The following is a 72,089-nucleotide window of genomic DNA, read 5'->3' as shown; positions in this document are numbered from 1 at the left end:
GTTTTCTTTTTGCTTGAGCAAAAGTAGTACATTTCTCCTTTGAGCAAGTAAAGGCACATTTTCTTGCATATTTTTAGTTTCTGCGCCTTGAGTGCCTTGCTCAATAGTTGTGTCAATGGAGACTACATTATCTTGGATAGGTTGCACATTAGGGGCAATCTGATGATGTAAGGCCTTATGCTAGACAAATTCTACCCATGTCATAGGAGAGATGTCCCTAAGAGATCTTTCTATGAGGAATTTAATTAGGGCATGGTGAGTAATAGAATTGTCCTTTCCTTTCTAGGTTTCCTCAGCATTAATGCATAACATATTGAACAAGAAATTAGGGATATTTACTGGAAGATTATGCCTTACATAACTGAGTAACTTAAAATTGTTCGTGTGCAAATTAGAAAATCTTTCTTCATAGGTAAAATACGTGATAATATGCATAGCCAACTCATTGTATGGTGGAGGAATAGACATTCTTTTACACCCCTACTTAGTAATCTCCAATTGAGGGTCACCTGGTAGGGTAAACTAGACCCTAGCTGATTTGGCATCGTGCTCATTGGGGTATTGTTCCCCTACTACTGGAAAATTAGTTACTTTCACTATTCATTCCTCTATGGCAATGACTATCAATCCCCATATTGTTGCTTCAACTTCCTCAAATGTATTTGTAAATTCAATAGCTGACTCTTCATCAAACTCCATTAATTTGAAAAAATATCATAGCCAACCACATATGTTGAATCGTGTTATTGTTTCTACATCAGAAAGTAAAACACTATGATCTACTAGTTCACATTGTTGCAACTGACCTCCCATTTGTGCTTACTAATCTCAACCTCTACTCTATTTTCAACAATTACCCTCTTCCCTTCTATGAATTTTAGACTTCTTCTTTATAAAACCATAGACCCTTTTTACATTCTTCTAGTGTTTCCATCATGAACAATAATAATGTGGTTTTAATAGAATGAATCATAGATATGCTAGAATTGCTTCAAAATTTAATTTGGGTCACATCTTAGTCTAACAATGAGGGATTATTTGGGAATAAAGGTATGACACTTGACACTTGCGTAGTATGGAAACTAGATTTTAATCAAAGAAAGGGAAAGTATAGATTTGAGGATCTTTAATGAGTAAATAGAAATGTCATTTGGAATTAGTAACCTTCCCTACCCCCTATGAAACATGGACAAGTGTCCTCATTTGACATAGTTCGCATGGGGTATAGAACTGGTGTAATGTCCCAATGATATATTTAATGTAGTAGTAGATATAACCAACTAAATCTATGTGCTAAAAAGAATGAAATTTGAAAAGCTTATACTTGTCAAGTTTACCATTGCACGTGCCAAATAAAGGTGGCGAGAGTGGAAGAATGACAATGAATACATACGTCAGTAGACTTGCCATGTTATTGAAAGCAAAGAAAAATGATGATGTGGAAGGTGAGTGGGTGGTAGAGAAAGAAATGAAATGAGTTGAAAAATAAGAATTTAGAAAGTAAATGGAGAATTGAACTTTATGTAAACATAAAGTTTTTATTATGGGCATGCTTGAAGGAATTCTTATTGAAGAGGTGCAGGAAGAAGGTTGACACCCTCTGCTGTAGGAAGTGTTACATGTTCTTCGTTTAAAACTAGCTATTGAAATTACTATAGGATGTCTTCTTTCATTTGGGGCCAGTGATACAACTTTAGCTGATGTCCATTAACTAATAACTTGAAGTGTATTGGATTAATTGTGGTTAACTAGACTGCTCCATTTGTAAATACATGGCTTATTTCATAGGGACCTAGACATTGTGTTTGTAGTTTACCTAGTATTTCTTTGAATCTAGAATCATAAAGTAATACCCAATCTCCAACTTGAAATTGCTTACTCTTAATGTGGGATTCATGCCATTATTTCCTTTTCTTCTATATGATTTTTGTGTGTTTTAGTGTAGACTTGCACATTTCATCCAAAGAATTAAGGTGTAGTAAGTGCTCTCTCTATGTTGCAGGAAGATCACTATTTAACTCCAATGCTATTCTTAAAGTTTTTTGTTCAAATTCAATAATTAGCATTTTTTATTTTCCATACAATAGTTTGAATGGTGTGAACCCTATGATGGTCTTCCATGTTGTTTGATATGCCAAGACAACTTTTGGTAGTTTGTTGCTCCAATCTTTGTAGTGCAAATGAACTCTCTTTGTCAGGATGGCTTCTATCTCCTGATTTGTAACTTATTCTTGTAAATTAGTTTGAGGATGATAGGGGCTTGATTTCCAATGTCTAATATTATATTCGTTCATGAGTTCTATTATCAGATTGGAAGTGACTTGAGCACCGTGGTCAGTAACAAGTTCTCTAGGTACACCATATCAAGTAAAGATTTCCTCATATTAAAATTTGGCAACCTTATGATCGTGGGCATGCTTCATGGCTTTGACTTCAACCCATTTTTTTAGGTAGTCAGTGCATATGAGGATGTATGATTTTCCATTGGATGGAGGATCTATTAGACCAATGAAGTCCATGCCCCATTTTTTGAATGGTGTTACCACCAACTATAGATTGAAAGTCATTTCATTTGATCTTGTTGGTCAAACCATCCTCAAACATTTATCACACTTTTGTGTATAACTGGCTACATCTTTACGAAATGTAGGCCAATAGTAACCAATTGTTAAAATCTTTAATGTTGTTCTTTTTTCTACAAAGTGCCCCCCACATGGTTCATTATGACATGCATGTAGCATTTTGTATCTCTCATCTTCTTGTACACATCTCTGCATAACTTGATCAGGTCCAATAATGGTCCAGTGTAAAATAGTGTGTTATCAATCCAAGAGAAATGGAATCTTTTCTCTACAAGTAGCCTCCTATCCTTGTAAGAGAAATGTGTGGGCATTTTGTTAGCTACAATGTCATTAGCTATGTTTGCATACCATGGGGTTTGGATAGAAATGTGAAATAAATGCTCATCTAAAAATGTATCATCTATCAAAGTAGTATCTTCTTCATCATGGTGGATTTGGATAGATAATCAGCTAGAACATTTTCTTTCCCAGGTTTGTTAATGATTGTGATATCAAATTCCTACAAAAGAAGTAGCCATCTTGCTAACCTACTTGTGATGGCAAGTTTGTTCATGAGATAATTAATTGTTGCATGGTCAATATGAACAAATATGGGATAACTAGTTACATAATGCCAAAATTTATTTAAAGCATAAGCTACTACTAATAGTTATTTTTTAGTCACTATATAGTTTAACTCTAGTCCATGAAGGCTCTTAGTGATATAGTAGATTGCATTTTCAAGTTTTTGAGATTTTTGTCCTAGGACTGCACCTATGGCATATTTAGAAACATATGTATGTATTTGAAAAGGAAAAGTCCAATTAGACCCTTAAGTATTGGTGCAGTTGTCAATAGTGACTTGAGCTGCCAGAAGGAGTCATCACATTCCTTTGTCCAAGAAAATTTAGCCTCTTTGGTAAGAAAAGTATATAGAGGACTAGCTATTTGACTAAAATTTTGGATAAAGCTCCTATAATAGCTAGCATGTCCTAGGAAATATCTGACTTCTTTTTACTTAATGGGAATAGGGAGTGTGGGAATTACCTCAATTTTTGGAGTGTCTACCTAGATTCTAGTTTCAGAGATAAAATGTCCCTAGACCATGCCTTCTTACATCATTAGAAAGCATTTCTCACTATTGAGAGATAGGTTGTGTTCTTCACATTTTATTAGTACTTTCTCCAAGTTCTTTAAGGCTTTCTCAAATGTGTCACCAAACATAGTGAATTTTTCCAAGTATATCTCTATTTAATTAGGTGATATCTCAACAAAGATGTTGATTATAGCTCTATAAAAGTAGTAGGTGCATTGCATAAGCCAAATGGTAATATAGAATAAGCAAAGGTACCCCAAGGACATGTAAATATGGTCTTCTCTTGATCTTTTGGAGCAATACTTATCTAATTGTACCATTGTATCCATCCATAAACAAGAAGTATTTCTTTCTAACCAAAGTATCCAAAACTTGGTCAATAAAGGGCAATTGAAAGTGATCCTTATTTATGGCATTATTTAATTCTTTGTAATCTACACACATAAGCCACTTACCTCCTTTCTTAGGTACAATAACTATTGGTGATACCCATTTTCTATCAGAGATTGGATAGATGAATATAGCATCCAACAACTTATGCAACTCAGTCTTAACTATCTTGCACAATGTTGGATTTATTCTCCTCTAAGACTAATAGAGTGACAAGCTTCCATCACTGATGTAGATCCTATGGGTGCAAAGTTTAGGGCTCAGTCCTGCCATATCCCCATAATCCCAAGAAAAGGCTTTTTCATGCTAATTGAGGAGCTTATTTAACAATCCCAATTGTGATTGGGACAACTTTTTTTTTACATGGAAATTAGGACTAGGAGAAAGTTCCACAGTAGTTGTTAACTCTACCATTGACACTTTTGGTACTAGACTTGTAGCTACTTCACTTGGCAGTAATTGATCAATTATCTTAGGGCTTGTTGGGTAGACATAGTCTTCATAGGTACATAGCTTTAAGATAGAACTCTCAGCAATATCTCTAGCCACTATACATTCATTAGTAAGAATGCTTTGTATAACATCATCTTCCTCCTACATTTTTAGAAAAGAGTGCCTATCCAACATCATGAGTTGGGCTAAAAAATTTAGCTCTTCCTCTTAGTCCCCTAAATCTTGCCAAATAGGTTCTCCCAAGTCTAGCTAGGGTTGGGTAGGTGGATATAGCGTTAGCTTTCTTATGGCTTGACCATTTGAAATTGTCATGCTACTTGATCTGCAATTAATTTTAGCATCACTGGTGGCTAACAAGGGTCTCCCTAATATGACAGGATAGCCAATAAGTTTTACTTTAGGTGATAGGATAAGATAATCAATAGGGTATTCCCATGAATCTAAAGTCACTATCACATCTTCTATGAGACCATCTGGAGTGATAGTTGAACTATCAACAAGTTGTAACACTGTGGGAGTTATCCTTAAGCCTTCTATGCATAACCTATGCATTGTATCTTTACTCATCACATTTATTGCTACTCCCAAATCAACTAAAGAATTTTTCATAGCCTCTCCATTTATGATCAAATTAACTATTAGACTACTAGGATCTGAATACTTTGGTATCACTACCTTCCCTAACATGATATTTTCTAATTGCCTAACAACATGGACTATTTGAGGATCTTTTATCTTCTACCTTGGCTTCTTAAGGCATGCTTCCGTAATAGCCTTTCCATAAAGAGGAATGTTCCTGATAGCTTTAAATAGAGGGATTTAGATGTGCATATTTTTTAGCTACTCAACAATATCAAATGTCTCTTCCTCCTAGGATATAGATTTCACTTTATTTAGCCTATGTGGAAAGGGGAGATTCACTAAGGTGTGGTCAGTAGTCCTATTGGGTACATCAGTTGGCGAGTTGGTATTTGGTAGTGTAGCTTTTGGAAGTGGTGTTGCAAGAGTGTCTACAACTTCTATGATAATAGGATATTTTGGTGTAGGCAGAGTTGTACCAGATCTCAAATGGATATCAAATATCTCTAGTGAATAAGTAGGGCACTACTGAGTATTAGTAGTGTACATTTGCTACTATTGTTGCTTATTATTTGAATTTTATTGAGATTGAGTAGGTGATTGGGTTGGCTTAGGATTAGCATTATTTGTTGCGAGAAGTGGCATTATTGTAGGTGGTTGCATTGGAGGTAGTAGTTGTGGTTACTAGAATTTTGGTTAGGCCATTGTAGAGGCCCCCTCCATTGGTTTTTTTTTTTCCAATGTCCTTGTAGTGGTTGCTATTGATTTTACTGATTTTTCCATTGGTTATTTTGTTGATTAGGCCATTGGTTGTTTTGTTGGTTTTTCCATTGGTTATTTTTGTAATTAAGCCACTAGTTGTTTTGCTATTTTTTTAGGGAGGTTGGGAGTACTGAGAAGGATTCTAATAACCTTGGTTTTGCCATTAATTATTGTAAGGATTTGAAAATTATAGAGGATCTTGAGGTAGACCTTGTCATGAATCCCATGGTCGATGTTGAGCAATGAAGAACACTTGATCATTGTCTCTATCTATCTTCATGTACTCAGTTGGAAAATGTTGATTCTCTAGGATGGCTACTAGCTTACATTTGAGTCTTTCTTTTATTTGTGGTAGGGAGGATAGCACTTCGCCAATTGTGATTCATCCTTTTCATACTTCTTCTTTGAAATAATGGTGTCAAGATGTGTAGCAACATCATTTATGATGTCCTTCTTGAAATCTAAGAGTAAATTAGATATCTGAAGGCTTGAAATGCCCTAACTAATCCATTTAGTGACTGTGGACCAGTACCCTCTGCCTTTCTTCACATTTGACCTTAATTAGTTAAGAAAATTTTTCTTGAGATCATCCCAAGAAGATTTGTATATATCACTACCAGCCATCAGGTCTAATGCTTCTAGACAATTATCATTTACCCCTCTCAAGAAGACTAGTTTCTATGAATCCTCTACTAGTAAATGTTGGGGGTTCTTCTATAGTGTGTACAAAAAATGTGAAACATAGTCTTCCAATGTTTCATCCTCCTTTTATGACATTCTAAAAATGCCATCTCCCCTTGGATCACTCCCCTTGTAGTAATCTTTGTATTTCTCTAGAAACAGAGTCTGCATCTCATCCCAGGTACTTCTTGCATTGGCTCCTAAGCCCATGAACCATCATAAGGGTGATTCTTTTAATGGTGCTAGAAACAACTTGAGCTTGTGGGCATCAATGTTATAATCAAAGCTATGATAGAGTATGTCAAACTCAAACAAGAAAGTATCAAGATCCTCAATTAGAAGGCCATGAAACTTCAGAAGAGTAGTTTTGGGTATATTTTTTAGATTAGCATTACTTATGAGGCTCAAGAGAGAAAATAGAAAAGTAGGGTATGCCATTATTGGAGGTATTTGATTATAGGTTTTCTCCTGAAAAGGAGCATTAGCTATGAGATTGTTAACAATAGGTGAATTTGGACCAAAACTGTCAAGAAAGTTGGCCAAAATTTTAGTGAAAGGATGAAGACTGCTTATATCCAAAGATTCTACTCTAGAGGAAGATGCTGCAAGAAAATCATGACTTGCATCCTCAAAAGGAAACTCAACCTCTTCAACTTCATTGTTCAAATTAACTAACCCTCGTGGAAGAAATCTACCATATTCATCTCATTGTCTTCCTCCTCGATGCATGCAATTGAATTCTTCATGCTTGTGAAGAAATTTTTAGGACTACAAATATCTATTTTTAAAAAAATAGCTCTAAAAAAAATGACTCAAAAAGATGTTCCAAGCTTGACACGATCCTCGACAACAATACCAAAAATGGTCTGCCTCATAATAGGTGTATGATGATCATGCCCAAAGCCTTACTTAGGAATAGTTTATTCAATCTAAGGATTACTTCTCCCACTGTGAGGTGCATTTAGTTTTTCAACCTAGGGACGTATACTTGAAATAGTCAGAACAACATGTGCATTAGGTTCCTTAAAGAGTCATTATGCTTATACTATAGGAAAGTAAAATGCATATAAAGAACCTACACTAGCATTGTAGGAAAGTAACACACTTAAATCATTATTGAAATGAATGCTAGAAATGCAACTCTATGCTAACCTATATTTAAACCTAGACCATCCACTATAACTACTCTTGTAGATGTTGCAAGAACATTCACAAAGTATGATGCTATAGGAAGAAACTGTAACTTCTATCTGAAATACTAGAAATGCTAGAAGTAAATCTACACTACTCTAATCTAATCCACCTCCCAAGTGGGCCCCATTTTTTAGCTTTGCTAATCTACTAACATAGAATATAAACCAAGAATTGCTTGATTATATTTCAAAAACTCCTTACATAAGAACACTACATAAAACTACAGATAACTCACTACAAGATACAACAATGTTTTTCCATAAAATTTTCCAACCTTTTCAAACTATTGGTACAATCCCTATAAATAGAGAATTGAAACTTATTCTAAAATAGAAAAGAAAAGAGACTGACTGAATATCCGTTAAAGAAGAAGAGGGACATATAATAGCCCACAGAATAAGAAATAAAGTTTGGGCGACCAATTCAGCATAATAGTAAATGCAGAGGGAATATAGAAACATTTCATCCCTAAATTCTTGGAATAATGGCTACTCCTTTGTATTAGTCATGTCTTCTAGTGCTATAATGATTCCTCCACCACAATTGGGCCTTGATTCTCCTTCTTGAATATTGTCGACCACTCTCCAGCTTCTTCCTTTCCTAGCAAGTTAGTTGCAATGTAGAAATATTTATGCAAATAAGCATAATCAAACTAAATCTAGATATTAGAACACACATTCTAATGGTTATATGAAATACAACATTATATATATAATATTGGCAAAATATGACATAACTATCTACCCATGGTTTAGCAATTCTATCTAGACTTTATCATAAGTTCAACTGGTTATGAGTTCACAACTATCTTAGTAGTATTAAAAATAGATTGTTTAATGTTTAATCATTTGTTCATAAAGTTATAATTTTCCTTTCTTCTCTATCCATGTTGTAATTAAGTATATCTAATGTTTATACATTTAAAAATAACATCAAATTTATGTCTAGATAGTTTACTTTCTCATGGGTTACCAGATCAAGTTTTACATGCATTGCCTCACACTCTTAGTTCAAGACAACTACAAGTTGATGAGTTAGGAGTCAAGATAGAGTTATAGATGTAGGTATGAAATTTTCATATGCACAATGGTAAGCTACTCATTGGCCAATTAAATCATAGTGTTGGCCCAATTTTTCACCATCCTTGTTTTTTGTATTCAACAATGAAAAACCCTAAATGTGCACTCTAAAGTAATTTGAAATATTGGTCAAAAAACCCTAGGCAAAAAATTCACCAAATAACCTTATGCCTTGCCTTGTTTGGCCCTAGCCTTTGAAAAATTTAGAGAATATTATTTCAAATAAATTTTAGTAGGACAATTTTTATCCTAAAGGTTTATTTACAAAAGAGTGACCTTTTAATCTTTTGATAAACCCTATAAAGTTTGCCTAAACTGCATTATTTTATTTTGAAAAAGTCCTATGTAATAGCAAACTTTGTGTGACCATTGATCTTGATCAGATCAATGACCATCACATTATTGCAATTCAAAGATGCAAGGTCTTTAAATATTGTACGGAAGCGCCTTTTCAAAACATAGCTCCTACTGATGTTTCAACTTTAGTGCGCCAAAAAAAAGTTCATGGCTGTCAGAGTTAGTCAGACCTTTTGCAGAACTGTTAGTGTTCCCTGTGCATGTTTTGAAATCCTTGCAATATCACTGGCCCATTCTTTAATAAAGGTATTATTTTATAGCTCAGAGTTTCTAATTGTTTATCTTGCAAAGAATCAAAGGCTTGCACATGCCCGCAATAATAAAATGCACAAATATTAAATAATACGGGGAAGCAAAAATGGGACAAGTGGCACAGTCTGACAAGATGGGCCCATCATTTTTAGAGATGATGATGAGATGTCTTCTGTGGAAAATGTTAGATGAGTCAGAATGGATAGAGATTTTAATTTGTCACTGTAGCCAACATGGTATTTAAAATGCCTGATTCTATAACCGTTGATCTATCAAAAATCAAAGGCCACCGCATGCCCGCATTTTGAACTTGCAAGAAAGATAAATAATGTGGCCAAGAAGTTCTTCGACATGTGGCAAGGTGGGGTCAAATTAGGAAAGAACACTGAATCATGCCATGTGGTCTGCCACTTGTTCTTAGCTAGAAACACTTATGATCTAGGCACGGGAAGTTTTAGAAATTAATCCAATAGTCAAGTGAGTCAGAGCATGCGGATTGAAAGCACTCATTTCATTGGAACAAGTGGATGATTGACCATAAAGTGCATAAAATTTTCATACTGTTGATCATGTCTTGATCAACAAAGGACACTTTCCTACATAAAGAACTTGAGAGAAGTTTAAACAAAGTGGGAATGTGCCATGCAGACACGTGTCCAGGGTAACATCACTTTTCTCATTTTGTAAGGTTTACAAATTTCCAGCATTGCCACCATTGATCTTTCAAAGATTGACAATTGGTGTAAGCCCACAATTTGAAGATGCTCATTAGATAAGAAAAGTGGGAATGCACTAGCTTGACACATGGAAAAGATGACGTCAAGCACCCACTCACTCAGAAGAAGATATGGGACTAGCTGGCATGGAATGTTGTCAGAAGATGCAAACTCATATGATGGTTTCCCATTGGTCAATATAGCTGATTGGACTTTGTTCAAATGTGAATTTATTTGATCATTGATCTTGTCTTGATCAATGAGCTATGCTTCCCTGATATTCTAAAGTGCAAGAATTTTAAGTAATTTAGGGAAGCATAAATGTGACACGTGGCATAGTATGACATCATGGGCTACCTTGCTTAGAAGATAATAACAACTTGTCTTATTGGTTACTTTTCAGATGAGCTGGAGTATAGAGAAAGCATCTCATTGGTCTGACTAGCTAACTAGATGTTACAGTCATAGAAGATTTGTGATCGTCGTTGATCTAAATAAGATCCAGGGTTAGTGCTTCCCTGCAATATGGACTTGCTCAAATTTTAAGTAATGCTAGCAAGAAGGCACAGTGGGACCAAGACTTAAAGGGAATGCTGAGTCGTGCCATGCTAGAAAGGTTAGATGTAGTAAAGTGCACTCATTGGTGAAATGTGATAGGTATGCCAAGTTGAAACTAGTGATGTCATGGGCGCTGAAAGTTTAAATGCTGTAGTCAAATCTATTAGAGCGCATTGTAAAAGGATGATATTTGATTGGTTAAGTCAGCCAAGTGGGCCATCAAAGAAAAACATTTTGGCCCACCATCAATCTAGGAAAGATCAATGGATAGCGCATGCTCGCAATTAGAAGTTGCAAGAATTTTAAGTAATGTGGGCATGCACCCTTTTAAGTCACGTGCTTTGTGATAAAGGAATAGTGCCATGGTTATTCAGGAATTTTTTTATCAACCGTTGATCTTCTTTAGATTGACAGAGGGTGTTGGCCTACTATATCAACATGCTCACAAGATAAGAAGTGCGGGAGTGTACAAGCCTGACATGTGGGGCAGACTCAGGTCGTTTATTGAATTCAAATTTGTAGTTCTTGTGCATTTGCATTTCTTAGAAGCAAGAAGCACCCACTAAAAGATAAATTGCACACATGGCTACTTTTGATTGGGTTATTTTGGGCCAGCTTGCCTAGTGGATTTCGAAGCCGTCATGCTCACAGTTTCAACTTATAAGATCTTCAAGATCAACGATGCATATTTTACTATTGAAGGTGGTATCATTATGCATATTAATGAGACATGAAAACCTTCACATGTGAAAGTAAAGAATAGAGTGTAACAAGTGAGATTTTCCCAATATCAACTTGTGCAAAGTAGAAATTCGTGAGTCATCTCTGAATGAAAAAAATTAATGTTGGGATTGAGATAAATTTGGCACGAGTGTCAAGTAGTTGGCTCAAGGATAAAATGTAGAAGTTATAGAGATAAAATAAAAGAATTCAGGTAAGTTTGTATACCATAGTCTCTGCATTTTTCAGTCCTGGTGATTTATTCAAAAGATGTTTATAAAGATTTCATTAAGTCTAAGGGTATGGATAGCGAAAGGATTGTTTTTTAAGAGTAGTTGGTTCTAGGACACTGATACTTTGAAAAATGATTTATTTATTTTCAGAGGATGGTTCAGAAAAGGAAAATGGTTAGCTTCGTATGCCTGTGTATGGTTTTTTGATAGAGGAAAGCTAGTAATCAGGTGTAGTAGTCAAGTCACCAAGGTGGTAAGAAGAACAAGGAATAGACTTTGTAAGCTAACAACCTTTTTAGCAGAAACATCATCTTTTAAACAAATTTTCAAAGCATCTTAGTTTGATGCTAGGGTAGCAGAAATATTTGAGAACCTGTGCATAGTTTTGGAAGAGGGTGAAGAAGATTTTATACCCTGGGGTATAGTCTTTTTCACTTTTTGTGTGTGTCCCCCCTTTTTGTGTCAGTAGATGGCAAATTTTGGAAAGAAGTTGGTTAAGGAAGCAGACGTGGCTGGGGATCAGAGCATCCCTATTTTGTTATTTTAAACAACCACATTATTTTTTGGCTTCTGTACTGCATGCTAAGTAATGATTCTGTTATTTCTGAAGCCTGGCATGATCAATAAAGAGTGGGAGGTAAAGATGATTCTCATTCAGTAGTCATCTTGACAAAACCCATGGGCCTAGGTTGGTGTGTATTTTTCAGAGTTGATTTTGTCATTGACAAGGCGGTCTTAGCAATTGCACATACAACAAATTAGTGGTAGAGCCGAATCAGCAAAAAGTGGTAACAGAAAAGGAGCTTACAGGAGAATATTTGATCTACATGATGTTCTGTTAATCATTTTTCTTTTTTCTTCCATTACAAACTTGTGATATCTTTTGTAAGGGACACTTGTCAGTTCTCTATGCCTGAAGCTTGTTGCGTCTCACAGTATTTAAGTGAGATCCCAAGGCTAGAGAAAGGAGGGGGGGGTGGGTTGGTGGTTGGTTTTCTATTTTTTCCAGTTCTTAGAGTTCTGCTCAGGCTGTGAAAGCCACATACCCAACATGTCTTGTATGAACAGCATATGGATTTCACAGATAGTTCTGATACAGTAGTGTGATCTTGTATCTTGTTTTATGCATTCCTAATGTACTTATTTCAAGGAGATAAATACAATGTGCAGAAGGTTTTGAATTTCAATATAATTTTGTCTCCTTTCTTGTTGAGTTTGTAATGTTATATGTTCAAGAACAAAGATCTTGAACCTATTTGCAATTGCCCGGTTGTATGTTTGAAGTTTTCTTGCCTTTAACTCAAGGAGTCATATAATTGCTTGTGGTTTCAGACAAGGTTGCAGATTCAATTAAGAAGGATGTGAGAAAGTATGGGGTTATATTGGATATTGTTGTCTAATTCATAAGGTGAATAGACTGAACATGAATGTCTTAACGTATGGCATATGTTGATTGATGTTCAAGGATGCATAATTCTGGAGTGTAGGATTGTCCTAATGGATAAGGCACTGGTCATTTATAGGATCATTAATGTTTTTTTCTGCATATTGAACATGCTATCTTTTCTCAATATAAATCATTTTTTCATGTTGAAGTGGACATAAAAATTTTAAACCCTCACTCAGCTTATGAATAATATCGGTTTGCACCTAGCTATTGTAGAATCTATGTTGTTTCATAAACCACTAGGAGATATTAGGGGTTTCATTTTCTTTTCTAGATCCTGAAAATGGTTATTGCATTAGTCGCATAGTCAGATCTAAAGAGGTTCATCCGCCTAGGTTTTGCAGAGCCTAAAGTGCAGAAGGGTCATGCCTTATAGTTGGTCCTGTGTCTAAAATGATATGTTGATAATGGGAGTTAGCTACCCCTAGATGTGTCATATTCTCATGGGGATAATTGGAAATAGGTAACGTTTTCAAACACCAACAAAATGGCAACTCTACTGGGGAGATTATGAAGAAGTTCATCGTTAGAATTACTAGAATCTTTAGTATAAATAGCAAGGGCATGAAGTATTTTCCATTTCTTTGCTGAAGATTCATGTTCCCCAGTGTTCTTATTCATTGATAGCAGAAGTTTAATTGAATTGAATAATTTTCCATATCAAAGTCCTTTGAAGTTTTGATAAGTTGCTATAAAAAATTCAAAGTTAATGTCATGTTCTTTTAGTTTATCAAGAATGTGAAATTCCCTTGTTGTTGAATACAATTTGTAAATACCATTTGTAAGCTTTGGACTATCTTGTTTTGTTTTGCAAGTTGGTTAATCTTTTCTCACTAAGTGAGTGGCGACTGTAAGTATATCTCTGCACCAGTGTTTCAAAATGTGAAGGTACTCTGAAGGAAACAACAGCAGGAAGGTAGATTCGAAGAATTAATTTCAAGTTCTTGATACTCGGTAAAAGAATCAAATGAGATGTTGTGCAAGGGTTACTAAATCAAGCCTGATTTGAATATGCTATTATTTGCAGCATTGAAGTAGTTGTAGGCATCCATATTAAAAGGTATTTTCCACTTTCATGTGCTCTCATTTACATGAAAGTAAGATTTCAAAAGTTTCTCCATCAAATGGTTCATAGCATTAAATAGGAGTTTGGTTTAGTACAGTTCAACATGCTTTGTGGAAAGTAGATTCAGCAAAAGTGTTTTATATGTCAAAGTATGTTTGAAGTTTTGAATTGGTAGAAAGAACTCTAGATCTACTGCAATTAATAAATTCTAAAAGTTTCTAATGGTGAATGAGTCTTGAATTTGAAGAATGTCGAGTTTCATCTCATCTAGTATGCAGCCAGTTAGTGAAGTTCCTAGATCCATCTCTACCAGGAGGTATATTCCATTGAATTTTAATGGTATTCATGGTTTCTCGAATACTATGCCTTGTAACCTCAGGAAGTATTTGCCTAAGTTTGGTGGAAACCATGAAAATTCAGCCAGTCATCATGTTCAGTTGTTTAGTGACTTGGTTGGTGATTTTTAAATTGCTCATGAAGACATTCAGATGAAATTGTTTGTTCAGACTTTAGAGGATGATGCTAGGGACTGGTTTTCGTTCCTAACAGCATGTTCAATTTCATCCTGTGATGAATTAATGTCAACCTTCATGATGCAGTTCAGGGAAAAAGTAAGCATCTCTGATTATTTTGATAAGTTTTTGAAAATTCAAATCAGGAATGGTGAGTTAGTTCCTGAATTTAATATCAGATTTGCAAAGATTTTGAGTGAATTTCCTGAAATTTACAAGCCAGATGATCAAATGTGTGTAGTGGTTTATCTCGGTGCATTTGATGGGAAGATAAACTATCTGTTGAGAGATAAAGAACTCAATACTTTGCATCAGGCATTCATGACAGCTATAGAGATTGAGAATAACATAAAATATGGCTTAAGTCAGATTCACTTCTCTAGAAATATTGGCTGGCAATATGAGGTGCAAAGCACAAGTCAATGTCATAAGGAGTGTTTGATTTCAGATCAGCAAATAAGCACTCCTGCTATTGTAAATAGTTTTGTTGAAGCCTCAGAAATAGAAACATGTGAACATGAAATCTCTCTGTTGCAAAAAAGAAATGATTCCATTCACGCTGAAGTGAATGCACATGTTTATGGTATTTCAATAGCCAATGATAGAATTGATTCACTTGATGAGTCATCCATGCAAGATATAAATCTGGCCATTCAATTTCCCATTGATAATTTGCATTATGTTGAAAACATAATGAATCAGGAAGAGGAAAGGTATTCATCTCAGTATGAGGAGGAAGAAACCAGAAGTGATATATCAAGTGATAGAGGTGAAATTTCTGACCCGACATGCCATGGAGAGATGACACATTATAAAAAATGTAAACCATATGTATCTTAGTCACAGTTAGAAGAACTAAGCTCATATGTTGATAATATTTCAGTAGTAGAGATGCATTCTCTTGACCAACAGGATAGGCAAGAAATGAATTATCTCATTAAGAGATTGCATCATGTTGAGAACATTATTAAATCTGAAATTGAAAGACAGTCATATCAATGTGAGTATGATAAAGCTGAAAGTTGTTTTTCAAGTAATAATGAAGTTGTTGATCCAATATATTATCAAGAGGTGTCATATGAAGCTGATGATGAGAGTTATTACTCAAGTCAAGAAGAGGATAGTGCTAGTGTGTGTGTGTGTCTTCATGTGAATCAGATGCTGATTGGGAAGAAGAAAGCAATGACGTGAGTGAGTATTCTTATGTCAGTAAAGATATGAATTCTTTTCTTAATTCTGAAAGAAAATTTCTAGTTCAGAATTGTGCAAATCAGTCTGAGATTGAAAGTTATGAAGAAAATGTGTCTACACAATATGAAGACAAAGAGGTTATCCATAGAGAAGTATTACCTAATTTTGTAGAAGAGTGTCTTGAGGATGAGTGTAGTGATGATTAGTACATGATTAATCTTTAGATTAATACATTAGCACCTATTGGTAAGATAAATGGTGATTCGCTTGCAAGAAATTTGAATCACCTATATGGAGACAATGAAAGTAACTTTGATTTGTATTCTACATGCTTCATTGATGGAGTTAATAGTGTGTCTTCGGGTGATGATTCTGATTTTTCTTCTTCATATGTTGAAAGAGTTCATGACAGTGATGTTAGAAATGATTTTAAAGTTTTCACTAATCCATTATATGGTGAGGACTTTGATGTTGATCAGCAAATTACTTGTCATAATGTCTACAAAGGCGCTTTGCATGGAATTATCAATCCTCTTTTTGAAGAACAGATGAGCATTTCAGATTTAGTTGAAAGTGAGTTTGATGATGATACCTTGTCTTACTATTGTAAGAGATCAGAATGTTCTTCTTCCGAGTCTGATAGTGAAACTAATGATTATGTTGCATCTGAGGAGTTAAATGACAAGGTGTTTGATGAGACGGTTATTGAAAATCTACCTGTACCTTGTTATGATCTTTATGATGAGCTCTCTGATGTAAAGACTAATCTATTTGCTGATTGTGAAGAACCATTTGAAGGTTGTGGATTAGCTTCAATTTCTTACATTGATGATATATGTGAGTACAAGTCAAAATGTTCATTTGAATATCATCCGGTTATGCATAAGGAAACATATTTTCAAGGTATGTATGATCCTTTTCCTCGAGTTGAATATAATGCATTCATATTCGAAATTGATAGCAAGCACGAGTCATTTGTTAGAGAAGGTTTTCAATTACAGTTTGATATGTTAAAGCATGCTGATCAGAACTTTCATAGTGAGCAAGAGAATGAAGCGAGTTTTTATATGCATTATGGAAGTAAGAGTGCTGATTTTGTTTTGCCAAGTGATTTGTTATATGATGATAATATGATTGGTGAAACTAATAGGAGAAGAAAATTTAGTTTACCTCATGAAAGTTCAGATGAGAATCATGTTTATGACAGAGGTAAACAATTTTGTTGAAGTTCGGTGGCCCAGGGTCATCGTTTGTAACTAGTAGAAGTAGTTGTTTCCTTGCTTTCAATAACTTCTTTGAGAGAAGTTTTGTTGTTTCAGGTATGTGGTCTACTTCTCCCAGAGATCAGGAATCTTACCATGCCCACAAGGGATATGCTTCCCCAGACAGAGCCACTGTTGGTGCTCAAAATTGCATTCTCATTTTGAGCATCCATTTGAAATTTTGAGAAAGTCAAGCCCTATGAATGCCCATAATTGAATGTGCACTCGGCTATCCATTTGAGATCCTTAAGGTGTTCAATGTCTCTAACACTTTTCATTCAGTTTTCCTAAGCCTTCCATGATGATAATTTGTCATTCTAAGTTATATGAAAAAGTCTTATTTTGAACAAATCCTAAATCTACTTTCTACCCCATTTAGTATGCAGAATTCAGTCAAGAATCTATTACTTTATACAAATCCACCACGTCCTTTGAAATCCTTTAGCCCCTTCTCATTTTCTTGCTCAAGGCATGCCTTTTTAAACCTTAGGCAAACTTGAAATAATGTTTTGATTAAATCTATTTTAAGTTTAAGGTAGTCAGGGTTTACATGTTTTTAAATCCAAAAAGTTGCTTTTCAAACTTACAATGCAAGTCTCGGCGATTGAAGATCTTGTTCAGATTGACGGAGGGCACTGGCCTGCATTTTCAAAATGCAAGAAAGTTACAAAATGCGGGCAAGTGCATAAGTGACATCTGTCCCTTATGAAGACACAAGGAGATGTTCATGTGAGTGAAGAGGACAAGTTATGAACATCGTCGATCTATGTGAGATCAACGAATGAGGCATACCAGCATTTTCAAAATGAGAGGCAGATAAATATTGCAGGCATGCCACTTTGCGACACATGGCATAGTAGGACCAAAATGCGAGGAAGTAACGATGTCAGGGGCACTGAATTTTTGAATGTCGCGGTTAGGTTTGTCAGAACATGTGCAATGAAAGGTATTTTCTCATTGGTCAGGATCATTGTGATGGGCCGCCTATTATTGAAATTCTAAATCACCGTCGATCTAAGCTAGCAATAAGGGCTAGTGTTTGCCCGCATTGTTTTATCTCCGTATGATTTTATAATGTGGGTAAAAGGATTGTGAACCCGTATCGCAATTAACCAAATCATGTCATTTTGAGGTGTCATGTGCTTTGTGATAAAGGAACAGTGCCATGGTTATTCAGGAATGTTTTCATCAACCCTTGATCTTCTTTAGATCGACGGAGGGCGTTGGCTTGCTATATCAACATGCTCGCAAGATAAGAAGTGCGGGAGTGCACAAGCATGACATGTGGGGTGGACTCAGGTCATTGATTCAATTTAGATCTGCGGTTCTTGTGTGTTTGCATTTCTTAGAAGAAAGAAGCGCCCACTAAAAGATAAATTGCACATGTGGCTAATTTTGATTGGGTTATTCCAGACCAGCTTGCCTAGTGGATTTTGAAGCCGTCATGCTCACAGTTTTAACTTATAAGATCTTCAAGATCGACAGTGCATATTTTACTATTGAAGCTGGTATCATTGTGCATATTAATGAGACATGAAAACCTTCACGTGCGAAAGTAAAGAACAGAGTTTAACAAGTGAGATTTTCCCAATATCAACTTGTGTGAAGTAGAAATTCGTGAGTCATCTCTGAACAGAAAAAATTAATGCTGGGATTGAGATAAATTTGGCACGAGTGTCAAGTAGTTGGCTCAAGGATAAAATGCAGAAGTTACAGAGATAAAAGAAAAGGCTTCAGGTAAGTTTGTATACCATAGTCTCTGCATTTTTTTGGTCCTGGTGATTTATTCAAAAGATGTTTCTAAAGATTTCACTAAGTCTGAGGCTATGGATAGCGGAAGGATTGTTCGTTAAAAGTAGTTGGTTCTGGGACACTGATACTTTGAAAAATGATTTATTTATATTCAGAGGATGGTTCAGAAAAGGAAAATGGTTAGCTTCGTATGCCTGTGTATGGTTTTTTTATAGAGGAAAGCTAGTAATCAGGTGTAGTAGTCAAGTCACCAAGGTGGTAAGAAGAACAAGGAATAGGCTTTGTAAGCTAACAACCTTTTCAATAGAAACATCATCTTTTAAACAAATTTTCAAAGCATCCTACTTTGATGCTAGGGTAGTAGAAATATTTGAGACCCTGTGCATAGTTTTGGAAGAGGGTGAAGAAGATTGTATACCCTGAGGTATAGTCTTTTTCACTTTTTGTGCATGTCCCTCCTTTTTGTGTTAGTAGATGGAAAATTTTGGCAAGAAGTTGGTTAAGGAAGTAGACGTGGCTAGAGATCAGAGCATCCCTATTTTGTTATTTTTAACAACCACATTATTTTTCAGCTTCTGTACTGCATACTAAGTAATGATTCTGTTATTTTTGAAGCCTGGCATGATCAGTAAAGAGTGGGAGGCAAAGATGATTCTCATTCAGTAGTCATCTTGACAAAACCCATGGGCCTAGGTTGGTGCATATTTTTTAGAGTTTATTTTGTCATTGATAAGGCAGTCTTAGCAATTGTGCATACAACAATTCAGTGGTAGAGCCGAATCAACAAAAAGTGGTAACAAAAAAGGAGCTTACAGGAGAATATTTGATCTACATGATGTTCTGTTAATCATTTTTCTTTTTTCTTCCATTACAAACTTGTGATATCTTTTGTAAGGGACACTTGTCAGTTCTCTATGCTTGAAGCTTGTTGCATCTCATAGTATTTAAGTGAGATCCCAAGGCTAGAGAAAGGAGGGGCGGGGGGGGGTTTGGTGGTTGGTTTTCTATTTTTTCCAGTTCTTAGAGTTCTGCTCAGGCTGTGAAAGCCACATACCTAGCATATCATGAATGAACAGCATATGGATTTCACAGATAGTTCTGATATAGTAGTGTGACCTTGTATCTTGTTTTATGCATTCCTAATGTACTTATTTCAAGGAGATAAATACAATGTGTAGAAGGTTTTGAATTTCAATATAATTCTATCTCCTTTCTTGTTGAGTTTGTAATGTTATATGTTCAAGAACAAAGATCTTGAACCTATTTGCAATTTCTCGGTTGTATGTTTGAAGTTTGTTTTCCTTTAACTCAAGGAGTCATATAATTGCTTGTGGTTTTAGACAAGGTTGCAGATTCAATTAAGAAGGATGTGAGAAAGTATGGGGTTATATTGGATATTGTTGTCTAATTCATAAGGTGAACAGACTGAACATGAATGTCTTAACGTATGCCATATGTTGATTGATGTGCAAGGATGCATAATTCTGGAGTGTAATATTGCCCTAATGGATAAGGCACTGGTCATTTGTAGGATCATTAATGTTTTTTGCTGAATATTGAACATGTTGTCTTTTCTCAATATAAATCATTTTTTCATGTTGAAGTGGACATAAAAGTTTTAAACCCTCACTCAGCTTATGAATAATATCAGTTTGCACCTAGCTATTGTAGAATCTATGTTGTTTCATAAACCACTAGGAGATATTAGGGTTTTCATCTACTTTTCTATATCCTGAAAATGGTTATTGCATTAGTCACATAGTCAGATCTAAAGAGTTTCACCCACCTAGGTTTTGCAGAGCCTAAAGTGCAGAAGGGTCATGCCTTATAGTTGGCCCTCTGTCTGAAATGATATGTTGATAATGGGAGTTAGCTGCCCCTAGATGTGTCATATTCTCATGGGGATAATTGGAAATGGGTAACATTTTCAAACACCAACAGGAGATTCACAATGGTTTGGTGGGAATAGCAAGAGGAAAAGTGAATAAACCATTCTGTTAGTATTCATCACTTATGCATGTATGCTTGTATAAGGGATTCACCTTCTTCTCTAAGGGTATGAAGTTGGAAACAACCAGGGATGGAGAGAGGAATACAGTATAGTTGTGGAGTGTGGATATGACATCAGAAGCCATAGATGCTAGTTATGTGAGGTTTGACAGATATTTTGCATCAAAGCTTAGATTGCTTTTGAGAGGAGATAGCCCTAGAATTCCACAAGCATTGTTAGAATTGGTCAGACCTAAGGACCTTGCAAAGGGGCTACTGGTTAGTCATAATTGGGGGGATATGATTCCCTATAATGTTTCAATAGTGATAAGAGTATATGGCTTCCTAGGAAAGCCTCATGTGTTGTCTTTTCATGTGCCTCTGAAGATAGGAATAGTTGAGTTGTTATGGAAAATAGGCACTATAGATGAGAGGGAATTACCTAAGAAGGGCACTTTTTTCCAATTTTTACTGTGGCAAATGATTTTATTTTTGTAAGGAAAGGCTAGAAGCATTTAGCTTTTGTTGCTAGATAGATATAACATGGCAGAGTCTCATGTCAGGTTTACTGACCCTAAAGGATTATATGATCTCTTAAGAGAGAGAATAAAAGCTTCCCACATGGTGCAACAAGTATACTATCTGGAGGATGTGATTAGAAATGTTTTTATGCAAGAACAAGAATTGAGAAAGGAGAAATGGATAGTATATAACAAAACCTTAGAATTTATTAATGCTTTTGACCTCCATTATGATCCATTAAAAGAAAAGAAATATTTGGGAGCCAAGATGCAGGCACTAATGGATAATTTTTCTGTGATAATACAAGTCATGAATGAGAAGAAGGATGCACATGTCAAGGCTTATCCAGACAAGGCTATAGATGTGTAGAAGAGAATAAACAGTAGAAATGTGGTGTCTCTTGGTCAGTACACTTTGCAAAAAAGGGCAGGATATGTAATGGTCTAGAATGTACAATAGGCTCCCCATCAGTAGAGACCAAGGCCAAGAAGCCCACCTATAGCCAGTGCTCCAAAAAGACAAAAGTTAGAGCAAGGGTCTTCTTCCCAAGTGGAACAATATTCCCCAAGCTAGTCTCCAATCAAAATTGATGATGAAACATCTCTAAGAGAATAGCTTAGACAAATTGGTGGAGAGGGAGATGTGATTATTACTTCCACAGATTTGGAGATTGAGAGCCTCAAGAACCACCTACACCTTCCTTGGATTTAACTATTACTAATTACCAAGGTAAGGAAATTGACCCTATGGTTGCCCAAGCCTCTGAGAGGTTTATTAATGATGAAAATTTTGTGAAGTCTAGAGCATTTGCACAATTTTTATGGAGGCTAAATATAGGAAATTTTGAGAAGACTTGTGAAAAAATAAAGGTAGAACAACCTGATAAATTGGATTCTGCTATTAAGGAGGAGGTAAATTCTAAATTTTTGAAATATTTTTATCAATTTACCCCTGAGGCTGGTAGGCAAGTAATTAAACAATCGGGAGTCCTTATTTTGCCAGAATGGGATATAGTGAACACCATGGTTTTTTATTTAGTTAGGAAGAAAAAAAATGTCCAATTTAAAACTAAAGAAGAGGTATTATAGGCTCATAGAGGAGTCAAATTTAGTGATGACCACCAAGCCCTTGTTATTTGGTCAATTGAAGAAAGAGACAAGACCATAATGCAAGAAATTTCCACTATAGAGCATACTAGTGCATTGACAATTTTCAGGACTGGTGAGGTAGGTAGTAAGAAGATAATAGGAATGGCCTCAAAAATGCTAAAATTTGGTAGTGTTGTATCTGGCCAGGAAGAAGATAGATTTTCCCAACTCAATGCTAGGTTTGAAGAAGTTTTGAAAGTATTTGAGGAAAGGGGTATGCAGATACAATCATTGGAAAACAAAGTATCTCAAATGGAGAAGGTCCTTGGGAAAAGAAAAGTAGGAGAATCTAGTAGACGTAGGATTGTATACCCTCCTAGGCCACCTATTGAACCTTTCAAGTTCACTCCAATTATTGAGGTACCAGATACCCCTGAAAGGGCATAGTTCTACACTGCAGAAGATTTTGAAGAAAAAAAAATAAGTTGTATGCATTGCATATAGAACTAAATAATCAGTTTGAGGAGAAAATAAGGTAGGGTATAATGCATTTAGTAGATAGAATTGAGTGGTCATCATATTTTGATTTATTGGAAAAGATTGCATCCGTCAGGGATGAACTGAAGAGAGATGAAGCTATATTTAGACCCCTTGTGCAGAAGTAGATAGAAAGAAATGAAGATATCATTACTATGTGTATATCTATCATCTAGCTATCCTATCATCAAATAGAAAAAATATTTGACTTGTTGAATAAATTGCAAGGATTTGATGATAATAAAATTTCTTTTCAAAAAAGACTAACTATTTTTTTTCCAAGTATATTGCGGAGAAGTTTGATTTATTCCCTTATGCATTAAAAACTATTGAAAAAGTGAAGGAAAAGGAGGAATGGAAAAGGGAGTTAGATGAGATTTTTTGTGAAAGGATATATAAAGTTATAAGTGAAACTAGATACTTTTTATGGGCTATGAAAAATGAGGAGTTGGTTAAAGTGCAGATATTCTATAACTCCATCAGAAAAGAATTGGTTGATATGGAGGTAATTGCAAATTCCTTGATAATTGTACAAAGAGAAGTCCTGAATTTTGATTGGTCAGAGGACACTATCTATAATAAGTGGAAGGAAGATCTTATGTCTATAGAATAGAGAGAAGGAGGTGATGAGGTGGAGGATGATGATAAAGAAGAGGGTACAAAAGTAGAAGCCACCTTTGCCATTGAAGATAAAGACAAAGAGGATCCTCAGGTAGCAGGAGATGACTTATCACTATCACGTTTGATGGCCAGTTATCCTAAGGAACTAGAGCACTAAAGGAATCTAATCATAATATTTTTTCTTTCCAAAGGGAATAATAGAAGTGGGCCCACAAAGGAATGTTCAATGTACTAGTCTTTCTATTATTCATAGTTTTGTCTTGTTGTGATGGGTGTATGTAAAACCTTTTTGAAGGACACCTATCAATTTCTCTTAGCTTGAACCTTGTTGCATCTCACACTATATAAGTGAGATTCCAAGGCTAGAGAAAAGATCCAAATTATATTTTTTCTAAGTGATATACTTAGTTTATTTTTGGAGCAAGTTTATGATGTATCTTCTCTGTAATTTCCTAAGAATACATGAATAATAGAATGATCTCTATGTTTTTTTCTAAAGGTCATTCTAAGTTTACTGTAAATGTATACAATTTTCAAAGAAAATGAATACAAATTATGAGTTGTCCCCATATTAGTTATTTCTAAATTTTGTCTCCTTTTGATTACTTGGTTATCTTGATATTGTATAAGTAAAGGCTTGTGCAATTGAATGCAATCTAGTTACGTTGTATATTTGTTCATCACTACTATTAGTTCAAAAGATCAAGTAAAAGCTTTGATGAATTTGATAAGGTTGCTGTAGTAGTAGAAAGGATTTTTGAATGATGAATTCTGATAAGAATTGCTGATAAGATTTGTTGTAAGGCAACAAATTAGATCTAAGGATTTGTAGTAGACTCTAAGCCCTAATGGATTAGGCACTGGTCAAATTGATTCAGCTAGAAGAGAAATATGTCATAAATGGCTTTCAAATATAGAATTATGATCAATTTTACCTTTATTTCATGTAGATCTTCAAAGTTGGTTGGTACTTGTTTGCATGGAATGTTTTAGCTTCAGTTAGCCACTATTGCTGAGAACACATGCAGATCTATAGAAGAATTTTGGCTAGATCTATTATATGGGATGTGTTTATCAAATTGTCAAGAAATATGCATGCATTTTAGGATTTGAGATGAGAATTAGAATGAAACTAAAATAATTCTCATACAGTGTTTCCCAGTCTTAAATCATCCCTAGGTATACCCACCCTAGTTTTGCAGAGCCTAAAGAGCAGAAAACCACCCTTGGTTTTGTTGAAGTTGGGTCTAAATGGTTTGCACATATAATTGTTAATAGGAATTGGCTAGTCCTTAGATTGTATGAGTGATGTCATTTTGGTATTGAGCTTTTTGTTGCTTAATATTTTTTCAAAACACCAACACATAGTACCAAAGCCTCCTCGACTAGTGGAGTAGCCACATCATGGGGGAGAATGGGGCTACAAGAGATGATGCTTGTGATGGAGGAGACTCTTGGGGGTGGTGGTTCAAGGCCATTCAAAGAGATACACTAATTTTTTTGGGCACCAACACATGTACTAATTGCCCAAGAATAGCTAGTGTAGGGTCCAATATAGGGACCACCAATACCATATGCAGTATAAGTACCCCAAGGGTCATAGGTACATGTTGCACAACCTCCTCTTATTGGAAAGGAGCACTATGATGGAATTTTGGATGCTAAGGCCAACCTAGAGATAGAGGTAGCCCACCTCTAGGTGGTGCTATAGTTTAATACTATTAGGGTGGATAATGTCCAAATCAAGATTTCTCACATATAGACTAAGGTAAAAGCAAAGAAGGATAGGGAAGATATCACTTAATAGGAATTGGATCTATTATAGTCTTAGGTTAACTCTAATTCTTTATTTATTATTTTATCTCATTCTAGGGGAAGAGATGCTTAAGGATAGGTGGATGAGTTATAATGTCAAATACATTTTGAGAGAAGTGTGGGTTGACTTTGAGTGGTGGGCATAAGAGTGTCATGGACACTAGGACTTGTCTATTTAGGGGGTGAATGTACTAGACATAGTATAACTCATACAAGAGACCATTGTTGTGTACTATTGAGAGGTTTGAGAATTTTGAGAGGAAACATATTATTGAGGGCTATATTTTAAGACCATGCCTAAAAATTAGAGGATTATTGAGTTCGTAGAGGGGGAATCATCCTAGACCATCAAAATATGCTAGAGATTAGAGAGGTTAATAAGACCACTAAGGCTTCTACACAAAGATGCCACAAGGGGAGGGGAAGAAGAATCCTCCTCCCATTCAACCACTTGAGGAACACAGGGCCTAACTTTGATATACATATAAATGATATTTATGATGTACAATAACATGTATTATATGTAAAAAAAAATTATATATTTTTATGTACCATGATGTAATTGGATGATGGACTATGGAAATTTATGGACTATATGATGGATAATTTATTATTTTATTATATATTCATGATGACTGAAATGGCCCTATATGTGATGCACTTTTATCTTGATTTGTTATGTCTGCATAATGATACTTAAAGATGATATTGCTAACACTTTTGATGTAGGATGTGGATGATTTCTATAGTTAATATAATACATCTAACATGTTGATGATGTGGGATCTATGTACAATATGTGATGTAGGAGCATCTTTAGTGTAAGAGAAATCTTGCATCACCCAAAAATATTTCCTTTTTGTTTCTTGAATAAGGGTTGTCTCAATGTAGAGTTGTTGATTTTTGGAGGCTTTCTACTTAGTAAGTCAATCATATAATCTTAGAATGTCCTGATTTTAGAGGTGGATGCTCATCATGGATATATTAGTCTACTAATTAAGGCTCAATGCCATATAATGTTTATTCATGTATTTATTGAGGATTTTTGGTGAGAAGTTTTGGTATAAAAACTTTAGGCTCTCTATTGAATGCCTAAATGTATCTAGATGCGGCTCAAAAACTCAACAGATGGGCGCTTGAGAAAACATGAGCCTGTAGATCAAAAGTTTAGGATTTTAAAAAGTGGTTATAATAGCTAATCAAAGCAATAGTTTGAGAGTTATGGCCTTTCAAAGTTGGGCGAACCAAAACTTTCAAAATAAATGTCAAAGGTGTATTTTGCCAACAATATATGTATTGTTAGGGTATGTTAGCCCTAGGTATTAATTTTAAGTGTCAAGAACCTTCCTGGGTGGCATAAAATTCCTTATTTAAGAAATTCTTGTACGTTGTTTAGGACAGCTCTGGGTGATAGTTTGTAACTTTGTATTGTAGATTACTATAATGAAGGCACCCATGTGGGTAAGCATATTGCAATTCCAAATTCTATAATTACACATTTGTGGTGAGAATAAGAAGCTCATATTTTTTTGTCACAAATTTTTGCTATGTTATGTGCATAAGGTATTAAGGGGAGCACCCTTAATCAAGTGGTATCATAGCTGGAGTTCCTGAGTGTGTGGATAGATTGTCAATTGTGAGGCAAATCACACTAGGACCATGGTCTGGGCTGAGCATGTAGACAAATCACTGATTGTGAGGTAGTTTACACTAATGTTTTGGTGGAAGTGTGAAGATGCCTCCATGAAGAGAGAATGGTGGGAGATTAGTAGGTCTTATAGCTGAGGGTTTCAGAAACCTTTAGAAGAAAATGCAAGCGTTACAAGAAAAAATTCACATTGGAATGAATATTTCCATAGGTGGTGATGAAAGTGAGGATGAAAGGGAAGAAGAAGGAAATATTGATCAAGTAGTAGAAGATGAAGTTTTGAACCCAGAGGAGGAAAATATTTTCAAGGCCATTTCTAAGATTAGAAAAAAAAACTTAAGTTTGATGTTCCAAAATTTTTGAGAAATCTTAACACAGAGGAATCGATCGATTGGATCAATGAATTGGAATAGTAATTTGAATATGAAAGTATTGAAGATCTAGATAGGATCAATCTATAAAAGCCAAAATGAAGGGTCATGCAAAGATTTGGTGGCACAAGATCCAATTGGAGTGAAATCAAAGAGTGTAAGACAAAATCACTAGATAGGATCGAATGATAGCTAAAATGAAGCAACAATTCATTCCCATTGATTATGAGCTTGATTTGTTGAAGAAGATACTGTATCACCTAGATTTGTAGTGCGAATTGAATAATAACTAATTAAATGGAAGCATCAACAATACTAAGAAAGCTAACACTTAAGATAGGACCTAGGGTTATCACCACAAAAGGAAGCAAACCAAGAATGGTAGGCTCCTAATGGCATAATAGAATGATGCAATGGATTTTTTCTTGATTGTAGGAATGTATGCTCACAATTTATGCTTCAATCTTCAAATGGATGGGTGGAGTAAGTGAAAAAAAGTTTCAACAACGGAGTCATGAAGTGATTTTTCCATTATAATGGTATTTTGGTAGTGTTTGTGCTCTCAAAATAACATTATAACTTTGCAATGGAGGATGATTGATTTTGTGAAGGGAGGAGGTTCAATTTATAGGCTAAAGGCTTGAGGGATGGATGGCTAAGATTCAAAGAGAGCTGAAAGCTTATGGAAGGCTAAGATGCACTCAAAGGGGAGCACATGGATTGTGCTTTTTTAGCACCAATCAGGGACTAACACATGTCACAGGGTCATTGGGTAGAGGAAAGGGCAAGGATGAGTCAAGAAAGGTGGCTCAAGGCCTTAAATGGCCCTCATAAGTGCTTGTAAGAGCATTCATTGGGTTTGTAAGAGTCTTGATGGCCTTGTAAGAGAAATGAAGGCTTGGTGGTTGGGATATTTTGGAGGGGAGACTTTGTTTTGGTTTAGGAAAGTCTTAAGCTCACTTAGGGAATGTGACAAGGTTAGAGGGGGATTAGGCTTGGGTTTAGGATTAGATTAAGGATGTTAGAGATTTGCAAGTGGATGGCATTCAATGAGGGTGGGTGAGTTAGTGACTAAGCTTAGTTAGCATGGGTGGATGGGGTGGATTAGGCTAGATGAAGGGTTAGGGATAGGTTAAGGGTTATTAGATTTGGGGGTTTTATTTATCAAAGTAATTTATTTAATAAATGGGGATTTTGGAATTAGATAGGAGAATAGGCTTAAATTGATTAGTAATGGGTTATTTGATTTATCAATTAGGACTATAGATGATTAGTTAAATTAATTAGCTAGGGGATGGCAAAGGATTAATTAAATAAAGATTTAATTAATGATGCCTTTAGAGATAACTAAATAGGATTACCGAAGTGATGTAATCAGATTTAAGTGTCTACAGATACAAGGGTTGAAGCAAATAGGAAAATCTATTCAAGAGTATACCAAAGAGTTCTATTGAGTTCTCATAAGAACTGACCATGTGAAAGTTGATAAGGAGAATGTTGCTCATTATCTTAATGGGTTAAGGCCAAGAATTTGGGAGGAGTTGACCCTAGTTTGAATGACATGTATTGAGGAGGCATACTAGTTTTCCTTGAGAGTTGAGGAGACGTTAAGAAAATATTTTGATAACAAGAATAGTGGAAGAGGTCATGGTGGAAGATGTGACTGATGGTTTTATGGAGGCTGAAATGATTATCAAAAGAAAAAGGATGAAGTAAGAAGTAGTAGCTAGACCTAGAGGGGAAATAATTCAAATAATTTCCATGATAAAAAAAAATAGAGATCTAAGAGGAAGGGGCAGAGGGAAAGAATCTAGAAGAGGAGGCTTATATGGGAAATGTTTTCACTATGGAGAAGAAGGGCATAGAGAATTTAAATGCTCCCAGTGCTAAGGAAGGGTAGATCAGAGAACAGAAGGCTAGACTAGAGCTACACATGTTGATGAAGATGTCAAATCATCATATTCTTAAGATTCTAAAAGAGTAGATGTCCTAGTTAAAAGAAGAGTTTTGTTGAGGGGTGAGAATGAACCTACCCAAAGAAGGATCTTTTTTCACACAAGGTACAAATGCAAAGATAAGTGTTGTGATGTAATTATTAATGGTGGAAGTACTAACAATTTGGTGTCAAAAAAGATGGCCACAAAGTTCAAGTTGAAGAGGTAGAAACACCTGTGGCCATACTATGTTATCGAGGTGAAAGATGACCACAAGGTAATGGTCAGTGAGCAATGCTCAGTGAAATTCAAGATTAAAAGCTATCAGGATGAGGTTTTTTATGATATCATATCTATGGAAATTTATCATATGTTGTTGGATAGGTCATGATAGTTTGGCAAGCATGCTCTACATGATGGGTGAGAAAATACCTACACTTTGATAAAGGATGGAGTGAAAAATAACTTGAAGCCATTGAGGGAGAAATAAGAAATAGTATGTAGTGTTGATAGAATATATTTTGTTGATGGAAAGGAGTTTTTTCAAGGTATAAAGTATGAGCATAAGTGTTTTGATGTAATCCCAAAAGATGGTAAAGAAGAAGTAGAGGAGGTACCTATAGAAGTTGCAAATTTGTTAGGAGAGTTTCCTAATAAATTTTCATATAATGTACTTGATGGATTATCCCCAGCAAGGAAGATCAGTCACTAGATGGATTTGATTCCAAGAGCCAATTTTCTAAACAAGGAAGTGCACAAAATGACATAGCAAAAAAAGAAGAGTTGAACAGACAAGTTCATGAGTTGTTGTAGAAGGGGCTGATTTAAGAGAGTCTGAGTCCATGTGTTGTACCAACAATATCAACATCAAATAAGAATGGAGAAGGGAGGATGTGCATAGATTCCTATGCTATCAACAAGATCACAATCAAGTATAGATTCCCATTGCCAAGGAAGGATGATATTATGGATTGCTTGAGTGGAGCTGTTATTTCATAAAGATAGATCTAAAGAGTGGATACTATTAGATTCACATTAGAGAGGGTGATGAGTGTAAGAATTCTTTCAAGAAAAGGAAAGGACTATATGAGGGGTTAGTCATGTCTTTTGGGCTAACCAATACACCAAGCACTTTTATGTGACTCATGAATGAAGTATTGAAGGAGTTTCTAGGTAAGTTTGTTATTGTTTACTTAGATGATATTTTGATCTTTACTAAGACATTGGAGGAGCATTTGATACATATTTGAAAGGTGTTTGATAAGTTGAGGTAGGAAAAAATGTTGATAAAAATAAAGAAGTGCAATTTTGCGAAGGAGTTGGTATACCTAGGATTTGTAGTCTCAGTAGAAGGTCTAAAAATGGACCTAGAGAAAGTGAAGGCTATCCTTCAATGGCCTACTCCAAAGAGTGCTACAAAGGTAAGATATTTTCATGGAGTGGCTAGCTTTTATAGAAAGTTCATTAGAGGTTTTATTAGTATTTATGGACCCTTGACTAAAACAATGAGGGGGGATAGGAAAGAATTTAACTGGACTATAGGAGCAGATAAGAGTTTTAATCTATTGAAACAAAAAACTTATAGAGCAGCCCATTTTAGCACTTCCAAATTTTAACAAGGTGTTTCAGTAGATTTTGATGCTAGTGGTACTATAATAGGAGTTTTTTTTGAGCCAAGAAGGTAGATTTCATGCTTATTTTAGTGAGAAGTTGAATGATGCCTTAAAAAGGATTCCATTTATGATCATGAATTCTATACTATAGTTTAGGAATTGAAGAAGTGGAGACACTACCTTCTTCCTAAGGAGTTTTTTTTATATACTAATCATCAAGATTTGCAATATTTGAATAGTCAAGGAAAATTACACCAAAGGCATTTGAAGTGGGTTGAGTTTTTGTAGAGCTATACATTTTTTTTGAAACACGGGAGTGGGATGGCTAATAGAGTTGCAAATGCTCTTAGTAGAAAACAAATTTTGCTGATAGAAATGTAGATTGAGGTGGTTGGAAATTCAAGGAACTTAGTAATTTGTATCTAGAGGATTCAAATTTTGGTGAAGCATGGAAGGCTTGTATAGAACCTACTACACTTGATAGGATGAAGTGGTTGGATTTTGTAAACCAAGATGTTATGTTGTTCAAAAGAAACCAAATGTGCATTCCAAGAAGTTCAATGAGAGAGAATCTCATCAAGGAGAAGAATAGTGGAGGATTGGATATATACTTTGGGATAGATAAAAAAATTTCTTTAGTTGTTGATAACTATTATTGGCCATAGTTGTAGCAAGATGTAAATAAGTTTGTACAAAGTTGTACAGTATGTCAAATGGCAAAAGGAGTGAGGCATAATACAGGTTTGTATCAGCCATTACTTGTACCAAAGAAGCCATGGTATGCTTTCAGTATGGATTACCTTCTTGGATTACCAAGGACTCAAGGAGGGCATGACTCTATTTTGTGGCAGTTGATGGGTTTTCAAAGATGATACATTTCATTCCCTGCAAGAAGACTATTGATGTTGTTCATGTGGTAGAGTTTTTTTTCAAAGCAGTGGTGAGACCACATGGTTTGCCAAAGAGTATTGTTTAAGATCACAATACCAAATTTTTTGGGTATTTTTGGCATAGATTATGGAAGAAAATGAAGATGGATTTGAATTTCAGTTCATCACATCATCTATAGACTAATGGACATAAAGAAGTTGTGCAATGCAATTTGGGAAACTTGTCGAGATGTTTTTCTAAAGATAATCCAAATGGATAGGATCTAATTTTACAATGTATAGAATTTTCATATAATAATTATGTCAATAGGAGTACTAGTAAATCACCATTCCAAATTGTATATGGGAGTAGTAACTAAAATGCTTCTAAACTGAGGTAGTTGGATAAAGGAGAGATAAGTAGTGCTAAAGTGAAAGAATTTGTTGAACAATTCAAGAATATCCATGAAGAAGTGAAGAAGCACATTATAAAGATCAATATGTAGTACAAGGCTAACACATATGTGACAAGGAGGTATATGAATTTTAGATTAGAGATTAAGCCTTGGTTCATTTAAGAAAGGAGCATTTTCCCATGAGTACATGTATAATAAGTTGAATATGAAGAATTTTGGACCATGCATGATAGTGAGAAGGAATGATTCTAGAAATGTATGAAGTGGAGTTGCCTACTTAAATGAATATTTCACCAAGTATTTAACATTTCAGATTTGATAGAGTATTATGAAGGAGGTGATGGGGATGAAGTTGCAGAAGTGCAGTGGAGTATTCCAGTAGCTAGTTTGGCTACAAAGGAGATTGAGGAGATACTAGATAGTCATTTTGGAAAAAGTACAAGGAATATGAAGAATACATGGTCAAATGAAAAGGGAGGCTAGTAGAAGATTCATCATGGCTAGCAAGGGAGGAAGTTAATCATCTTGATTCTCCTCTAAACACCTAAGATGTGATAGGGTCACTTCTCAAATTACCCTGATTTTTTGATGTAGGAGCATCTTAGGTGTAAGAGAAATCTTGCACCACCCAAAAATATTTCCTTTTTATTTCTTGAATAATGGTTGCCTCAGTGTAGAGTTATTATTTATAGAGGCTTTCTACTTAGTAAGTCAATCATATGAGGTTAGAATATCCTAATTTTAGAGGTGGATGCTCATCTTGGATATATCATTCTAAAAATTAAGTCTTAGTGCCATATCATGTGTATTCATGGATTTATTATAGATTTTTTGTGTGCAATTTTGATATAAAAACTTTAAGCTCATCGTTTAATGCCTAAATGTGCCTAAATGAGGCTCGATAACTTGATATGCTTGTGTCAATCTAAGCCTATAAATCAAAAGATTAGGATTTTGAAAAGTGATTATAATAGCCAATCAAAGCAATAGTTTGAGAGTTATGGCCTTCTAAAGTAGGGCCAACCAAAACTTCCAAAATAAATGTCAAAGTTGTGTTTGGCCAATTATATATGTATTTTTAGGGTTTTTTAGCCCAAGGTATTAAGTTTGAGTGTCTAGAACCTTCACAGGCAACATAAAATTATCTATTTTAGAAATGTCTCTACACTTCCTAGGATAGCTCTACGTGATAGTTTGCATCTTTGTCTTGCGGATTACTATAACGAAGGCACCCATGTGGGTTAGCATATTATAATTTTGAATTCTATAATTCCTCATTTGCAATGATAATAAGAAGCCCATATTTAATTCTTAGAAATCTTTTTTGTGTTATGTGTTTAAGGTATTAAGGGGAGCACCCTTCATCAATATATGATGTGTGATGTATGATATATATGATGTATGCATGATATTTTATGATAATTCAAATTTAATGATTGATGATGAGTTATGGATGGATTTATTTTATATTTATTTGACATGAAATGTATAATGATGTAATGATTAATGTGAATTAATGGACATATTTGACATAAAATATATGCTTAATGATTTAATTATTAATGAGGTGATAAAGTGATTATTAGATAACTGAGAGTGGGGGTGAATCAATTATATATAGTTATGCTACATGCTTCAAAATACTTTAGTATGAATTCAAGCTTCATTAATTTTCATATAAATAACTTGTTAATCACATTAAATATTTCACATCATACTTATAACAACTTTACTTTAAATTTTTATCTTATTGTTCCTTACTATACCGAGTTGTAACATTATATAATTAATCATGAAAGTAAACTTGTGACGCAATAGCTATCACACATTTGACACAAATATTTAACGTGGAAACCCTATAAAGGTAAAATCCACCTAGGAAATAGTAACCCAAATAATTTCACTCTTATGAAGTGAGATTTGTTAGGAGCCAACTTTGTAAAAGGTTAAATGCTCATTTTTAGTGTGATCTAGTTAGAGGATTTTAGCCAAAAATTATCTAGACCTTATCACTCTTTTACAATTCTAAAGAGTGGCATGCTCTAAAGGACTTAAAACCATCACTAATGGATGCTACCATATAGGATTTTAAAGACATGTTAGGTCTACAAAGTTAAGATATTTTATTTGCTACAATGGTAAGAAAGTAATAGTTAATTGATGCGTTAGATTTAGTACTACCTTTCTTGTTCAGATCTCTTCTCTACTCTATCTATCCTTCTAATATTTTTTTGGTTAATTTACACACTCACACTTTAATTAGCACTTACTCTACTTAATCTTTCTACCTATGTTCTTCTCGGTTCACCTTTTTTCTTTATTTATCTTTAACAACTCAGTCAACAACACTAGTATCATTCAAAATTAGCAACCAAAAATAATCTTGATCATCTCCTCAAATAGCTAACTTCCACCTTTCCATAGTATTACATATTTTTCTAGTTAATCATGATCATAAATCTTAGATTCATTGCATTTAGTCACTTAGAAAATAGACTTCCTTCTTGAACTTCGTGCTCCATTTAAAAATTTTAAATCTTCAACATTAGATCTTCACTACATTTCTCCAGCCATAGATCTTATAAATAAGTTTTACTTTATCCTTCAAAAATTCTTAATTTTCATCAAATGTCAATCTCAGAGTAAATATTTTCTTATATTTTTATTCATGTTTATACTTGATGAACATTACAACTTTAATTGGGCAATACATCACTTAGTTAACACTAAACTTTAACACTTCATTTCCAAGTGCTTAGTGATAATTGTAGTAGCTCAGTTAATATTGTGTTCCTTCATTCACCAACCAAACTAACTTGCATATATATGATCTTCATCACTTAATCAAAACATTACATTATTTTAAAATAATCAAATCACCATTACATTGTCAGAGTCTAACTCATTCAAGTGCTCATTGAATAATATACTTATAAAAAAACTAACATCTCATACTTTCTTCAAGTTACCTTAATCAATCAAATGATATGACACTTTATTGAATTGGCATAATGTGAAGCCAATTAAGGCTTGACATCAATGACAACATAGCTATTATAATTATTTAGAATAACTAAGACTAGGGATGAATTAGTTATCCTTATGTCCAAATGTACCAATTGAACTTTTCAACACTTCAACCAACTTAGATATAATCATTAAGAAGCTTGGTCTCTATAGAAATATATTAGTAACATAAAACTTGCAGTTTGTTATCTCAATAATAAAAAACTTGTAGAATGTAAAACATTAACAATAAATTATCTCAAATAACATCGACCCAAGTAAGACACCAAGATTTAATAAGGAAACCCAATTTGAGAAAAACCACCAGCAATGTGTCACCAATTTTTCACTCTCCTAGAGTTGTGTTAGGAGCTAACCCTATTAAAGGTTATAATACACAATGTTAGGTGTGACCTAGTTAAAGGATTTAATAACCTTGTTAAGAGTGACCTTGTTATAGGACTTAAGAATATTCCATTATAATTTTACCTTTATTAAAGGATTTACAAATGGTTGTTAGGTCAACCTTGATTAAAGGATTTCAAGCTCATACAATGGTTAGAAAGTAACAACGGGTTGATCTGAATAAATACAACTCACTTTGTAAATACAAATCAAAATTTAGTTCAACAAATGATTAATTGACTAGCCTCCATTAACATCTCCATCACTAATTCACTTGGTAACCCTTCAAGTAATTACTTTCCACCTTAACACTTTACTATTCACTCTTCTTCTCAATTTCACCAATTAAAAAAAATCAACAACTTCTCCAACCTTTTTAGGTCTTCTCACCTCTACCAAACTACTCATATTAGGCCTTATGCCTCCTTAAATAGGTAGCTAGATCTTTTGTTTCTTAAACAAACCGTTGATCTTAGGGTTAGATCATATTCATTGAATCCTTCCATCTTTTCATTTACTCCTTCCTCTTCTAGAAACTTATAAAAATAAAAAAATTGAATCCATGCATAGAAATGATCAAACATAGTTTCCCTTGCATTAAATGTTCCATCTCAACAATCCTTATCTTCAACATGCTTTCCATATTCCAAGAATTCAACTATGTCAGCCAAGAATCTCAATTCCTTCACAAAATATAAAATGATGACACTCAGCCAACACTATGTTCCTTCACCTCAGTCATTACTAAATAACTTGATCATCATTATCTTCCTTTCTCAAATTACACTATCTTTTCTTAGTCCTTATACTGGTGTTCGGTCCAAATTTTTGGTTACTTTATCTTTACTGGCACTCGATCAACACACAATTTTCTTGGCTTCTACTATTCACTTAGTTGACACTAGCATAGCTTGGTTTCAACTATAAGTTCCTTAATCTTCTACTTTGAAACTTAGTTATTTTATAATCAAGTGCTCCATTAAAGACATAACATAGGTAGAATGTAGATATCATAGACATATTCAGAGAAAAAGATGATAAAGAATATTGAGGACTAAGGCTTAAAGACAAATACAAATCATGAGAATGAGATACAAGTTAGAGGCAAGATCAATTAGATTCAATACAAAATGGATGTTCAAAAATGTAGAAATGGTGAAGGAAACAAGTCGAAGGTTATATAAATTCTTTTGAAAATAGAATCAACGATTAATATTTGATCTGCACATACATGTGACAAAGTTGAAAAGTCAATCAAATGAAAGAACGCATGCTATTGGCTAGATGAAAAGTCCGATGCTTACCTATCATATTGGGTCCCATTCAAATGTTAAATGAAAGTTAGATGCCTTTAGCAATTAGATCAAAGAAGATCTATGGAGTTCATAAAGTCACTATACAAAGATGCTCATTTGTTAATTTATGTGACAAAGCAACATAAAGACATGTGTCTAGTGGGCCATCAAATTTCATAAAGCGCAGTCAGAATCTAGTCACGAGGTGCCACAAAAGAAAGAAATTCAACATCAAATTCTCCAAGCAATGGGATGATGTCAACTATTTTCCATGATGTGCCTAATTGGAAAAAGGGACCTGCATTATGAAACAAAGAGACTTAACCTCATTTTAATGACCACCATCAAATCAAGATGGATCTACATTCGTTGTTATCCCACTATGTAGAGTTTCTTAACCATTATTCTTAGTGACAAAGTGACAAGAAGACATGTGTATATGGAGGGACCCATAGAGGAATTTATAAAGGAAAGTCATAAAGTTTCTTAACCATTGATTTGAGATCAATGATGAGAATTCAAAGTTCTGATCACCGTTGGAATATAAAATATGTAGCTTGGCACAAAACAACAGAAGATGAAGAATAAAAAATTTTCTATAGGGTTTTTTGAGATCACATAAAGAAGATAAATCATTGGGAACTTTTAAAAATACCATGGCTTCAAAATCATTAGTAGGAGAGATAACATGTGCTCATATCATGATGTAGATTAGATAATTTTATATTTTATTCTTTTCTATTTATGTGACTATTGCTCTGTCAAAATTAAGAATGGATAACAACGAACTATAAATGTAACCTCATTTGATAATGAAAGGGTCAAAAAACTTGATGGTGAATTGGTATGTAATTCTATTTATCCTATTTTCTTATCATGTTTTGTTGTCCATGCATAGATTAGTTCTGCATTAAGAGTTGAAGGACAACTATATGTGATTTGGTAATAATCAGGTGGATTCCATTTACTTTCCTCATATATAATTTTTCTTCCTCTCTTGTGATGTAAATAGGATTTCAAAAATGCCCAAATCTACATATCACTAACATTAAACATTCAACATAGAGGCATTTTATGAGGTTAAACACAACCAAGCTTAATATTCTCTCATTCTCATAGCCTGGTTTCTAATTCAAGTTCCATTATTCATAAAATTTGTTCCAAAAACTTTATTTCCAAACCCTTTTGATGAATTATTTAAAATTATTCCTTCTAAATCATATCCAATGTTGTGCCCAATCCAACAACCTAATTATAATTTATGACCTTTGTATCAAGACCCAATTTTACTATAAAATGCAAAAGTAAAACTCAAAACCTTGCCTTGGGAATTTCATATCTTTCTCACAAAAACTCCAAATGAAACAAAAGAAATTTAAAAATGACTATTTTGAGTCTAGTTTTCAAATCTATAATTCATTAATTATTCCAATCTATAAATCATTATATTCATGCAAATCTATGCCTGCAACTTTATTGAAGATATAAAAAAACTAGTTTCCACTAAAACATTCATAACTTCCAAAAATATGAGTGAAAATGACTCAAACCAAAAGGAAATGAAATTATATTCACATATATATCAAATAAATATATTTAGAGGTTTTAACTATTCCATATGTGTCAGTACCAAGCACTACAACATGACTGTTGTCAAGAAAGCCAAAATCTGTAAATAACCACTTTCACTTAAATATGCATAACTTCTTCAAAACAAAATAAAACTGATCCAAACCAAAAAGATAAGGATATTTATTCATCCTTATATTCAAATATATATATTATACATGGTTTATAGTCTGGAAATTGTTGTACAAGACTTGGAACCAACACTAAAACTGAAAAGTCAATCAAAATAACAACTTAGAATTTCACCAAATTTGTTTCAAATGTATCTCTTTCCTTCCATCCTTTTTTGGTTTGACCATACATCTATTTTTATACTTTTTTTGGCTGGTTATAACTTCCAAATCATCTTTTAAACCATCTCCTTACATTCTTTTAAATCATTATGCAACTTTGACAATATTTATGCACTTAATGCATTCTCACATTACAACTTTTGCAAGTGTAACTCCAAATTTGACAAATATTTGCATGGACCCTAAAATGGACTTAAATGGAAATTTTACATCAATTTAATCATTTATAAGGTATTCTTCATATTTTTTCCTTCTTGACCACTTTGAGACCTCCTTGCACAATTTTGACACTCATTACAAATGGCTTCTCTACCTTTTACATTTCAACTTATGGACTCAAACACATTATAAATGTCTTAAAAAAATATTTAACATATGATATAAGGAATCTTAACCTCCTTTTACTCTTGTAATTTGGGTGCTCCTACACCATCTTGTTCATTTCATATCATGTTAGATAGTTTCATTGGGAAATTAAAGATAAATGTATATGAATCTATTAGTTATTGGTTGGATTCCAGTTCATTCAAGGCTAATAGTGAAAGAAATTCCATTTACCCCCATGTGCATATCTCTTCATTCCTCTTTTTCATTTAGATGATATTAAATCTACACTTAGAAGTAGGAGTAGATGTTAGAAGAAATTCAAGTAGCTTGTGATATGCATTCCATTGGGTGTTATAAGTTGCCCAAATCTATTTCTACCTGGGGTGTTTGTAGTTATGAACATCCTAGTTTATCCCTTTTTGCTCTCATGTTAAAAGCATATCCCATATTCTAATGATCTATTAAAACACAATTAATTGCATATATTTCATATAAGGGAGTTGTATTTTACAATTCATAGGGTAGTGATATAACACATACATTGACCCACTTTTTGGTAACATCCTTTTATTTCCTCACATTTTGGGCATCTAGAGTCAATGTAAGGCAAAGTTAGCAAGAGGGACAAACTATTAACCAACATTTTTTGGCAACTCTTTTGGGGATTAGAATCTAAGCCCAATGTTTGGTTTCTCATTCTCAAAAATCTAAAGGTGTCTTCTCTAGCTGAAGATTGGTGACTCAATATAAAGGACCTATTTTCTTTGGTCTAAGAAGGTCTAGTGTAACTCAATGGCCATGCCAAATCCAAAGATTGAGAGAAGGCCAAGGCCTAAACCCATTCTCCAAGAACTTAATAAGATTAATGACAAGCTATTGCAAGAGCTTGTACTTCTATATAAATAAAGTATCTCCCATGTTATCCAAAAGAATATCAGTATTAAAGATAATCATGTTTCTATATCCCTGTGGAAATGTGTGTGCTCCATATTCTACAAGCTAAAAGACATGCAAAGAGAGGAATTGAGGCTGAAGCAAGCAAGGTTGAAGCTCATTCCTACTTTTGAAGAGCTTCACATCACAAATGACAAGGTGCTTTATGAGCTTTTTGAATAGTTTAGAGAAAGCATCTCTCATGCAACTCAAGATAACATCAGCATAGAGGATGATCATATGTCAAAGATGTTTTGGAATCATATCTATGCCTATTTTAGAATGCTCAAATACCTACAAGAAAGTGAAAGAAATAAGTAGAAACAAGTACATATAGTTGAGCATGAAAAACCTTTGGTAAGGTCACCTAACTATATTCCTTATGGATTTCATATGTTTAAAGAGTAGGTGAATATTCCTAAAGTGAGCATCAAGGAAAGGACAAGACCTAAACCTAACCTTGAAGAGCTCCATACAATTAAGAATAAGGTATCTCAGAAGATCTTGTTAAATCTTGTAGAGAGCCTCAATAAAGGAGATGACCCCAAAGCAAAGAAGATATGAGACCACCTTTGTAATCTATTTCACCAATTAAAGGATCAACAAGAAGATAAGAGGAAGGAGCTAAAGCTAAAGATAGTATCTATACCTAATCATGAAGCTCCTATGGTTATATCACCTAATTCTAGTTCCCATATTATTGTAGTCTTTGGTAGACAAGAGGCTATTCCTGATGTTATAGATCAAGGTCACAATAATCCATCAAATTCTTTTGAAGAAGAATCTTCTGATGATCATATGCCTACACTAGAACATTCCACTTGTGAGCTACTAATACCTATAGATCTAACTTCAATTGAAGAAAGAATCAATGAAGTTCAACATGAAGAATGGTTGTATCAGCATAAGGAGGAACTTAATGAATCCACTGGTAAGAATCTTATCCTTGATAAAGAGTTGATTAAAGAAAAGAGTGTTTAGACCAACTATCAGTTCATAGAAGAATTAGTTCCATTGGTAGACACAACTTTCCCTTATAGTGAGGAAGAGGAAATTATCTATGGCTTTTTCTCACCCTTTTAAATGGATAAACCCTCTCAAGATGACCTAGTTACAAAACTATAACTCTAAGAAGGGTCATTAGCTTCTAATTCTTTTGTTGAAGACCCTCAAAAGGATATCATGAATGTCAATCCTCAAGTTGCTAAATTTTCTCATTATACCTGTAAAGATAGCATAGGAATCCCAATGAATAAAGAAGAAAACCCCAGTCACCTCATGCCTCAATTAGCCCCTATCCTTTACAGAATACTAATCAATGATGATGAGGAAGAGCCTTTTTATGAGACCACTTTCCTTAGTAATTTCATTTCTAATCACCATGACCTTACCTCTAATGAAGAAGGACTTGTTAAAAAGGGGTTAAGGGTGGATGTACTATTTGAGAGCTTGTTGAATATTCATAACTCCTCTAAGGAAATAGTGAAGTGGACAATAGAAATCTCTCTCAACAACTTAGGTATGACAAATCTAAATATTGAAGATGAGTTGTTTTCTACTCCCCCTTCCCATATTTATGAACCAAATATTGTCAATCTAAAGTATAAGCCTGTTATTGAAAGAACCATTGACAAACTAGAGGATGTAAGGAAGGAAATATCACTTGATGGACCAAGTACAAAACCAAATCAAATTGAAGAGGGGTCATTAATGGTTGAGTTTTCTCATCCTTCTTTTTTTCTTATTCGTGCTTATTCGTGTTGATTTCATTCCTAAAGATAATGAAGATGCAATGGAGGATAGGGAGAATGCATATCACTACATAGTTGAGGGAGATTTGGTTCTTGAATGCAATGAAATGGGTGCCCATCCAACAACAGAGCTTGTGTAGGAGAAGATTTTCTCTATCTTGGTTGATAAAGCCAAGTTATGTGAGAGGGTAATTGAAGTCTTTGATGCCAATCACTTTTCTCTTAATAAGCAAGTGCACGACCATCTTCTTCTCCCAAAATATTATCAAAAAGAGACTATCAAAGAACCTAAGGAGGATGAGGTAATATATAATGAAAAAAAGTTTTTTGGATTTGAGTGGGTTTCCAGTCAAATCCTACATACTACTTGGAGAGTTGGAGCTGTCATGTTTTTGTTTTTTCTATAAGTATGGATCCTACTTAGAAATCAAAATTAATTATGGAGGAGGGGATCCTATTTTAGTCAATCAGTAAGTGGATTCACTTGAGTATCTTTGGTTGTTGGTTCCATAAGGTGAGATTCATTTCACTTTTGTAAATATGCTAGGTTAGGTGTGTATTTAGTGTAGCTTTCTTTCCTTTCTTTCCTGCTTTCTATGTGTTTTCTTTTCTTTTGTGTTGGCTACCCTATTTCCCCATCACCCAAATGCATAACATCTCCATGTGCTATTTAAGACTCTGCAAGCCAATGGACTAGGTACTGTTCTTTTCTTTTTGGTGTTTTCTATAATAAAGGAAGCAGGTAACTTGTTGTTGTGTGTGTTTTTGTTGAGCTTTTGTGAAACTAGAAATTGCTAGTTTCCTAACTAGTTACTAACATGCCTAGTTCCCTAGTTAGAGCCAAATGTTTCCATGATATTAGTCCCCTATATTTTTCAAGATCATAGGATTAGGGTTATGTCAATGTTTCACGTATGTGTCTGGTCCAGGCTTCCATTAGGTTTTTTTTCCCTCTCTCATCTTTATCCTTGAGTTTCCTAGGTGAGAATACAAGAATAATGTAATAGATTCAATCAGTCTAGATGACCAGGATTTGGGATGGTAAGTTTCTACATACCGTAGATGAGAGAGAAAGAAAAAATCAATTTCTATTCATATGAAATTCTAACTCTATGATCATGTGCTCCATTAAGGACATAACATAGGTAGAGTGAAGATATCACAAACATATTTAGAGCAAAAGACAGTAGAGAATATGGAGGATTGAAGCTTAAAGACAAAATGCAGATCATGAGAATGAGATACAAGTTAGAGGCAAGAACAATTAGATTCAATACAAAATGGATGTTCAAAAATGCATAAATGGTGAAGGAAACAAGTCAAAGGTGATACAAATTCTTTTGAAAATAGAATTGAGAATTAATATTTGATCCCCTCATATATATGAAAAAGTGAAAAGTCAATTGAACAAAAGAATGCATGCTATTGGCTAATTGAAAAGTCACATGCTTATCTGTCATATTAGGTCCCATTCAAATATTCAATGGAAGTTAGATGCCTTTAGCTGTCAAATCAAAGAAGATCTACGGAGGTCATAATGTCACCATATAAAGATACTCATTTGTTAATTTATGTGACAAAGAAACATGTTTGGTGGGCCATCTATTTTCCACCATTCTTTGCAACAAAGTGACAAGAAGACACATGTACACAGAGGGACCTATGGAAGAAGTTATATAGGAAAGCCATAAAGTTGCTCGACCATCAATTTGAGATCAACAATGAGAATTCAAAGTTTTGATGACCTTTGGAATATAAAATACATAGTTTGGCATGAAAACAATAGAAGATGAAGAATAAATAATTATCTATAGGGTTTTCTGAAATCACATGAAGAAGAATAGTCATTGGACATTTTTAGGAACACCATAGATTTAGAATCATTAGTAGAAGAGATAAAATGTGCTCATATCATGATGTAGATTAGATAATTTTTTTTTTTTATTTTCTATTTATGTGATTATTTCTCTGCCAGAATTAAAAATTGATAACAACAAACTATAAATGTAACCTCATTTGATAATGCAAGGGTCAAAAAAATTGATGGTGAATTGGTCTATAATTCCATTTACCCTATTTTCTTGTCATTTTTTATTGTCCATGCATAGATTAGCTTTGCATTAAGAGTTGAAGGACAATTATATGTGATCTTATGATAATCAAGTGGATTCCATTTCATTTTGATATTTGTAGTAGAAGTGATTCCATTTACTTTCCTCATATATGATTCTGCTTCCTCTCTTGTTCATTTCATATCATGTTAGATAGTTTCATTGGGAAATGAAAGATAAATGTATATGAATATATTAGTTATTGTTTGGATTTCATTTCATTCAAGACTGATAGTGAAATAAATTCCATTTTCCCTCATGTGCATAAATCTCCATTCCTCTTTTGCATTTAGATGGTAAATCTGCACTTAGAAGTAGGAGTAGATGTTAGAAGAACTTCAAGTTAGCTTGTGATATCCATTCCACTAGGTGTTATAAGTTTCCCAAATATATTTCTACCTAGGGTGTTTTTAGTTATGAACATCATGGTTTATCCTTTCTTAATCTCAAGTTAAGAGCATACCCCATATTTTAGTGATCTATTAAAAACACAACCCATTGCATATATTGCATACAAGGGAGTTGTACCTTCCAATTTAGAGGGTAGTGATATAACACATATACTAACCCATTTTTTGGTAAGATCCTTTTGTTTCCTAGAATTTTGGGCATTTATAGTCAAGGCAAAGCCAAGTTAGCAAGATGGACAAACTATTAACCAACACATCTACAAATATCTCATCCAAAAGTATCCCTTTTTTAGATTCAATCTTCAAGTCTAGATTTCCAATATCATTTGTTCTTGAAAAAAAAATCTTCACCAAATATGTATGAAATCTTTCATACCATGTTCTAGGGGCTTGTTTCAGTCCATACAAATATTTTTGCTACTTACATACCATATCTTTTTTGTTTGGATCAACAAATCCTTCAAGATGTTCAATGTAGACTTCTTCAAGATTTTCATTTAGAAATGTAGACTTGACATCCATCTATTATACTTTGAATCCTTTGTAAGAAACATATGCAAGCAAAGTTCTCACTCCTTCCAATCTTGCACCAGGGAAAAATGTCTCCTAATAGTCAATAACTTCTTGTTGTGCATATCCCTTACAAACTAGCCTTTCTTTGTTTCTTGTTACTTGACCTTTATCATTCAACTTGTTTCTAAATACCCACTTTATTCCAATAACATTCTTGTCTTTTGGTCTAGGTGCTAGTGACTAGGTTTTGTTCTTCTTTATTTTCTCAATATCTTCATTCATTTCTTGGATCTAGTATTCATTATCCAGAGAATCCTTTAGTTATTTGGGCTCTAATTGACATAGTAAACATGTTTCACTTCTCAATCTTTTCCTTGTCATAACTCTAGAGTCTTTGTCTCAAACGATTTAATGAGATGCATGATGTCTCCTCACATATTTTGCTAATGTACATTTTTTTTTTCTTTCTAAACTTCTTTAGGTTCATCTTGCAGATTTCATTCAAGTAGTGCTTCATGTATTTCTACTTGTTCTTCTAGTTGTTCAACAGCTACTTTTTGCTTGACAAGTTTTGCTTGATGCTCGGCATGCACTTCTTGAATCTTAACACCAACTTATTAACACTCAACATGTTATTGTTGTAACTTGCCATGTACTAGCTACTTCTACTTGACAACATCCTTTTGAGGTTTGAGTAAGGTGTTAGGCTCACCTTTATCAAATTATATGATACTTCTATAATATTCTAGTTCTTTCTTACATTCAACTTCATTCTTTTATGCATATTCATCAACTTTCACATTTGCACTTTCCACAACTTTTTTAGTGTTAGAGTTCAAAAACTTAAATTCTTTTTTTTAGTGGAATAACCTAAGAACATGCCTTTAACACTTTTTGCATCAAGTTTTCCATTTATATTATATTTCAATATGTAGCATTTTCTATTGGAAATATTCAAGATATGACAGGTTATTGAGAGGGGAGGGGTGAATCAATAACCTTAATTTTTTTTTAATTAATTTACCATACATCCATCTATGCTACTGCATGCATTAGTTCTAAAATATAAAACAATCATTACATAAGAGAACACAATATTTTGGTGACCCAAAAACCTTCCAAATAGAAAGTAAAACTGGGGTGGGGATGATACCCACAAAACTTTAATGCTGCAGTATAAAGTTGGCTTGTTAAGGCTTATATTGACCACTTTTGGTGATATGCCCTGTTAGGAGCACAAATGACTACTAGGTCCACCTTGTTAGAGAATTTGCAAACATACAATGAAGTATGCACTCTGTTAAGAGATTTGTACAAAGACTGTTAAGTCTACCTTGTTAGAGGATTTAGAAAATTGATTCACCTATTAGGATGAAGTAATGGATCTACATGCAACTAATTGCTAATAAGATCCCTTATGCACTAATCACCTCATGTGATGGATATAACTTTTCAATCTCTGAGTTGACCTTGTTGTGTACCTTGAACTACTACTAATAATCTTTCGCATATGCTTCACATTACTTTGCTATACCTTCAACATTCCATCATGATTCATCTATGTTTGATATCTTACAATATATCTTACATATATACCTTTCAAACTTACAAAATTACAAGGTCGACCAAAATACAAGTAAACAAATACATTATAGGGTCAGCCCAATAGTAAATAACTCAAGTTCATTGAACTGACTCAGTGACCTTTTGATACACGATGTCCACTACATTACTTGGCATCATCATGCACTCAGTAGAAGTGAAGACTTAGTCCATACTAATCACTCAATGTAGTTTTGAACTTGGTAACCACTAGTGACTCGATAGATGTAGTGTTACTTGGTAGATATTGTATACTAAGTTTTCCTTACTTCACTTAGTAAACATTGAATCTTTCATTGCTCAGTTTGCACTGAATCTTCATCAAATAAATTATTTTCTTGGTAAACATTGTGAAGCATGGTAGATACTGAGACGCTCAATAGACACTACTAGACTTCACATTGTTTGTATTTTCTCAGTAGCCACTGTCTGCTTGGTGTAAACTACTAAACTACTAAGTTTACAAGGTAACCACTAGATGCTCAGTAAGCATTTAGAATTGAGTAAGTGTTGTCACTAATGAAAAAAATAATCATAATGTCAACATTTTATTCCAAAAACTTTAAAATTTTATACATTAGGTGCATAACCATACCATAACTCAAAAGATGTAACACTTGTACATTTCTTAACTTTTACTATATTCAAGGTATAAATTATTGCACTTAAAACTTCTCTTTAGTATTTAGGTGCAACATTCTTCTCCATCATTAATGTCCTAACATAGTCCATGATTGACCTATTCCTCCTTTCAACTATACCATTGTGTGGGGGGGTCCTTGGTACAAACATCTGTCTCTTTATTCCTCTAAGATTGCAGAATGTGTTGAATTCCTCATACATGAATTCATCTCCTCTGTCAGATCTTAGACACTTTAAGTTCTTACCTATTTCTTTTCCAACTCTAGCCAAATACCACTTAAACATTTGAAATGCATCATATTTTTCTTTAAAAAACATAACAGTCATCATTCTAGAGTAGTCATCAATAAATAAAATAAATTATTTATCACCACAATAAAATTGCACACCAATAGATCTAAAAAGGTTAGTATGAACCAACTCTAAAATAACATTAGAATTATAGGTCTTAGTCTTGAAACTAGACTTTGTCATTTTTCCCAATTGATATTGTTTACACATCACATTATCAGGTTTCTTCAATTTTGGCAGCCCTCTAATTTTTTTCATCTTACTAATGCTTACCAAATTATCAAAGTTCACATGACACAGTATATTATGCCATAACCATTTATCATCACATTGTGAAAACAAGCATGTATCATCAAATAGGTCTAGATTAAAAAAATTACCTCTTTTTTGGTCTCCACTTCCAATCAATTATCTTGAACCATTATAGATCTTAGCCTACTTGTGCTAAAATTCACCTTTGTAGCCTGTATTGTTCAACAGTGCCACACTCAACAAATTATAATTAAGTCCTTCAACCCAATAACCATTATCACATATGATCTTATCAATCAATCTTATTGATCCTTAACCTTTCACAAGACATGGTGCATCATTACCAAACTTAACACTACCTCCTTCATAATGTTCAAGGTTTTCAAACTTACTTTTATAACCAATCATATGATGTGAGAAACCACTATCAATAATCCATCTATCACCTTTACTCACATATGAAATAAGTGTATTTTTCTCATCTTCATTAGGATCATCTTTCATAGCAACATAAACAACTTCTTCATCATTACTACTAGGTTCATTATCAATATCTTCTTCGTCAATTTAACAAGACTTCTTACCTTTTCCTATGTAGTCTATCTATCCTTTTTTGTTCTTTCCATTTCTTCTTCTTCTGAACTTTTTGTCTTTCCTCTCATTCTTGTCATCCCTATCAAGACATCTTGTAGCAATATGACCAATGTTATTGCATGAAAAACATATTGTAGGGAGTTTACCTTTGTACTTTCCTTTTCCTCTAGGTAGTGTCCTAGACATTAATGGCTCAAGATCCTTAATCATCATCAAAAGATTCACTCTCCCTAACTTCATACTTTCCTTTCTTTTTCTTAGACTTGTGTAAAACAAATTGTGATTGGAAAGAAGATTCAATAGTAGGGGCATTAAAATTATCAAGATTTGATAATTCAAAATAAATAAGTCTACCAATCAGACTATCCAAGGTTAGATAATTACTAGGAGTACATATGTATTCTTGTATTGTAGAGACTCTAATATAATAAATAGGAAGTAAATTTCTCAATACCTTGTTGAACATAGTCTCATCACTTATCTTTCTATTAGCTCCTCTGATAGAATTCACAACTTCTTTGACTCTTCCAACATATTGGACAATGTTATCACCTTTTACCATTCTCATGTCACCAAACTTCATTCTCAAGCTTTCTAATTTATCTTTTAATACATTTTTATCCCCTCCATGGATCTTTTCCAACTTATCCCACATCTTCTTTGCATCATCACAATCCTTTATGTCATCAAACTCTAAATAGATTAGGGAAGAGGCAATCGCCAACATTGCTTAATTATGCTCTTATTTCTCCTTTATATGTTGGGTTGTCAAAGTTGTAGGTATAGTTACATAATTATTTTCCAAATAGAATATTTTTGAATTTCTAATTCTATCAATGTGTAGCTTCATCATAATTTTCCATGCAGGGAAGTTCTCCTTGTTCAACTTGGGTATCTCTTTCATTCACATCTTGATCTTTAGATTTAATTCCCTTCAAACTTTTCTTCTACAAGCACCAATGATTTGATACCAATTGTTAGAATAATTTAGGATAAATGAGAGGGGGTTGTATAAATTATCCTTGGGTCCAAATTTACCAACTAAGCTTTGCAACACTTCAACCAACTTAGATATAATCATTAAGTATCTTGATCTCTATAGAAATGCATCAATGACATAAAACTTGCAATTCATTATCCAAATAATAATAAACTTGCAGAATGTAAAATAGTAAATCATCTCAAATAACATCCATACAAGTAAGACACCACAATTTAACATGGAAACCCTATTTGGAAAAAAACCACTAGCAACATGTCACCAATGTTTTACTCTTCTTAAGTGAGCTCCATTAGGAGCCAACACTAGTAAAGGTTATAATACACACTTTTAGGTGTGACCCTATTAAAGGATTTAACCACTCTATTAGGAGTGGCTTTTTTAGAGGACTTAAGAACATTCCATTAGAATATCACCTTGATTAAAGGATTTAAAAATGATGATTTAGTCAAACTTGATTAAAGGATTTCATATTGATACAATGGTTAGAGAGTAACATCAGGTTGATCTAAATAAATACAACTTACTTTACAAATACATATGATAATTTGATTCAATATTTGATTCAATGAATGGCCTCCATTAAAATCTCCATCACTGATTCACTTGGCAACCCTTCAAGTAATCACTCTCCACCTCAACACTTCATTGTTCATCCTTTTGCTCAAGTTCACCAATCAAAAAAGTCAACAATTTCTCCAACCATTTTAGGTTTTCTCACCTCTTCCAACCTACTTAGATTAGCTCTTATGCCTCCTTAAATAGGTAGCTAGATCTTTTATTGCTTAAACACCACCATTGATCTTAGGGTTAGATTAGATTCATTGAATCCTTCCATATTTTTGTTTCCTCCTTCCTCTTCTAGAAACTTCTCTTTGAATCCATGCATAGAAATTTTCAAACATGATTTCCCTTCCATTAAATATTCCATCTCATCAATTATTATCTTCAACATGCTTTCCATATTCCAAGCATTCAACTATGTTGGCCAATAATCTCAATTCCTTAAAATGTTAACACTCGGCCAACACTATGTTCCTTGGCCTTAGTCATCACTGTCTAACCCTGCTTGGCTTACTCTATCTTCACTCGGTCCTTATGTTGGTGCTTTGTCTGACTTTTATGTTACTTTACCTTTATAGCACTCAATTGACAGTAAATTTTCTTGGCTTCTACTATTCACTTAGTTGACACTAGCATACTTTGCTTCAAATGTAAGATCCTTAACATTTTTCTTTAAAACTTGGCTAAGCAAATGTATATGGTCCTTTTTTTATCATCACTTCTAGGCTTCAACACAACTATCTTCTACACTTAGTATTATGCTTAAATAATACATTATCTTGCCAAAGTCTAACTAATCATCTATCCATTGTAATTCATCATCACTTAACCTTTCCACTAGGTCCTCTTGTTATCTCTTCTTCACAAATCCTCTTCATCAATCATCTTGATATGGAACTCTACTCAAGTAGCAATTGTCTCACCAATAAGGTTTGACATCAATGACAACATAATTTTTTCCCAATTGTAGTTTCCAACACATAACAATGGATATGACTCTTTTACATACAATAACAACATTATCAGTTGGGAATAACAGTGATAAATGATACAATGAATGAATCTAATAAGATGTTAAATAAACTAATACAATTTATAGTATTGATGAATATAAGAGTAATAAAAAGTTGACTCATAACTAATTGTTAAATAATTTTAATTAAATGAATTCAATTAAATGAAATTATGACATTTAATGTTAAGTTAGTAGAAAAATTATGCAATCTACTTTCATGATTCTAATAAATGTCAATAACATATCATAACTCTAAAAAATGAATGAACAAGAGAAGATACAATGAAAATGAGACTAATGATAATGAGACTTCTAAATAAGACCCTAATTTTGTGTACCAAAAGTAGCTAATAGGAACACATAGCTAACTAGAAGGGGGGATAAACATAACCCTTGTCCCAAAAAAAAGTGTAAAATAAATCCTTAACTACATGATCTTTATGGGATTGACTTGTGTTTATGTCAAAGAGAACACCCTATTTTAATATGGAAAACATGACTATGCATCAGTGGCTACAAGAGCACAAATGGAAAGTTTCATTTGCATGGACTCAACTTACAAACACAATAGATATATTTAGGAATATATATGCATATTTTGTAGCTATGATGGAGAAAATGATGCATACATACTTGAGAGTTCTTTGCACATCCAAATTATTTTTAAGGATGTTGATGGAAGTGTGATGACCTATATTCCCAAGTAAGAAACACATAACCATAACTAGGAACTAAAAAGGATGGACTAAAGTATCAAGAAAATAGGTCATATAGAAAATGATACATTTATTAGTATTAAACATTCAAATTTTACCAATATATTGATGACCAAGGAAATCATGATGAAGTCAATTGTAACTAACACACAAAAGATAAAATCATAAAAAGGCTTCTTGAACAAGTATTAATTTGGTCCATAGTTATTTCCATGAATGTTTCTTCTAATGGTGAATCTTGATAAGCCAACATAGGAAGAAATTTTCATAAAGGATGAAGATTTGACTATGTAATTGAATTTGTATTTAAAGTATGAGGGTTCATTAGAAATTGTTCAAAAATGAACATTGTTGTCAAATCATTTGGTCTCATTATTAATTTTGTTAAGAACTTATGCAATCGCTATTCAAAAATATTAGTTTTGATGGAGTGAAGCTTAGTGTCATGGGATCAATAAGGATATGTCATTGGGTGATTTACTTGCAAACTAGAGGTCTTTATTTGATGTGTAGAAATTCATGGATCATATAGGATATCCACACATATGTGGGACAAGTGGAGGAATCTATGGAGGTGGGGTGGGTAAACATAATAGATTATGGATCCAAGTTTACTATGCATGGCACCTAAACTATGTTTTCACCATGGTACTTATCAAGAGTGCTTGATTACTAAGTTTTCACTACTAGATAGGTTATTTCTCTTCTCCTTCATTTTTTCTTTATCTAAATTTTATTTTCTTGATTTTTTGGCAAATATTTGGATATATTTATTATCACTAAGGTGCTTGTTTACAATGTTTTCACCAAAGAAATTATTATTTTAGAAACATTTTTCCTTGTTAGTCTTTCTTTAGAAAAAATTTCTAATGTTTTTGAATTTTTAAATTTTCTATTTTTTTGGATGTTTGAAGTTTTTTTGACTTTAAAGGATTTTTTAAACTCACTAACACTATAGAGAATTATTGGAATCAAGCATTAAAGTATGGTGATCCCACTATAGTGGGTACCACTTTTTGACCAATTTTGACACTAAAATCAACATTGTCGAAATAAACCTCACATTCGAGTGACTATATCTCTTAAACTATGGATAATTTGAAGATGATATAAAATAGTGATTTCTAGTACTTTGTTCCTACTTTGTGACCATATTTTTAAATTTAAAAAAAAAAAAAATTATTTAAGTCAATTTTTTCTTCTCCCCCAAAAAGTGGTACATATGAAAAATCATTTTTTTTTAAAGAGTGACAGTCTGCTTGACAAGCATAACTTTTTTTCTATAAATGATAATGAGATAATTATTTTGATGTTGGATTTGTAACATTAATATCTAGATATCCATTTGGTTTGACTCAATTTGGTTGACTATTGTATAGTTTATGAAGTTTTAAAGTGACATCAATTGTAATTTAGGCATATGTTCATTTTGACAAGGATAACTTGAACTCAATCAAAATTTATTTTTTCAATAGAAATCTATCTCAATAATATATTTCCTAGATATTTTTGAATTTTTTTAGCCTAATTTACAAATTTTCCCAAAGTGTCAAAGTTAGTTGATGTTCAATCATTAATAAACCTATAATGAGTTAAACTCATTTTTGAAATTCTTAATGAATATAATACATATTAAAATTATAGTTGTTGGAAAGCTTGTTTCAAGAAGCAAAATTTGACATTTATTGATTTACAGTAGGAGATCATTTGATCTTAGTTTTGTGGGTCAAAACACCAATTTTTTCTTATTTTCTAAGAAAATAAAAAAGTTTTTTTCTAAAAACATATGTTCGCATGAACATATTTAATATGTTCGCATGAACATATGTTTTAAAAAAATGGCCAATTTCAATTGAAAATAGTAAATTTTGTATGTTCCCACAAACCTTTATAGTACTTATGTTCGCACAAATGTGCCTATTCATATTTAATTATGTTTGCATAAGTATAAATGCAGGGAATGTTTGTGCAAACATTTCCTTAATATTCACATGAACATTTCCTTAACATTCACACAAACAATTGAAAATTGAAAATTGGAAATTTCCATCCATTTCAAATTTTGTTTGTGCCACAAAAGTGGCACCCACTATTGTGGGATCACCCAGTACTTAAGGGGTTGAGTGTTGATAGGACTAGGGATAAAACATCCCTCTAAAGTGGTATCTGGTATGATCCAAAATCAAACTTAGTCATGATGATAAATGGTCCAAGCCAATTAGGCTCAAATTTTCCTTTCTTTTCTTAGTTTCAAAGATTTATCATGGTGTGTTGTAAGACTAGATCACCAACATCAAACTTGCATGGTTTGACCTTCTTGTAAAAATATATTTGAAGGAAAATTTGATACATGCAAAGATGGTTTAGGTCATTGAGGCAGCTCTCATCAAGAAGTTTCTCAAATAAGAAAATTTTGATTGTGTGTGTGTGTGTGTGTGTGTGTGTGTGTGTGTGTGTGTGTGTGTGTAATAAAAAAAACATTGATGGTACACTAAAAACATGAGTTTAAAGAACATAAAAGGCAAAAAATAACCTTCCTCACATAACCTCAGAGCATCTCAAAAAGTACACACAATGGAATTGTTACTTTTCTCAAAATGGAGGTTTGTGGATATGATATCCCAAACACAATAATGATTAAATTCCACAAATTATATATTGATAAGTGATGAATGCAAATGCAAGTGCAAAGAGATGTCAACTAGAATGAAGATGATTGAATGTTTCAAGAGACGATTATGGAATAAATCATTCTCAAAAGAATTCAATGTAAGATGAAGATGTGGATGTAGACTAATATCTATGTATGTTGGGTCTCAAAATTATAACTTTCGAAAAGAGTAAAATCTTTGACACTTACCACCCCAAATACACAATCTTAGACAATGAACAAGATTAACCCTTGTACCATCTCAAATTAGAAGCACTTTAATTTATTGATGATTTAGCACCAATTTAATGTGATTTCATAATTTAAGTTGTATTCTCCCATTTCTTCTCATACCTTTCCATTGGTCCTAGATAGAACTAGGGTAGGACCTAATAAATCATCCTTGGCATTACTATTTCAAGGCACAAAACTTGAGGTAGGACCTATCTACTAGGGTCCTACCAGTTAGGATTAGAGAGATAGAAATAACAATTACATGAAAATATAACCAATGTCACAAAAGGAATAAAGCACACATAAATGAATAGAAGACACAAAGATTTAACATGCTTCACCCAATCTCTTGGCTACATCCACCAAACAATGAGTCCAATATTATTATCCAATACGTTTAACCTATTACAAACTTCAATCTCCCTTATAGATTAATACCAATGCAAGAAGCTATATATTTTTATTAGAAAAAAACCTAACCCAAAGCTGATATTATATCACTTATGTTGGCTTAAAAAGTTAACCATAAACATACTTGACAAGTCAACCTTTGGAAATAATTGACGGGTCAACTAAAAAATACTTGACAAGTTAACCAAAAAAATCAGCTTATGAAAGTGTACAATAATTTATTTATCCATTACTTTCCTAATCAATCAACACTCCATTTCCTTCATTTAATCACTTAGAATCTCTTTTTTTGCATTAAAATTATGTTTTCTCAAGATTTGCACCTAACTTCTTGAAGCCACAACCTTTTCTGGGACCCCAAAGGAATCCTAGAAGTTTTTACAGGGATGTGGTGCATCCCTAATGATGCAATGAGTGTAATATTCTCTTAAATTTTCATCCTTCATCAATGATCCCTATTCCATCTAGACACAAGGGGCTTAATAGGTCAATTCTTCTTTTCTTCTCCCTCTTTTGTCTTGAAGTTGTTATCTTTTTTAAAACACTCCTCTTGAAGGTAGATGTCTTGTGAACAAGATCTCATCCTTTCAATGGTCTCTTCTCATAAGTAACATATCTTTTCATAATTATCTATTTTGGTTTCTCACAAGAGAAAACACTCTCCACTAAGTTTGTGGAATACATAATTTATTAAGGATATCTCCTTGTTGTTAGAAGTATTTATCCTTGAATATCTCCCTTATGACATCTATGGCTAAATAGCCATCATAAGGACAAGCTTACTAGATACTCCTTGTACTATGGTTTACATTTTATGCACTTTTACTTCTACATTGCAATATGTCACTCTCTAATGAGTATAAGTGACCTTTGTCCATCATTGGGAAACATATTTGCACACATGCACATATCCTCCCCCCCCCCTGCCCCACACACACACACACATCTCTATAGATGATGGACCCTTGTCCTTCCATAGAGAGAGTAGACATATTTATATGTCATGGTGATACAAGGAAATTCATCCATGGGTGTAAAAATACATACATACACATGTATGCAAATAATGTTGATGGGAACAAAAGATTGACTACTAAGAACACAAACCTACTAGATTATTCAATCCTTCATTTTTATGGTTCACAATAAGACACACAAATCTTACTCAACAAGATAATCATGTTTCTCTCCCCCTCTCTCTTTTATTTTTATGCTAGTAGGATAGAATCATGAGGAATATCATCTTTTGTGATGAATTTGTCTTTCCTATGTGATATTCTACACTTTTTTAGTAGCCTTTTAGATGTGATATTGGTGAGTGAGATATTTTATTCAGCCGAGGTCTCTCTTGCTAATTGATTTGGGTTTTGTACTAACCCCATTCTTTTTGAGTCATTTAATTTCATCTTTCTTTTCCTTTGTTTTCATGCTCTTGTATATAGGAATAGAGTTGGGATCCTAGGGGGATTATATCCTCGAGCTTAGTATTGTTCTATCTATAATGTCCCCAATCAAGACATTAGTTTATAATTCAAGTCTCTCTAAAAATCATTTTTTTATATCCCTTTCCTTAAATATATTTTTGTATGTTTCTCTTGATGATTTATAAATGTTAACATTCTCTCTCTCTATATTGATTCTTAAAGTTACATCCATTCATAAATACTATTAATTATATTATTATAGTAGCAACTATATATTATTTATATATTATATTAATAATATAAATTATATTTCTTATTGTTAATATTTATAATACTATTTTAATATTATGACATAATATATTATCAATCTAAATATAATTTAAATATCAATTGTTAATAGTAATATTATGCAATAATATAGTATGGTTATGATAAATTATAAATGTATCATTATTTATATTATTATTGTTATTTTATTAATTTTTTTATTTAATTATATACTTCTTCTTCTAACAGGGATATCACATAATGTGTCTACTTTGTGTCTACTTTATGTTTTCATGTATTGAGATGTAAACTTCATAAATCAGAAAGGTTGTGTAATAAGACCCTAAGAATTTATGAAGTATACATCTTAATACAAGAAAAAATAAAGTAGACATGAAGTAGAGACATTATGTGAAATCCTTGTCAAAAGAAGAATATAATTAAATAAGAAATTAATAAAATTACAATAATAATATAAATAATGATATAGTTATAATTTATCATAATCACACTATACTATTGCATAATATTACTATTAAAAATGACATTTGAATTATATTTAGAGTACTAATATATTATGTAATAATATTAATAATAATATTATAAATATTAATAATAAGAAATATAATTTATATTATTAATATAATATATAATTATATTATTAATATAATATATAATTATATTATTAATATAATAGTATAATTAATATTATTTATGAAAGGATGTGACTTTAAAATGAATATATACAGAGAATTTCAACATTTAGAAATCATGAAGATAAATATAAAAATATATATAGAAGGAAAGGGATATAAAAAATTAATTTTAATTTTTTTCCTATTAAGATAGTTTAATAAATATTTACATCATGATTTTAGAGTTCCCAAAAACAAATACAAAAAAAAAAGACTTTTCTGACCCCCTTGAATATATACAACTACAAAATTAGGGGGGTGACAGTATTAGTTCTTTTTAACTAGCTATACTTAGACTAACAATCCATTTTCAACTACTAATTACATTACAAGTATCAACAATTTTATAATCTGATAATTCACTATTGAAATTAACCCCATCCATCCTTGAGGCTAGACACCTCCACATGGGCCACTTGATCAGCTTCACTCTATCTATTATCTTGACTAGGCATTGTATTCCAACCATCATGCTACACTAGTCCCTGCTCTTCATGATTATGGATTGAACCTCCACCAAATTGCTGATCAACTCCCCAACTAGATTGAACAACACCAACCTGATCCTGCTCTTGATTATACATATTTTCCCAACCTATTTGAGGAAGCTTAGTTTGAGAGACATCTTGCAATTGCCATTCACTTATATATTTGTTCAATTCATCCATTTTTGTTGGATCCAAGAGGGATTGGAATCCTGAAACATAGTTTGTAGCTTGAATTTGATCTTTCTTTATCATTAAGCACCCTTTACAAACTAGCTTCATAAAGTTTGATCTTGTGATTTGAAGAACCAATGATAGTTGTGACATAATATTAAAATGGGTGAGTTTAAAATTAAACTCAGTAAGCTTCCTCCTCTTAGCTTGAAAGATTTCTTTATTCCTATCCTTCCATAGAGTCCATAACACCTCAATAGTATGAACAAACCAAAAACTATTGAATTTAGAATCAAATCTATCCACATATCCAACAAGGATCTCTAACCAAGAAAAACTATTAATACAATTCCATAGAAATGGAGACCCCAAAAAAATAGACCAAATCTTACGTGCATATAAACATTTAAAAAATAGATGCTCAAAAGACTCATGAACATTACAAATATTACAACACACAAGAGCAAGACCAACTGATGAAAGGACTTTCCCAACAACTAACTTTTTAAATAAGAGCAACCACTTAAAACAAAGTTTTTTTGGCTTTGCTTTACTTTTCCACATGTATTCAAAGAAAAAAGACCAATTAGAAAAAGGGTTAATTTGCCCCCAACACTAAGACACCCTGGCTATGAGAGAGGAGTCATTTTTCATACAAAGATAAACATTTTTGGTAGTACTTTCTGACAATAGATTACCATCAATCCATTTAATCTTCTTTAAGAATCCATTAGCATCTAACAATTCTTTTGGATTACAACTAAGCATTGCTTTCTTAATAAGGGTATATGTCTTTTTCTATGAGTCAAGAATGTTAATTCTGCATTTGATATCCTCCCACTCCCTCAGCTACCCACCATTCATAATGTCTTGAATCAAAGAGATCTCCTTTAAGTTCCAAGCCTTGGTTGAACAGCTTTGTTTTAAATGATTTTAAGATAAACTTGAATTATAAACTAATGTCCTAATTGGGAACATTACAATTGGTATCAGAGCAAGTTTTCCTACCATCCTGTGAGAAATGTATCTCAAGCATAGAAATGATTGTAAATGCAACTACATAAAATAAGAATAGAGTTAGAAGAACCTTCATGAAAAGGAAGAGAAGATTGAGGTAGAGGAACTTCAAAAGCATTCTTTATCATGTCACAATGGTTTGAATTTTCAGCAACCTATTGGTTTATGATTTAATAGATTTGAAAATACCAAGAATCAACAAATAAAAGACACCTAGGGGTTAGCTATTTCCCATGTTCAGTGCATTCTATTTGGGCTTGGACCAACTAGCAAAGAAATTATGTTTTCTACACTTTAGAATTTGCTAAGCCAAGGTGGGTCAACCTAATAACTTGACGCCTTTTATGAAATATGCCCTATAATACAAATCAATTATAGTAGATTTGGCCTTGAAACTTCTTGGAATTGCAAAAAAAATGACTAGTCAATTATAGACAATAATGAACTTGATAGATTTTTGCAACAAGTAATGACCAACTTTACATTCCATAATGACAATAATTCTTAATGATTTTGATTTGTAAAAAATGTCTCCATGCTAAGGTAAGATTAACATTGCTTGATTTCTTCAACCTAAAGACCAGTACCTTAATCTATTGGGCATAACAAAGTCATATCAGTTATCACTTAGATCTATTTAATTGACTTAAAATTAAATGTATAAATTTTTGACCTCCAAGTCCTATACTTATCATATCCCTTTCATACCCTAAGTGACCTTATCATTAAAAAGAAGCATTTACTTAATTCTTTGAACTAAAAGTAACTTTGAAATAATATACAACTCATTGAATCACATTTGAATTAAATGAAGCTTGTTCATTCATTCTCAAAATCATGAAAGCATGAAATGGGAGACAAAATTTTGAGACACAGGTAGCTAGCAACACTTTTTTTTAATCTCTTTGAGAATCATACATAGTTCTAATATGATATTTGAGATAGAGATTTAAGACTAAACTAGACTTTCATTATTTTCAAACTTCTAATGAAAACAAGCTAAATACGTCAAATACTTAACACAAAATTTGGGACCAACTTAAAATGATATGTATCATCTTAGAATAAGAATTTGGACCCTTCTTCCCAATCTTGGAAATCCTTTTATTGAATAAGGATTATAACAAGCTATGGATTGGGAAGACACATGACATCAAAAATAAGTTACAAAGAAGACAAATATTTTTTTACAAATATTCTCTACAATAAGAAATATATGGGAAGTAGCCAAAATTTTATAGCTGGTAGCTCGAGTGTTCAGGTACAATCTTGATTTGCAATGCAAGTGTATCCATAGAAAGTACATGCAAAAGTAAGATAGCTTTTTGTGACTCATTTCCTTCCTCTATTTTTTCTCCACTTTACTTCATCAACTATCTTCTAACTACTTCCCATGGGCAGAGCGTTGATCTCTCAAACTATCTTCCATACATATATCTCTCTATTGGTAGGCTTGTAACTGCCTCTAACAGTTTCCAAATCACCCACAAACTTGCTCCATCTAACATTTGTAATGGTTCTTGATTCAACCACAAATAGGTTCATATCAACTTCTATTTTGAAAAAAGCATCAATCAACTCATTGAAGGCCACTTCATTGACATTTCCATAAAAAATTGTTACAACATTTTCCAATGTAAAACTGTGATCAAAAGATGTCGACCACTCTTGCCAATCTTTCAACTTATTATCACTATCAACAATAGAAGGAATGAATTTACCCACACCTTCACTCATTATCTTCATTTGACCCTATATCACTTCTAGTTTTCTTGTGAAAAATTGATGAATTCTTTAACTGCTTCCAAATCCTTTTTCATTGTTAACATTTTGTCTAGTAGCTCTAGGTTGTTAGCCATCAAAATTATCAATCTGTCAAAGAATAGAATATATAGGCCCTATTGATTAAAAATAGGGGTTAGCCATGTTAGAGCTTTATTGCATTTATGATTTGCACCTTACAAGGATATGAAAATAATATGAACATTTTTGGATGTCCTCCTTAACACTTCCACCCTCTAATTCAAAATCCCCTTTAATGCATCCACCTTAAATTGGTTATCTTGAGTAGGAACCTCAATCTCCATTGCAAAAAAATTGTGTTATGTCCCAAGTAATTTGTCCTCTATCAAGGGAGGAATTTTTTTAGTGTCTTCCTCTGTCTCAGTAACCCTCACCTTAGTTTTTTTGTGCTCCATTTCCTTAAGTTGTTCTTTCAAGGTCGAAATCTCATTTTCTAGCCCTTATACCTTCTCTTCTAGTTCCTTTACCCTTTTTTTGAATACATAACTCTTCTTTAGTTCTTCTTCATACAATTTCCTTATGTCAATGTATTCTCTAAAGGTCTACGTAAGTTGATCTTCAATATTACCCACTTTGGCTTCATCCATGAAAGAGAAGTGCTTTAAACCACTAGAAACCTTAATAATACTAGTAGAGTCTAGGGTCCATATTATAGCACTACCTTGTGTTGTATCTTCAATATCCATATGCCTAGTCTTATTTTGGTCAAGAGTAGAGCTCCATACAACTAGTGTCTTGCTATCTATATTGAACCTTAAAGGTTTAAGCAAGTTGATCTTCAATCTACTCCACTTTTTCTACATTCATGAAAGAGAAGTACTTCAAAGCATTTGAAATCTCATTGCTAGTAGTAGAGTCTAGGGTCCATATTATAACACTACCTTTGGATGTGTCTTGAATATCCATAAGCCTAGGCTTATTTATCTAAGGAGAAAAGCTCCATACAACTAGTATCTTGCAGACTATATTGAACCATGAACTCATTTGTAGGCCTTGTACACCAAAGGCTTCATAAGATATTGCTTTATCTTTTCTTTTGATTTGGTCCAGCAAAAAAATTATTCCCAAATCCCATCCTAGTACAAGTAGCATGCCAATTCTCTGCATGAGGTCTCTAGTCTCATTGATTGTCATAATCTCACTGTTAGGGTCATAAGTCAAAAGATTCTCAATAAGTTCTTTATTTTTATCTTCAATCTCCCCTAGTTTCAACATTAGAGTTAATTCACTTTGTTTGACCTTATAAAGAAAATTTTTTAACTCTAGAGACTTGATCAAATAATCATCTTCTAAAAATTTCTTAGCTTCAATAATCATATCATCTAACCTTTTTGTAGTAAACTGTAAATCTTACAATGAGATCTTTATTGAATGAAACTTTGTCTCCTATCATCAAAATGCTAGCTCTTGCCTAGCAATTTCCTTTCTTTTACCTTCTTAGGCATGTGGACAATCTTATGTCTTTTTTTCCCTTTTCCACCCAGGCAACTACTTCAGATTGATCATCTTCTTCCTCTTACTCCACATCAGGCTCAAGAGAATCTGGATTCACCATGTCTTCTTCTTCCAAATCCTATGGAGATTGTGACATTATATGGTCATAATTTTACAACATTTTTTCTAGCCTAAAAGGATAGCAAACCTCTAAGTAGAAACCCTCTAGCATGGGTCCTTTTTATTCATCTCCTTCTCTACCCTCTAAATGTCCTCAAACCTCTTCAACCTATCTTTTGCATCCCATTCAATTAGATTATTTCCAATTATGTATTCCTGGGGTAGTTCTTTATTTTTAGAGAAAGTATAATTTCTAATTTCTTTCAATGCATTTCTGACCACACTTTCAAGGTCATACATTCTATATGGGGTAGAAGATAAATTGTAGTGCCTCAAGTACTCATGAATTTGGTTAATTGATTCTTTCCCAATTCTAAAATTGCCTATTTTGAAAAATCTACATAAAAATGATCCCTTATGGAATTTAGGGCCCAAATACTCCCTATCCATCATAATAAGTTGCCATAAAAATTTCATTATCCCCAACCTAAGAAGCATATACTTTGGAAGTATATGTGGGGTTTGTGGGCATACATAGACTATTGTAACTAAAATATGTTGAAATAAAAATGCATTCACCTATTTATGGTCTAATTTGGCATCATCCATTAATCATCCAGGCCTCAATATCCTTCTTAAAAGTTTAGGAAGCCTATCTTGTAGGGCATCTAGCATTCTCATGACAACATAGCTAAAATTATTAAAGAATGAAATAGAAGAAGGATAAAGGTAATGTCTATCCCATACCTAAGTCTATAGTTTCACTAGAAAGTCTCCATCCAAGTCTTATGTATGATCAATGAAATTAATTCTAAAGTAGCGAACATTCTTGTACAAGATAAGATGCACCAATAGTGAGTAATGATGGAATTAAAAATTTCCAAATTCCCCTCTTTGAGAAGCAGTAATTTGTTCTTCCATCTTCTCAATAATGTACTTCACATAATCATACTTCATGTTTGTGAAAGGATCTTGAATATTCAGAGCCATAAGGTATGGTCCTCCATACACCATGTTGGATCCATCACTTCCAAATGCCTTATGGAAACCATAAATTGTAGTTTTCATATAGTTCTTAAATTTTTCATCTGTCACCATCTTATCCACCTTCTTGGGAATCTCTCTAACTAATTTAAGCTCGTATGGGATGTGATGGATCATCACCCTACCAATGTATAATTTTACATTTCTTTCAATTTTTTCTTGGAAGTCTTGCATATCTATTTCCACACTCATCTATTCTTTAAGTTTGAAAGCCTCAATAAAGGATGCAAAATCCAATGTGCATAGAATGCTCCCATCTTTCTTGTGAAAACACTTGGTTTTAGGGTTGTATGATTCTATTAGAACTTTTAGTAGATACACAACTATGTATACCTCTAGAAAAATAAGTTTTTCCAAGTTCCTCTTCCATGGGTTCAAAGTTGGTGGCTTCTTAAATCTATTGCTATAAAAGAACATGAACAATTCATACTCATTTATATTTTGAAATATGGCATCCTTGCAATATATGTGGGGATCACCAAAACTATGGTTATTCATAGATATTTCATTCGATGATCATGGCAAGAGCTGAGCCCACTCATCATCATATTTATTTGGCTTCCTTTGTCTTGTTTTACCAATTTTAGAGTATGGTGCTTCAAAAATCTCCACTTCTTTGGATTATGCCTCATCACCTCCTATTTTTGACATTTTTTCTCTACAACCAATCTCTAAAATATGAAATTCTAGAGAAATACTTCAATAATCTAAAATTTTAGGTGCTTTGCAACTCAAAAACCTTTTCTGGCTTTAGCAACTGGTACTTTTTTTTGTTACAAAGAATGTCTTTATGTAAGAACATGCCCCATCAACTTCATTTATTTCATTAAATTCTTGCATCCATGAGGATTCAAATTTTATAGTCAAAATGTCAATTTAGACTTTTGGTGACATTTATAGCCAACTTACTATTCTTGTTTTATAACAAAATTTTTGATTGGTCAATAACCCTTGCCCTTTTCATATCCTACAAGGTTACTTTATGCACCTTTTGTCTTTTAGGGTTACAATATTACACACCAATGAATTTCTTCTTTCATAATAACTCTATGAACTTAACTATAGGAGACCTCTTCTCTCATGCTTAGTAGCTTATTAGACACTCAAAAGCTTTAACAATTGTGTCACCATTTAACTATGAACTTATGCTTAACTATCAGTAACCTTTGTTGTAGCATCGTAGACCTTTGGAAATAAATGTCCACTCTTATGCTTACCTTCAACCATATCTTCAAGAAATATTAGAATGAATCTTATGATGTTATATCCAACCTTCAGTCATAGCATCATAACAACCCTTAATTACTTATGATCATACACTTTCCTTTGGAGCATAAGTTGGGGAGGATAAAAACCTTCATGGAAAACCTTTTACACACCTATGCTCAATACCTTGATTGTATCTTTAGGTGACCTTACAACATGGCTTACTCTTTTATGTTTCACCTTTGAGCATATTTTCAAGACTTGTTTTGGACTTGGGCATTTTGACCTATGATGATACACTCGACCTTTGGATCATAAGATTGGGAGAAAATTTCAACTTTACCAAACAAACCTATGATCTTATATTCATAACCCTAGGCATAAGATCAGAAAGATACTTTTACCCTTTACCAAATCCACTTACAATAATATGCTTGACCTCTAGATGTAAGGTTGGAATGCATTAATATATCCTTTACAATTCTATGATGACACTTGATTGTGAGATCAAGAGGGAATAAGGAATATACTCATTATGATTTATGAACTCCTACTAGGACATAAGGCTTAGAAGAAATTAGAATGTTAAATGTTGGATAATTTTTTTTTTGACTAAGTCCTGGCATGATTAAAACTATTTCAACATAACCTTGAGTTATAAGGATGACTTAGAAACCTTACCTAACCAAGGGCACAAGTCATACAAATTTAGGGTTTTTCTAGGAAAACCTTTGCAACAAAAATATGAAAACCCTAGTTTCATACATCTACCTAATTTTCATAGTATTTTTCAAAATTTAAGAATGGTGAAAATACAAGCCATCAATGGCTCTATCTTGGGATAATGGATAGCATGCATCCATTCACAAATTTAGTATTTCTAGAAGAGTATACCCCATACTTGATAAGACAAAAACTACTTAGAGAGAAATGTCTAATAAAATTAGGGGAAGAACACAACCCACTTACAAAATATACAGTATTTACAAATGTATAGAAACCCTAAATTGATATTCATGGAAAAGAAAGTACCTTCACTCGAAATACTTCTTCAGGAATTGTCCATGAACTAACAATTTTAGAATATCTCTTGATAGTTCTTTGATGAAATATGAATCTTGTGCCCATTTTTCATGAATCAAATATTGACCAATCTATATGGAATCAAATTTCTCATGCTTACCCTTATCCTCCATTCTAGCATTCTAGAGTAGTACTAATTCTTCATATTCAAATTTCCTTTATGATGTCTTTTTGTTATATAGATGTTTTACTTGTAATTGTAATTTTTCATTTCTTGCAAAAGCCTCCCTTGTGGTTTCATCCAGTTACATAATTTCATCCATTCTTTGTTGCATTTCATCTATTACATCATAATCATATTGTTGGATAAATTTGTCCATCCCATTTAAGTTGTTCTGTGGTAACCTGAATTGCATTCCATGAACTAAGTCATAAGGTGCACATTATTTTTTTCACTATTAGTCTATCAGTCCATACTACTAAGGGTGGCTTCGAATCCCAAGCCTTCTTATTTTAATTCAAATTTATTTTAATGATTTTCAACAAACTTTTATTATTGGATTCTTCTTTCTCATTTCCTTGAGGATATGGAGATGATGTAGATCTTGTAATGCTATATTTCTCACAAAAAAATTTATATTCCACTTATCTGAAACACAAACCATTATTTGTGATAATATTTTCTATTGGAGTTGATGAAATCCAACTCCAAAGATGTCTAAGATCACTTGCATGTGAAAACCTGTCAAGGGGAAGCCAAGGAGAGAAGAGCATGGAATAAGAGAAAAACCCTAAACGGAGATGAGAGAAAAATATGCAAACAAAAGAAAAAATGTATTTACAATATGCAATGTCTTGATGTTATTGTTGTATGAAAATACAATGAGGGAGCCTAAATATAAAGAGATTTAGGAATCTTCTAGAACAAGATAGAAGATGCTAGGAGATAAGTGTGACAACTAAGCATACATTCACTTAAGGTGGAAAGTCCTCGAACAATGTGAGAGGATAAGTATGACTTAGGAGAGAATAAACTCTCATATTGTCAACAACTTATAACAAACTCCTAGACTACAACTAATAAATAAATATATTTACCTAAGTAAGCTTAAGTAAATAGAATAAATAATTAATAAATTAATTATTTACTCTAACAACCCCCCTTAAGTGCAACTTAGGGAAATGTCTTAAGCTCACAAAACTAAGATGAATGCAGAATGGGTACCAGCAATGAGGCCATGTCAGGTACCCATGAACAATGCAAAGAGATGCAACCTCTTTAAATGGGGAAAGAGAGAAAACCACGTGAGAAAAACCCTCCCCCAAAAAGAGGTAAACCTAGTGAAGAACTGAAGAAGCCTCCAACTAGGGAATGTCCCCTAAAACAAGAACAAGAAGTGATCATGAAAAGCATCGCTGAAGCAAGTAGAAGCCACAAATCTGTCAAACTATTGATCTAAAGAACCTCCATGGAAGAAGAAGGCACAAACTGAGCATGTCTATATGGTAGATGATTCATCTCACCAAAATGCATAGGTAGCCAGCCACTGCAATCGCCTTGTACATAGGATCAACCACTGAATACATAGTTCACACTATTGAACCATTGAACCAAGGATGCATTAGAACAACAACATAACCCCCCCTTAATGCAGACGGGGTGTGATGACAAGCAACTAAGAAAGTGGGCCAAAGTCTCCTGTAGACAAATAAAGAATGATGAGAGAGGAAGAGGTATAGACACCTATAAAGACACGGTCAAACTAACACTACATAGGGCTAATGTCATGGAAGGGACACTCACTTAACAACTATCCCTCCCATGGTGCTTTATACAAAATAATGCATGTACAACAGACTCAAAACAACGTTCATGAACTTTGGAATGCAAAAGTGGCACTTTATCTCAGTGTGATACATAAAAGTGCTTCAAAATGATAGCTACAATGATCAAAATTGAAAACAAGCTAATGTAAAACATAGTAGAGCCTAAAACAAAGGAAACCATGCCAGGAAAATGATCTTTGGACCTAAAACACTCAAGATATCCACCATATAGAAAAAAACACCAAAAATATGATAGAAAGAGCATGGGCCAAAAACTAAGAAAAAGGATCACATTTCTGAAAAGTTGATAGAACCAGCTTTCCAGAAATATAAAGTTTTCAAAAAATAGGCATTGGGTGCAAAAGATATGCTTGCTAGAGTGAAAAACACAACTTCAGACTTTGATAGAAAAAAGGGGCAATGCAAAACCATCAAAACCTAAAAATACCTACACTAATGTCTTTGTCTCGGAACCAGCTTTCTAGCACTTCTTTTGGATTGGAAAAATACCTCCGTATGCTCAAGTTATGGCCAAAAAACTACAAGTAGGTCAAAAAGGACCTTAAAGGAGAGGCAGCCAAGGTATGCTGATGTTAGCATTTCACAAGCTCAAAATTGATGGCTTGTCAGCCATCAGTGCAAAAAAGAGGCCATGTGGCAGCCACGCGGTGGAGTAGATGACGTGGCAGGGGCCACGTGGTAGACCTGCCACATGTTAAGTGCTCAACAGTGCTAATTCGGTTGAAACCTACTAAGGTGTAGTCCCTACTGGTAGAGTGGTGAGGGAGATGTGATAGGAGTGGCAGAACTAGGCTGAGCTCTAGCAAAGAGGAGTTTGCTGGTGGCGCTCCACAATAGGCAGTAGACAGTTGGCGTTGCCTGTGGTCACCACTACGAGTCGTGCTCAATTGGCTGCCTAGTGGTGCATGGGTCGCGCGGTGGCAGTGTGGTAGTGGCCATTGGGCGGCACGCCCTAAAGACTATTTTTAATTTTTTTTAATGCGCAAAATCATCCGTATGGGTCCGTACGGCCCTGCAACTAAATTTTTTTTGCCTCTCGGAGCTCTGTCTCCAAAATTGACAAATTTTATATGAATCTTAACTAAAAAGCACCTTTTGAATCCAATGGCAGCATTTGTTTGGACTGAAAGTGCTCCAAAAATTTGTTGTTCCCTTGATTTGAAGAAAAATGCACAAACAAACTAGGGTTTGTGACTCAAAATCACAGCTTCAAAAATTCTTCAATGAAGCAACAACAGGAAGGCTCTAATACTATGTTGGAGTTGATGAAATTCAACTTCAAAGATGCCCAAGATCACCTCCATGCAAAAAACTATCAAAGGGAAGCCAAAGAGAGAAGAGCATGGAGCAAGGGAAAAACCCTAAACCGACATGAGAGAGAAAATATGCAAACACAAAAAAAAAAAAATTTAATATATGCAATATCTTAATGTTATTATTGTATGAAAATACAATAAGGGAGCTCAAATGCTCTAGGAATCTTCCAGAACAAGCTAGAAGATGCTAGGAGATAAGTGTGACAACTAAGCATACATCCACTTAAGGTGGAAAGTCCTCAAACAATGTGAGAGGATAAGTATGACTTAGGAGAGAACAAACTCCCATATTGTCAACAACTTATAACAAACTCCTAGACTATAACTAATAAATAAATGCATTTACCTAAGTAAGCTTAAGTAAATAGAATAAATAATTAATAAATTAATTATTTACTCTAACATTTTCTAGGCAACCAAATCTAAATATAATGTTATTTAGGATAAAATCCATCACCACTTTACTAGTTTCTCTTTTGGTAGGGATTTCTTCAACCCATTTTCTAAAATAGTATGTTGCTACTAGAATCCATGAATTGCAATGAAAGGATTTATTCATAATTTCTCTTATAAATTTAATTCTCCACAGCTAGAATGGTGCTTAAACTTCTAGTGGCCTTAATGGAAGGTTACCAAAGAATTTTTACTTACCTATGTATCTTTGACAAGCATCACATTTCTTCACAAGTTCATGTACATCCTTGAATAAGCTTGGACACCAAAATCCTTCCCTTATCACCTTACAAAAAGTTTTTGTAGCCATATAATGGCCTCCACATATCCCACTATGCATTTCATCAAGGATCTCGATTGAGTTTTCTTCATTAACATATTTTAGTAATACACCTGTCACATTTATCCACCATAGCTCTCCTTTGATAATGACATACTTAATGGGTTGTAACTTCAATCCCCTTCTCTAATTATCACTCATCTCTAGTGGAGTCTTCATATATTGTAGATAATGGATTATACCCTTGTACCATTCATAATCATCCATATCACACACGTTACTTCTACAATTATCATCAAGTTGAGTTATTTGACTGGCTTCCAAATTAACATCTTCCATTAAATTTGCAAGTCCTTGTCCTCTAACCAACTTGGTTAAATGAATGTCTATATTGAGTTCTTAGATTTTATTAATCCATCTATATCTCCTTCCTAACACTTCTTGGTGAGAAAATATATCTTTTACCACAATATTAGGTATAAAAGAAATTACAATATCCCCCATGAGATAAAATATAAATGCCTTCACAAAATTGAGTAATGCATAAGCTTGTTTTTCATTTATCTCATATTTCAATTCTATAGCTTGTAGGGATTGACTAAAGAATTCTATGGTTTACTCAAACCTTTCTTCATTATTTTGTAATAGGACTAACGTAACAATATGAGATGAAGCAAAAGAGAAGATGTGTATGGGTTTTGAATAATCAGGGGCTCTGAGGATATGAGCATCTTTGATTACTTGCTTTATTTTTTCTAAAGCAATACTGGGTTCACCATCCCACTTGATTTTAGTACCTTTCTTTAGCATTTTTGAGATAGGTCTACTTATTTAAGCAAAGTTTGTAAAAAATCTCCTCAAGAGATTTTTCCTAAAGAAAGAATGAATACCTTTCATAGTCTTAGGTCTTTGAATCATGTCATTAGCTTCCACTCTTTCAAGGTCTATTCTTACTCCCTCTTTTCCAACTATATGCCCCAAAAAAATTCCTTCAGTGACCCAAAATGCACACTTATTTGGTTTCAAAGAAATGCCATACTTTAGAGCTCTAGTAAATACTTTCTCAAGATGCATGTAGTAATCACCTTCTTTTTTTGAATATTTTGTTAAATCATTGTGGTATATCACTAAGAATTTGTCTATGATGTCTATAGAAGCTACATTCATGGTCCTTTGAAAATTAGCTCCAACATTTGCTAAACCAAATGGCATCCTACTATACAAATATATTCCCCAAGGTGTTGTGAATGTAGTCTTATATTGTTCTAATTCCTTGACCATCACCTAGTTATATCTAGAAAATCCATCCATCATGGACATTAATTCTAACCTAGTAACCCTTTGCATCATGGCCTCCATATTAGGAAAACTATAGATATCCTTTAATGAAGATATGTTCAATTTTCTAAAATCAACACACAACCTTATATCTCCATTTTTCTTCCTAATAGGGACAAGATTTGATACCCAAGAAAAATGCATTATTGGCTTGATAATTCTAGCATGCCTTAACTTCATTAACTCCTCCTATATATTTGGTGCTAAAGTTGGATATGGGCCTTTGTTTCTTCCTAAAAGGTTTGACTCCCTCTTTTAATGGGATCTCATGTTGAATAAATCCTCTTTATAAGCCTTTAAGTTATCATAATACCAAGCAAAGACATGCGTATATTTTCTTTATAAATCAATCAAAGTCTTTCTCAACATAGGGGATATACTTTTTTCCAATATACACCTTCTTTGGAGTTTCTTCAGCCTCAATATTTACCTCCTCTAAATCTTGAACACATTATTTCCTTTCACTCGCCTATAATTTGTCATAATTACCAAAGATAGTCTCTAAAATCACTAACTCTTTAGGGATCTTATTTTTTTAAAATTTTACTACTTCATTTCCAAACATGGTTTCTTTGACTTCTATGTTTTCAACTAATGGAACACAATCAATTAATTTCTTGTCCTTAAAATTTATCCTCACAATTTAAGAACCTCAAAATGTCTCTATCATCTTCAAAAACTTGTGAGTTCTTAATGTTATCAAGGATAGATGGTCTAGTTTGCATATCTATCTTGGATATGCCAATTAATGTGACATCCCTAGGTTTTAGAGTAATGTTTCACAATAAATTAACCATTTTGTTACTATTTCTTTCCGCCCAAGTTATCCCAAATGCATATAAGTTCTCTATCAGGTCCCACACAACATTTCTATACTGCTTCAACCTTTTATTCTCAGAGATATAGACTGACTTAACTTGGGAAACAATAAATTCAAAATTTCCAATTACATGTATATGTTTAATCCTATGTTCATAGGCTAATCTTAGACCTAGTAACAGAACTTCATATTCTACAATATTATTAGTACATGGGAAATTTCAAGTATAAGAGAACTTGTACATAATCCCATTGGGGAAATTAGTAGAATACCCACTCCAGATCCATCTTTACAACATGATCCATCAAAATACATTGTCCACAAATCCCCTTTACTTAATTTTAAATCAACTTATGTTGCAATAGATGATTTAATAGACTCCTTTTCTAGAATCAAAACTTTAACCCTAAATGC

The sequence above is a fragment of the Cupressus sempervirens genome, chromosome 10 (genome assembly GCF_028749045.1).
Source record: "Cupressus sempervirens isolate cs-2001-9-10 chromosome 10, ASM2874904v1, whole genome shotgun sequence".
In the NCBI taxonomy this organism is placed as follows: Eukaryota; Viridiplantae; Streptophyta; class Pinopsida; order Cupressales; family Cupressaceae; genus Cupressus; species Cupressus sempervirens.
Note: the sequence above shows the minus strand (reverse complement) of the source record.